Source organism: Phyllopteryx taeniolatus, chromosome 17 (assembly GCF_024500385.1).
Source record: "Phyllopteryx taeniolatus isolate TA_2022b chromosome 17, UOR_Ptae_1.2, whole genome shotgun sequence".
NCBI classification, from domain to species: domain Eukaryota; kingdom Metazoa; phylum Chordata; class Actinopteri; order Syngnathiformes; family Syngnathidae; genus Phyllopteryx; species Phyllopteryx taeniolatus.
In genome coordinates, this window is record NC_084518.1 from 4007474 (window position 1) to 4079132 (window position 71659).

The following is a 71659-nucleotide window of genomic DNA, read 5'->3' on the forward strand; positions in this document are numbered from 1 at the left end:
TCATAAGCAGCCTGACCCAAAAGAAGTGATGCGATTATTCAGTGGCAAGCGCTGAATTTTTACCCTCGTGTGATTGTTCAATGGTTGTTGGACAAGCAAAGAGACAGTAGTTATTGTGGATTGGGATGGGAGAACCAAAAAAGATACCATTTCACAGCCCAGAACACACACGCTTGTCAAAACAGAACGGTGCGAGAAGATGCAGCAAATTCTTACCCTCCTACTAGCCATGTTTCTCTTGATCCAGGAAAACCATATTGCCCATTACGAGGCCTTGAAACTAGAATGAAAGACACACGTTGCTCTTATGTAAAGTACATAGATATTTTTACACTTGTCCCAGGATGCACATGTCTGGAAACAATGAGTCCTAGCCCTGGAACAATGAGAACCTGCAACAACCTGCACAGAGTTCAGCGACAGTAACCCTCCGCTGGATGACGGTTGTTGCTGCATGGTCCCACTATATTGCACATTTTATTTGTACAATTTGTACAATTATTTATTGATTTATTTTTTACAATTTTGTGTTATCCATTTCTTTTAATCTAGCACGATATATTAAGTTTCAGCCTGACACAAAAGTACATTTCTCAGGACAATATAGCTTCTCAAAAACCATCACGATAAGCGACACTATTTTTTTAATGACACTAACTTTCAATTCTAAAGAACATTGAACATTGACATTATAATGTAAACCAATAAATAAAATATCTTAGCTTAATAAAAAACTATAAATAAATCAGACGGAAGCTCTGTTTGCAAAAACTGCACTTAAACAAATATTAATATTTGGCACATAGGTCTAGAGTCATTAACTCTTTAAAGAGGCCTAAAAAATGCCTGAAAGCCTGCCAAATTGAAATGAAAACAAATAAAAACCGAAACACCATTTATGTAATCAAAAGCATTTGGACTTTGTCAATGTTTTTAAAACAGATGTCAGTCATTTTAATATCAATGTAAATTTTTAGTCTTTATTTTTATTTGTTGTATGACTGTTGTTGTGTTATGTATCGTACAATGTCTGCTGTCTGTATAATTTCTGAGGCATCTTGGTGTTTGAAATTTTTTTCTCTCTCTCAATATCTCTCTTTTAAAAAAGGATAAATAAAATGTAAAAAAGGCCCGCCCTCAAGCTGCTGTACTGTGATTTGAGACCTACACGTGTCAATCAAATGACGTTAAAATGAGTTCGCTGATGTCAACTTCTGCCTCAATATTGATAACATGTACCGCTGTGGTAATAATTAATGAACAGTGAATTTTCTGTGTGTGTGTGTGTGTGTGTGTGTATTTCCTATGACTTTTGAGTACTTTTTCTTTTAATTCTCATCCACAGCACAGCATCTCTTTCATCTACAAAGAGTTGCTGGGAGCTAATCGTCGATTGGCCTCCTTAATTGACACTAATTGGGGAGTTGTGTCGCGGACCAAGTCCACCAATCAGGGAGGAGCACTCCCCTATCCCTAAAGGAATGTTGGAATTTCACCTGTGACATCAGAATGATCAGTCAACAATTTCCTGGTGTAGCAAGAGTCCATAGACTTATATTTGAATCTTTTCTTTTTTTAATAATTGGATTAAATGATCAATATCAATTTTCAATACCGCCTGTGAGTTGTTGCCCATTCCAGCTGACTTTGGGTGAAAGGTAAACTACTGTACACTTTAGACTCATATCAATACACATATTCTCATCCACAGCATAGCATCTCTTTCATCTACAAAGAGTTGTTGGGAGCTAATCGTCGATTGGCCTCCTTAATTGGCATTAATTGGTGAGTTGTGTCGCGGACCATGTCTACCAATCAGGGAGGAGCACTCCCCTATCCCTAAAGGAATGTTGGAATTTCACCTGTGACATCAGAATGATCAGTCAACAATTTCCTGGTGTAGCAAGAGCCCATAGACTTATATTTGAATCTTTTTTTTTTTAATGATTGGATTAAATGATCAATATCAATTTTCTATACCGCCTGTGAGTTGTTGCCCATTCCAGCTGACTTTGGGTGAAAGATGAACTACTGTACACTTGAGACTCATATCAATACACATATTTTAATACACATCACAATAACACTCTTTCTATAAATTTTCATATCACAGCATAGCATCTCTTTCATCTACAAAGAGTTGTTGGGAGCTAATCGTCGATTGGCCTCCTTAATTGGCACTGATTGGTGAGTTGTGTCGCGGACCAAGTCCACCAATCTGGGAGCAGTTGGGTCGTCTCAGCAAGCAACCAGCGCACATAAATTGACACGCACGCTTCGTCTTTTACCGTCTTTCTGCATTGTCCTCTTGAGCCCCTCAATGAGACAAGATGGTTCTATTCGAGCCAGCGGCTGGAAGCACTTTCGGTAGGTGAAATTTATTTTGAAATTTAACGAAATGTACGTGCTGTTCAAATGTTGCTGCAGACACAGGCAGCGTTGATAGAATGGGATAAAAATGTATTGTCCGACTCCGCATTACACACGGTGACCGGCCGAAATGAAACGTTCATGAAATTAATAAGTTCCTGTTTATAGAACACAAATAATAACACATTTGTTGGTCGTCCTTATTCTGGGGTTCGGTGTGATGCTACCAATGCTAATGATAGCCCTGACGCTACACGCTACAAGCTAACACAAGTTGGGTTGAGGTATTGTAATCGTTCTTGTTTAAAATTTTGCCAAGTAATTTGCTGCTGCACATTATTTTATTCATTGTGTTTTCTGATAACCAATTTGCTAGTAATTGACTGTTTTACATACAAAATGACTCTGAAAGCAACTTATATGTCAAGTGATATTTATACAGTACATTCAGGCATATTGTTAGCATAATAGCATAACTGCTCAAGTCATTTTTAACTTACTATCACAATATCAACAAGAAAAACTTACGTGCTTGCTAAATTTATTTTTGTGTAGGTTGCCATCGAGGCAATGGACTCTTCTTGTTTGTCGAATTCTTTGTGCTTTCCACTTGTTATCCGAACACGTTCAATAATGACTTAGGCAATTATGCTAGTAGGGTAACAATATTGTACTTACATGTGGTCATTTTGTAGTGTATTGGACTGCTTTCAAATATGATGAGAGGCTCTGCCTGACTATTAATAAGAGACTTCAGACTCATATCAAAACCTGATCATCATTTTTAACCAGATAAACTGCTATTTACCGCAACTTTCCTTGGGTTTAAGTGCTTGTCATGCTCGCACATGAGGTGTTGAAACATGAAAAGTCACCATTTACAGCATTATGAGTCATTTTGTATACTGTATCTATTTCCAGTGCACGTCACTGGAACAATGACCTCATGTTTATGAGGCAAGCCGAGGTAAAAGAAAGGCATGTAAGTTGTGATGTTGATCGTGTGATTTTGTGTTATTCACTTTCTTGGCAAAGTATTTCACTATAATTTGTGGGTGAATGGTTGCATGCCGGATTGTACACTAACATTGTAAATGTGCTTTGAGTATTTTGAAATTAATGCTTCATCATAAGTGTGTAACAATGATTGCTCTTACAGTTTTTTCAAATGGGGAGGATGATTTGAGAAAAACTAACTTTTTTTTCCTTCGGCAAAACACTTGTCACCGTCATTCGTCATTGTGTTGTGCTACAGTGGTTGCGTTTTAACCTGCATGTCGTGACTTGGATCCCCAGCTTGCTCGAGGCCCTGTTACAGTATTCTCGAGTACTCATCAGCGTTATTAACTTTCCTTTCATGGCAAAACACGTCACAATCATTCGTCAGTGTGAGGACGGCTGAATGAGAGATTGTACACTAACATTGTAAACGTGCTTTGGGTATGTTGAAGGTCGTGGCACTGCATAAGTGAATTCCAGAAGCGTGTAGCTGAGAAGACACAGTTCAGTTTTGAATGGCAAGATCAATGGATGGATAGATACTGTATTCATCCAATGAAGGAAAAGTAAATGTGAAATGTTCATGTAAACTAAAGTGGCTTTGTATTTGTTTCCATAGAAGAGTTGGAGCAAAAGTATGAGACGTTGTCCCTGATCCAGAAAGGAGGCAATGGAGCAGTCTATGGTGGGATCCGAAAAGCGGATGGCTTGGTGGTGAGTGTTTTGCGTCTATTCTCACGTAAAGTAACGTGACACATACACTAGCCTACACAGGTCATCGTCACAGCTCCACTTACCAAATGTTTACGATTTGTGTCCAACAGGTGGCGATCAAACAGATCCCAAAGAATTGCGTGCGGATGTGTCGGTTAATAAACGCGTATCTGGTCCCACTGGAAGTTGTCCTTATGCAGCAAGTTGGAGGACGACAGGGAATCATTTCTCTGCTAGACTGGTACAGTCTGGAGCGAGAGATTGTACTGGTGATGGAGAGGCCAGTACCCTGCATGGACCTCTTTGACTACATCTATGGAAAGGGCCAAATGGAGGAAGCAGAGGCAAAGGTACTGATGCTGGGTGGAGCAGGATTGCGCACACGGGGTGTTGAAATGCGAGACATGTACATTTTTTTCACAATTTGTTTTCATAACATATGAGTGACATGCGTTTGACAAAATATTGCAAGGACCAAGGAGCATCTAAGACTTTTCAATATACGAGGGGCAATCAAAAATAAATGGCCCCGACTGAATTGAAGCTGCCATTAATTGTCCTAAACGTGGGTGTTCAGAATCAAAGGTGAAGAACAACTTTTGGACTGTTCTGTAGCCTCTTGCAGGTTCCCCGTTCACATTTTGCAACCTTTTGGAAATGTTTAGTGGCGGTTCACAGCGCTTTGCTTCGAACAGGCATCAAACAGTGACGCCATGTCCAAAATGGCCACAGGAAAAGAACAGGCTTAAACAAAAGTATTTTTTTAAATGTTTTAATCTTCAAACAAGTATTTCAACTCCAAACAGTGAAGATTTCAGAAGAAGAAAAATATAATTTTCCGTAATATGCCCCCTTTCACGTTTGGTCCCTGACCTCATCTGTTTGTCTCCATCTCAGAACATCTTGAAACAGCTGGTAGACGCAGCATCCACAATGGACGCTGCAAACATTTTTCATCGAGACATCAAGCTTGAAAACGTCCTTGTTAACAGCAGCGGCGAGGTCCCTCGCGTCTGGATCATCGACCTCGGAAACGGCTGCTTTGGGACCACTTCGGTGCACACGCATTTCTTCGGTACGGTGTTCGCCTCCTGCTCTTCCTTCACGTCCGCTGTTGTTCTCAGGCTGAGTCTCATCATTTATTTCTCTCTGTATGTCTTGTAGGAACCGCCGACTTGGCTCCGCCAGAGGTTGCTGCATGCGGCGAGTATATGGCCAACCCCACCACAGTTTGGCAGCTTGGGATTCTGCTATATGAAATTCTGCATTGCGCTCCATTCCAACCGGAGGAGTTCTTCCCGGAGAGGCAAATTGACGCGAGGCTCTCTCATAGTAAGTTGAAGGATCCAGTCGGTACTGGCCACGATACTGTCGGCAGCGTTTCACTCCACGTTGTAGTTTGTAGAGCACTGAAGTTGCCAACTGAAACTTTTCCTTCCGTCTGTCCTCGCAGCCTGCCAAGATGTCCTGAGCGCATGCCTGACGAGAGACCCAGACGCCCGTGCCACTCTGTCCCAGCTTCAACGGCACCCCTGGTTCCACTGAGGCTGCACGGAAGATCAACCTTTTTTATTCCTGAAATTGTCATTTCAACTGTATATATTCCTGTATAAAGAGATCAAACAGTGACGAGATGCTTCCATTTTTAAATCACGCCATGTTTATATGCTTTTTTATTCCTCAAATTGTCATTTCAACTGTATATATTCCTTTATAAAGAGATCAAACAGTGACGAGATGCTTCCATTTTTAAATCACGCCATGTTTATATGTATATTTCTGGTTTATTTTATGGTTGCGTTACATTTAGACCTTTTAGCTTTACGGTCATTCAAAAGACTTTTAGATTTCTGTGTATATTTGTGCCACTGCCCGATACCTTCACCTCCTCTTTGATGTTGCTACACGTGTGTGTGTTTGGGGAGCAGATAGCCACTAAAAACAAAGTGTATGATTTTTTACATGAAGATTATACATTCATGATTCATTATAGATATGTTTCGGATATTCGATAGGTCAGCATCAAAAACAACATATGTATTTTTCCAATGTTTGCACAAGTGTTTCAAACGTCATCACTCTATTTTATGCTTCTACTGTAATGAGAAATATTGAAGGTTATATGGAAATAAACATTTATATTCATCAGATTAAAACTAACATGTCGGCATGGTGGGCCTACTGGTTAGCGCGTCTGCCTCTCAGTTCTGAGGACGGGGGTTCAATCCCCGGCCCCGCTTGTGTGGAGATTACAAGTTCTCCCCGTGCCTGCGTGGGTTTTCTCCGGGCACTCCGGTTTCCTCCCACATCCCAAAATCATGCATGCTAGGTTAATGGACAACTCTAAATTGCCCGTAGGTGTGAATGTGAGTGTGAATGGCTGTTCGTTTATGTGTGCCCTGCGATTGGCTGGCGACCAGTTCAGGGTGTACTCCGCCTCCTGCCCGGTGATGGCTGGGATAGGCTCTAGCACGCCCGCGACCCGCGTGAGGAGAAGTGGCTCCGAAAATGGATGGATGGATGGATGTATATCTGTGCCACTCCCCGATAGCTTCACCTCCTCTTTGATGTCGCTATCCAATAGAAATTGAACATTGTGTGTGTGTGTGTATATATGTTTCCTATGACTTTTGAGGACTTTTTCTCTCAATTCTCATCCACAGCACAGCATCTCTTTCATCTACAAAGAGTTGTTGGGAGCTTGTCGTCGATTGGCCTCCTTAATTGGCATTAATTGGTGAGTTGTGTCGCGGACCAAGTCTTCCAATCAGGGAGGAGCATTCCCCTATCCCTAAAGGAATGTTGGAATTTCACCTGTGACATCAGATTGATCAGTCAACAATTTCCTGGTGTAGCAAGAGACCATAGACTTATATTTGAATCTTTTTTTTTTTTTTCATAATTGGATTAAATGATCAATATAAATTTTTAATACCGCCTGTGAGTTGTTGCCCATTCCAGCTGACTTTGGGTGAAAGGTGAACTACTGTACACTTTAGACTCATATCAATACACATATTCTCATCCATAGCATAGCATCTCTTTCTTCTACAAAGAGTAGTTGGGAGCTAATCGTCGATTGGCCTCCTTAATTGGCATTAATTGGTGAGTTGTGTCGCGGACCAAGTCTCCCAATCAGGGAGGAGCACTCCCCTATCCCGAAAGGAATGTTGGAATTTCACCTGTGACATCAGAATGATCAGTCAACAATTTCCTGGTATAGCAAGAGTCCATAGACTTATATTTGAATCTTTTTTTTTTAATAATTGGATTAAATGATCAATATAAATTTTCGATACTGCCTGTGTGTTGTTGCCCATTCCAGCTGACTTTGGGTGAAAGGTGAACGACTTTACACTTTAGAATCATATCAATACACATATTTTAATATCCATCACAATAACAGTGTTAAATTTCCCAAATGTATTTATAAGTGTGTGTGTGTGTGTGTTTCCTATGACTTTTGAGTACTTTTTCTATTAATTCTCATCCACAGCACAGCATCTCTTTCATCTACAAAGAGTTGTTGGGAGCTAATCGTCGATTGGCCTCCTTAATTGGCACTGATTGGTGAGTTGTGTCGCGGACCAAGTCTACCAATCAGGGAGGAGCACTCCCCTATCCCTGAAGGAATGTTAAAATTTCACCTGTGACATCAGAATGATCAGTCAACAATTTCCTGGTGTAGCAAGAGTCCAAAGACTTATATTTGAATCTTTTTTTTTAAATAATTGGATTAAATGATCAATATCAATTTTCGATACCGCCTGTGAGTTGTTGCCCATTCTAGCTGACTTTGGGTGAAAGGTGAACTACTGTACACTTTAGACTCATATCAATACACATATTCTCATCCACAGCATAGCATCTCTTTCATCTACAAAGAGTTATTGGGAGCTAATCGTCGATTGGCCTCCTTAATTGGCATTAATTGGTGAGTTGTGTCGCGGACCAAGTCTACCAATCAGGGAGGAGCACTCCCCTATCCCTAAAGGAATGTTGGAATTTCACCTGTGACATCAGAATGATCAGTCAACAATTTCTTGGTGTAGCAAGAGTCCATATACTTATATTTGAATCTTTTTTTTTTTAACAGTTGGATTAAACGATCAATATAAATTTTCGATACTGCCTGTGAGTTGTTGCCCATTCCAGCTGACTTTGGGTGAAAGGTGAACGACTGTACACTTTAGAATCATATCAATACACATATTTTAATACACATCACAATAACAGTGTTAAATTTCCCAAATGTATTTATAAGTGTGTGTGTGTGTGTTTCCTATGACTTTTGAGTACTTTTTCTATTAATTCTCATATCACAGCATAGCATCTCTTTCATCTACAAAGAGTTGTTGGGAGCTAATCGTCGATTGGCCTCCTTAATTGGCGCTGATTGGTGAGTTGTGTCGCGGACCAAGTCTACCAATCAGGGAGGAGCACTCCCCTATCCCTGAAGGAATGTTAGAATTTCACCTGTGACATCAGAATGATCAGTCAAGAATTTCCTGGTGTAGCAAGAGACCATAGACTTATATTTGAATCTTTTTTTTTTTTTTCATAATTGGATTAAATGATCAATATAAATTTACAATACCACCTGTGAGTTGTTGCCCATTCCAGCTGACTTTGGGTGAAAGGTGAACTACTGTACACTTTAGACTCATATCAATACACATATTCTCATCCATAGCATAGCATCTCTTTCTTCTACAAAGAGTAGTTGGGAGCTAATCGTCGATTGGCCTCCTTAATTGGCATTAATTGGTGAGTTGTGTCGCGGACCAAGTCTACCAATCAGGGAGGAGCACTCCCCTATCCCTGAAGGAATGTTAGAATTTCACCTGTGACATCACAATGATCAGTCAAGAATTTCCTGGTGTAGCAAGAGTCCAAAGACTTATATTTGAATCTTTTTTTTTTTTCAATAATTGGATTAAATGATCAATATAAATTTTCGATACCGCCTGTGAGTTGTTGCCCATTCTAGCTGACTTTGGGTGAAAGGTGAACTACTGTACACTTTAGACTCATATCAATACACATATTCTCATCCACAGCATAGGATCTCTTTCATCTACAAAGAGTTATTGGGAGCTAATCGTCGATTGGCCTCCTTAATTGGCATTAATTGGTGAGTTGTGTCGCGGACCAAGTCTACCAATCAGGGAGGAGCACTCCCCTATCCCTAAAGGATTGTTAGAATTTCACCTGTGACATCAGAATGATCAGTCAACAATTTCCTGGTATAGCAGGAGTCCATAGACTTATATTTGAATCTTTTTTTTTTTAATAATTGGATTAAATGATCAATATAAATTTTTGATACTGCCTGTGAGTTGTTGCCCATTCCAGCTGACTTTGGGTGAAAGGTGAACTACTGTACACTTTAGAATCATATCAATACACATATTTTAATATCCATCACAATAACAGTGTTAAATTTCCCAAATGTATTTCTCAGTGTGTGTGTGTGTGTTTCCTATGACTTTTGAGTACTTTTTCTATTAATTCTCATATCACAGCATAGCATCTCTTTCATCTACAAAGAGTTGTTGGGAGCTAATCGTCGATTGGCCTCCTTAATTGGCACTGATTGGTGAGTTGTGTCGCGGACCAAGTCCACCAATCTGGGAGCAGTTGGGTCGTCTCAGCAAGCAACCAGCGCACATAAATTGACACGCACGCTTCGTCTTTTACCGTCTTTCTGCATTGTCCTCTTGAGCCCCTCAATGAGACAAGATGGTTCTATTCGAGCCAGCGGCTGGAAGCACTTTCGGTAGGTGAAATTTATTTTGAAATTTAACGAAATGTACCTGCTGTTCAAATGTTGCTGCAGACACAGGCAGCGTTGATAGAATGGGATAAAAATGTATTGTCCGACTCCGCATTACACACGGTGACCGGCCGAAATGAAACTAAATGAAATTAATAAGTTCCTGTTTATAGAACACAAATAATAACACATTTGTTGGTCGTCCTTATTCTGGGGTTCGGTGTGATGCTTCCAGACGCTACACGCTACAAGCTAACACAAGTTAGGTTGAGGTATTGTAATCGTTCTTGTTTCAAATTTTGCCAAGTCATTTGCTGCTGCACATTATTTTATTCATTGTGTTTTCTGATAACAAATTTGCTAGTAATTGACTGTTTTACATACAAAATGACTCTGAAAGCAACTTATATGTCAAGTGATATTTATACAGTACATTCAGGCATATTGTTAGCATAATAGCATAACTGCTCAAGTCATTTTTAACTTACTGTCACAATATCAACAAGAAAAACTTACGTGCTTGCTAAATTTTTATTTATTTTTTTCTCTCTCAGTGTTTGTGTAGGTTGCCATCGAGGCAATGGACTCTTCTTGTTTGTCGAATTCTTTGTGCTTTCCACTTGTTATCCGAACACGTTCAATAATGACTTAGGCAATTATGCTAGTCGGCTAACAATATTGTACTTACATGTGGTCATTTTGTAGTGTATTGGACTGCTTTCAAATATGATGACAGGCTCTGCCTGGCTATTAATAAGAGACTTTAGACTCATATCAAAACCTGATCATCATTTTTAACCAGATAAACTGCTATTTACCTCAACTTTCCTTGGGTTTAAGTGCTTGTCATGCTCGCACATGAGGTGTTGAAACATGAAAAGTCACCATTTACAGCATTATGAGTCATTTTGTATACTGTATCTATTTCCAGTGCACGTCACTGGAACAATGACCTCATGTTTATGAGGCAAGCCGAGGTAAAAGAAAGCCATGTAAGTTGTGATGTTGATCGTGTGATTTTGTGTTATTCACTTTCATGGCAAAGTATTTCACTATAATTTGTGGGTGAATGGTTGCATGCCGGATTGTACACTAACATTGTAAATGTGCTTTGAGTATTTAGAGGTTAGTGCTTCATCATAAGTGTGTTACAATGATTGCTCTTACAATTTTTTCAAATGGAGAGGATGATTTGAGAAAAACTAACTTTTTTTTCATTCGGCAAAACACTTGTCACCCTCATTCGTCATTGTGTTGTGCTACAGTGGTTGCGTTTTAACCTGCATGTCGTGACTTGGATCCCCAGCTTGCTCGAGGCCCTGTTACAGTATTCTCGAGTACTCATCAGCGTTATTAACTTTCCTTTCATGGCAAAACACGTCACTATCATTCGTCAGTGTGAGGACGGCTGAATGAGAGATTGTACACTAACATTGTAAACGTGCTTTGGGTATGTTGAAGGTCGTGGCACTGCATAAGTGAATTCCAGAAGCGTGTAGCTGAGAAGACACAGTTCAGTTTTGAATGGCAAGATCAATGGATGGATAGATACTGTATTCATCCAATGAAGGAAAAGTAAATGTGAAATGTTCATGTAAACTAAAGTGGCTTTGTATTTGTTTCCATAGAAGAGTTGGAGCAAAAGTATGAGACGTTGTCCCTGATCCAGAAAGGAGGCAATGGAGCAGTCTATGGTGGGATCCGAAAAGCGGATGGCTTGGTGGTGAGTGTTTTGCGTCTATTCTCACGTAAAGTAACGTGACACATACACTAGCCTACACAGGTCATCGTCACAGCTCCACTAACCAAATGTTTACGATTTGTGTCCAACAGGTGGCGATCAAACACATCCCAAAGAATTGCGTGCGGATGTGTCGGTTAATAAACGCGTATCTGGTCCCACTGGAAGTTGTCCTTATGCAGCAAGTTGGAGGACGACAGGGAATCATTTCTCTGCTAGACTGGTACAGTCTGGAGCGAGAGATCGTTCTGGTGATGGAGAGGCCAGTACCCTGCATGGACCTCTTTGACTACATCTATGGAAAGGGCCAAATGGAGGAAGCAGAGGCAAAGGTACTGATGCTGGGTGGAGCAGGATTGCGCACACGGGGTGTTGAAATGCGAGACATGTACATTTTTTTCACAATTTGTTTTCATAACATATGAGTGACATGCGTTTGACAAAATATTGCAAGGACCAAGGAGCATCTAAGACTTTTCAATATACGAGGGGCAGTCAAAAATAAATGGCCCCGACTGAATTGAAGCTGCCAATAATTGTCCTAAACGTGGGTGTTCAGAATCAAAGGTGAAGAACAACTTTTGGACTGTTCTGTAGCCTCTTGCAGGTTCCCCGTTCACATTTTGCAACCTTTTGGAAATGTTTAGTGGCGGTTCACAGCGCTTTGCTTCGAACGGGCATCAAACAGTGACGCCATGTCCAAAATGGCCACAGGAAAAGAACAGGCTTAAACAAAAGTATTTTTTTAAATGTTTTAATCTTCAAACAAGTATTTCAACTCCAAACAGTGAAGATTTCAGAAGAAGAAAAATATAATTTTCCGTAATATGCCCCCTTTCACGTTTGGTCCCTGACCTCATCTGTTTGTCTCCATCTCAGAACATCTTGAAACAGCTGGTAGACGCAGCATCCACAATGGACGCTGCAAACATTTTTCATCGAGACATCAAGCTTGAAAACGTCCTCGTTAACAGCAGCGGCGAGGTCCCTCGCGTCTGGATCATCGACCTCGGAAACGGCTGCTTTGGGACCACTTCGGTGCACACGCATTTCTTCGGTACGGTGTTCGCCTCCTGCTCTTCCTTCACGTCCGCTGTTGTTCTCAGGCTGAGTCTCATCATTTATTTCTCTCTGTATGTCTTGTAGGAACCGCCGACTTGGCTCCGCCAGAGGTTGCTGCATGCGGCGAGTATATGGCCAACCCCACCACAGTTTGGCAGCTCGGGAATCTGCTATACGAAATTCTGCATTGCGCTCCATTCCAACCGGAGGAGTTCTTCCCGGAGAGGCAAATTGACGCGAGGCTCTCTCACAGTAAGTTGAAGGATCCAGTCGGTACTGGCCACGATACTGTCGGCAGCGTTTCATTCCACGTTGTAGTTTGTAGAGCACTGAAGTTGCCAACTGAAACTTTTCCTTCCGTCTGTCCTCGCAGCCTGCCAAGATGTCCTGAGCGCATGCCTGACTAGAGACCCAGACGCCCGTGCCACTCTGTCCCAGCTTCAACGGCACCCCTGGTTCCACTGAGGCTGCACGGAAGATCAACCTTTTTTATTCCTGAAATTGTCATTTCAACTGTATATATTCCTGTATAAAGAGATCAAACAGTGACGAGATGCTTCCATTTTTAAATCACGCCATGTTTATATGCTTTTTTATTCCTCAAATTGTCATTTCAACTGTATATATTCCTTTATAAAGAGATCAAACAGTGACGAGATGCTTCCATTTTTAAATCACGCCATGTTTATATGCTTTTTTATTCCTCAAATTGTCATTTCAACTGTATATATTCCTTTATAAAGAGATCAAACAGTGACGAGATGCTTCCATTTTTAAATCACGCCATGTTTATATGTATATTTCTGGTTTATTTTATGGTTGCGTTACATTTAGACCTTTTAGCTTTACGGTCATTCAAAAGACTTTTAGATTTCTGTGTATATTTGTGCCACTGCCCGATACCTTCACCTCCTCTTTGATGTTGCTACACGTGTGTGTGTTTGGGGAGCAGATAGCCACTAAAAACAAAGTGTATGATTTTTTACATGAAGATTATACATTCATGATTCATTATAGATATGTTTCGGATATTCGATAGGTCAGCATCAAAAACAACATATGTATTTTTCCAATGTTTGCACAAGTGTTTCAAACGTCATCACTCTATTTTATGCTTCTACTGTAATGAGAAATATTGAAGGTTATATGGAAATAAACATTTATATTCATCAGATTAAAACTAACATGTCGGCATGGTGGGCCTACTGGTTAGCGCGTCTGCCTCTCAGTTCTGAGGACGGGGGTTCAATCCCCGGCCCCGCTTGTGTGGAGTTTACAGGTTCTCCCCGTGCCTGCGTGGGTTTTCTCCGGGCACTCCGGTTTCCTCCCACATCCCAAAATCATGCATGCTAGGTTAATGGACAACTCTAAATTGCCCGTAGGTGTGAATGTGAGTGCGAATGGCTGTTCGTTTATGTGTGCCCTGCGATTGGCTGGCGACCAGTTCAGGGTGTACCCCGCCTCCTGCCCGGTGATGGCTGGGATAGGCTCTAGCACGCCCGCGACCCGCGTGAGGAGAAGTGGCTCCGAAAATGGATGGATGGATGGATGTATATCTGTGCCACTCCCCGATAGCTTCACCTCCTCTTTGATGTCGCTATCCAATAGAAATTGAACATTGTGTGTGTGTGTGTATATATGTTTCCTATGACTTTTGAGGACTTTTTCTCTCAATTCTCATCCACAGCACAGCATCTCTTTCATCTACAAAGAGTTGTTGGGAGCTTGTCGTCGATTGGCCTCCTTAATTGGCATTAATTGGTGAGTTGTGTCGCGGACCAAGTCTTCCAATCAGGGAGGAGCATTCCCCTATCCCTAAAGGAATGTTGGAATTTCACCTGTGACATCAGATTGATCAGTCAACAATTTCCTGGTGTAGCAAGAGACCATAGACTTATATTTGAATCTTTTTTTTTTTTTTCATAATTGGATTAAATGATCAATATAAATTTTTAATACCGCCTGTGAGTTGTTGCCCATTCCAGCTGACTTTGGGTGAAAGGTGAACTACTGTACACTTTAGACTCATATCAATACACATATTCTCATCCATAGCATAGCATCTCTTTCTTCTACAAAGAGTAGTTGGGAGCTAATCGTCGATTGGCCTCCTTAATTGGCATTAATTGGTGAGTTGTGTCGCGGACCAAGTCTCCCAATCAGGGAGGAGCACTCCCCTATCCCGAAAGGAATGTTGGAATTTCACCTGTGACATCAGAATGATCAGTCAACAATTTCCTGGTATAGCAAGAGTCCATAGACTTATATTTGAATCTTTTTTTTTTAATAATTGGATTAAATGATCAATATAAATTTTCGATACTGCCTGTGTGTTGTTGCCCATTCCAGCTGACTTTGGGTGAAAGGTGAACGACTTTACACTTTAGAATCATATCAATACACATATTTTAATATCCATCACAATAACAGTGTTAAATTTCCCAAATGTATTTATAAGTGTGTGTGTGTGTGTGTTTCCTATGACTTTTGAGTACTTTTTCTATTAATTCTCATCCACAGCACAGCATCTCTTTCATCTACAAAGAGTTGTTGGGAGCTAATCGTCGATTGGCCTCCTTAATTGGCACTGATTGGTGAGTTGTGTCGCGGACCAAGTCTACCAATCAGGGAGGAGCACTCCCCTATCCCTGAAGGAATGTTAAAATTTCACCTGTGACATCAGAATGATCAGTCAACAATTTCCTGGTGTAGCAAGAGTCCAAAGACTTATATTTGAATCTTTTTTTTTAAATAATTGGATTAAATGATCAATATCAATTTTCGATACCGCCTGTGAGTTGTTGCCCATTCTAGCTGACTTTGGGTGAAAGGTGAACTACTGTACACTTTAGACTCATATCAATACACATATTCTCATCCACAGCATAGCATCTCTTTCATCTACAAAGAGTTATTGGGAGCTAATCGTCGATTGGCCTCCTTAATTGGCATTAATTGGTGAGTTGTGTCGCGGACCAAGTCTACCAATCAGGGAGGAGCACTCCCCTATCCCTAAAGGAATGTTGGAATTTCACCTGTGACATCAGAATGATCAGTCAACAATTTCTTGGTGTAGCAAGAGTCCATATACTTATATTTGAATCTTTTTTTTTTTAACAGTTGGATTAAACGATCAATATAAATTTTCGATACTGCCTGTGAGTTGTTGCCCATTCCAGCTGACTTTGGGTGAAAGGTGAACGACTGTACACTTTAGAATCATATCAATACACATATTTTAATACACATCACAATAACAGTGTTAAATTTCCCAAATGTATTTATAAGTGTGTGTGTGTGTGTTTCCTATGACTTTTGAGTACTTTTTCTATTAATTCTCATATCACAGCATAGCATCTCTTTCATCTACAAAGAGTTGTTGGGAGCTAATCGTCGATTGGCCTCCTTAATTGGCGCTGATTGGTGAGTTGTGTCGCGGACCAAGTCTACCAATCAGGGAGGAGCACTCCCCTATCCCTGAAGGAATGTTAGAATTTCACCTGTGACATCAGAATGATCAGTCAAGAATTTCCTGGTGTAGCAAGAGACCATAGACTTATATTTGAATCTTTTTTTTTTTTTTCATAATTGGATTAAATGATCAATATAAATTTACAATACCACCTGTGAGTTGTTGCCCATTCCAGCTGACTTTGGGTGAAAGGTGAACTACTGTACACTTTAGACTCATATCAATACACATATTCTCATCCATAGCATAGCATCTCTTTCTTCTACAAAGAGTAGTTGGGAGCTAATCGTCGATTGGCCTCCTTAATTGGCATTAATTGGTGAGTTGTGTCGCGGACCAAGTCTACCAATCAGGGAGGAGCACTCCCCTATCCCTGAAGGAATGTTAGAATTTCACCTGTGACATCACAATGATCAGTCAAGAATTTCCTGGTGTAGCAAGAGTCCAAAGACTTATATTTGAATCTTTTTTTTTTTTCAATAATTGGATTAAATGATCAATATAAATTTTCGATACCGCCTGTGAGTTGTTGCCCATTCTAGCTGACTTTGGGTGAAAGGTGAACTACTGTACACTTTAGACTCATATCAATACACATATTCTCATCCACAGCATAGGATCTCTTTCATCTACAAAGAGTTATTGGGAGCTAATCGTCGATTGGCCTCCTTAATTGGCATTAATTGGTGAGTTGTGTCGCGGACCAAGTCTACCAATCAGGGAGGAGCACTCCCCTATCCCTAAAGGATTGTTAGAATTTCACCTGTGACATCAGAATGATCAGTCAACAATTTCCTGGTATAGCAGGAGTCCATAGACTTATATTTGAATCTTTTTTTTTTTAATAATTGGATTAAATGATCAATATAAATTTTTGATACTGCCTGTGAGTTGTTGCCCATTCCAGCTGACTTTGGGTGAAAGGTGAACTACTGTACACTTTAGAATCATATCAATACACATATTTTAATATCCATCACAATAACAGTGTTAAATTTCCCAAATGTATTTCTCAGTGTGTGTGTGTGTGTTTCCTATGACTTTTGAGTACTTTTTCTATTAATTCTCATATCACAGCATAGCATCTCTTTCATCTACAAAGAGTTGTTGGGAGCTAATCGTCGATTGGCCTCCTTAATTGGCACTGATTGGTGAGTTGTGTCGCGGACCAAGTCCACCAATCTGGGAGCAGTTGGGTCGTCTCAGCAAGCAACCAGCGCACATAAATTGACACGCACGCTTCGTCTTTTACCGTCTTTCTGCATTGTCCTCTTGAGCCCCTCAATGAGACAAGATGGTTCTATTCGAGCCAGCGGCTGGAAGCACTTTCGGTAGGTGAAATTTATTTTGAAATTTAACGAAATGTACCTGCTGTTCAAATGTTGCTGCAGACACAGGCAGCGTTGATAGAATGGGATAAAAATGTATTGTCCGACTCCGCATTACACACGGTGACCGGCCGAAATGAAACTAAATGAAATTAATAAGTTCCTGTTTATAGAACACAAATAATAACACATTTGTTGGTCGTCCTTATTCTGGGGTTCGGTGTGATGCTTCCAGACGCTACACGCTACAAGCTAACACAAGTTAGGTTGAGGTATTGTAATCGTTCTTGTTTCAAATTTTGCCAAGTCATTTGCTGCTGCACATTATTTTATTCATTGTGTTTTCTGATAACAAATTTGCTAGTAATTGACTGTTTTACATACAAAATGACTCTGAAAGCAACTTATATGTCAAGTGATATTTATACAGTACATTCAGGCATATTGTTAGCATAATAGCATAACTGCTCAAGTCATTTTTAACTTACTGTCACAATATCAACAAGAAAAACTTACGTGCTTGCTAAATTTTTATTTATTTTTTTCTCTCTCAGTGTTTGTGTAGGTTGCCATCGAGGCAATGGACTCTTCTTGTTTGTCGAATTCTTTGTGCTTTCCACTTGTTATCCGAACACGTTCAATAATGACTTAGGCAATTATGCTAGTCGGCTAACAATATTGTACTTACATGTGGTCATTTTGTAGTGTATTGGACTGCTTTCAAATATGATGACAGGCTCTGCCTGGCTATTAATAAGAGACTTTAGACTCATATCAAAACCTGATCATCATTTTTAACCAGATAAACTGCTATTTACCTCAACTTTCCTTGGGTTTAAGTGCTTGTCATGCTCGCACATGAGGTGTTGAAACATGAAAAGTCACCATTTACAGCATTATGAGTCATTTTGTATACTGTATCTATTTCCAGTGCACGTCACTGGAACAATGACCTCATGTTTATGAGGCAAGCCGAGGTAAAAGAAAGCCATGTAAGTTGTGATGTTGATCGTGTGATTTTGTGTTATTCACTTTCATGGCAAAGTATTTCACTATAATTTGTGGGTGAATGGTTGCATGCCGGATTGTACACTAACATTGTAAATGTGCTTTGAGTATTTAGAGGTTAGTGCTTCATCATAAGTGTGTTACAATGATTGCTCTTACAATTTTTTCAAATGGAGAGGATGATTTGAGAAAAACTAACTTTTTTTTCATTCGGCAAAACACTTGTCACCCTCATTCGTCATTGTGTTGTGCTACAGTGGTTGCGTTTTAACCTGCATGTCGTGACTTGGATCCCCAGCTTGCTCGAGGCCCTGTTACAGTATTCTCGAGTACTCATCAGCGTTATTAACTTTCCTTTCATGGCAAAACACGTCACTATCATTCGTCAGTGTGAGGACGGCTGAATGAGAGATTGTACACTAACATTGTAAACGTGCTTTGGGTATGTTGAAGGTCGTGGCACTGCATAAGTGAATTCCAGAAGCGTGTAGCTGAGAAGACACAGTTCAGTTTTGAATGGCAAGATCAATGGATGGATAGATACTGTATTCATCCAATGAAGGAAAAGTAAATGTGAAATGTTCATGTAAACTAAAGTGGCTTTGTATTTGTTTCCATAGAAGAGTTGGAGCAAAAGTATGAGACGTTGTCCCTGATCCAGAAAGGAGGCAATGGAGCAGTCTATGGTGGGATCCGAAAAGCGGATGGCTTGGTGGTGAGTGTTTTGCGTCTATTCTCACGTAAAGTAACGTGACACATACACTAGCCTACACAGGTCATCGTCACAGCTCCACTAACCAAATGTTTACGATTTGTGTCCAACAGGTGGCGATCAAACACATCCCAAAGAATTGCGTGCGGATGTGTCGGTTAATAAACGCGTATCTGGTCCCACTGGAAGTTGTCCTTATGCAGCAAGTTGGAGGACGACAGGGAATCATTTCTCTGCTAGACTGGTACAGTCTGGAGCGAGAGATCGTTCTGGTGATGGAGAGGCCAGTACCCTGCATGGACCTCTTTGACTACATCTATGGAAAGGGCCAAATGGAGGAAGCAGAGGCAAAGGTACTGATGCTGGGTGGAGCAGGATTGCGCACACGGGGTGTTGAAATGCGAGACATGTACATTTTTTTCACAATTTGTTTTCATAACATATGAGTGACATGCGTTTGACAAAATATTGCAAGGACCAAGGAGCATCTAAGACTTTTCAATATACGAGGGGCAGTCAAAAATAAATGGCCCCGACTGAATTGAAGCTGCCAATAATTGTCCTAAACGTGGGTGTTCAGAATCAAAGGTGAAGAACAACTTTTGGACTGTTCTGTAGCCTCTTGCAGGTTCCCCGTTCACATTTTGCAACCTTTTGGAAATGTTTAGTGGCGGTTCACAGCGCTTTGCTTCGAACGGGCATCAAACAGTGACGCCATGTCCAAAATGGCCACAGGAAAAGAACAGGCTTAAACAAAAGTATTTTTTTAAATGTTTTAATCTTCAAACAAGTATTTCAACTCCAAACAGTGAAGATTTCAGAAGAAGAAAAATATAATTTTCCGTAATATGCCCCCTTTCACGTTTGGTCCCTGACCTCATCTGTTTGTCTCCATCTCAGAACATCTTGAAACAGCTGGTAGACGCAGCATCCACAATGGACGCTGCAAACATTTTTCATCGAGACATCAAGCTTGAAAACGTCCTCGTTAACAGCAGCGGCGAGGTCCCTCGCGTCTGGATCATCGACCTCGGAAACGGCTGCTTTGGGACCACTTCGGTGCACACGCATTTCTTCGGTACGGTGTTCGCCTCCTGCTCTTCCTTCACGTCCGCTGTTGTTCTCAGGCTGAGTCTCATCATTTATTTCTCTCTGTATGTCTTGTAGGAACCGCCGACTTGGCTCCGCCAGAGGTTGCTGCATGCGGCGAGTATATGGCCAACCCCACCACAGTTTGGCAGCTCGGGAATCTGCTATACGAAATTCTGCATTGCGCTCCATTCCAACCGGAGGAGTTCTTCCCGGAGAGGCAAATTGACGCGAGGCTCTCTCACAGTAAGTTGAAGGATCCAGTCGGTACTGGCCACGATACTGTCGGCAGCGTTTCATTCCACGTTGTAGTTTGTAGAGCACTGAAGTTGCCAACTGAAACTTTTCCTTCCGTCTGTCCTCGCAGCCTGCCAAGATGTCCTGAGCGCATGCCTGACTAGAGACCCAGACGCCCGTGCCACTCTGTCCCAGCTTCAACGGCACCCCTGGTTCCACTGAGGCTGCACGGAAGATCAACCTTTTTTATTCCTGAAATTGTCATTTCAACTGTATATATTCCTGTATAAAGAGATCAAACAGTGACGAGATGCTTCCATTTTTAAATCACGCCATGTTTATATGCTTTTTTATTCCTCAAATTGTCATTTCAACTGTATATATTCCTTTATAAAGAGATCAAACAGTGACGAGATGCTTCCATTTTTAAATCACGCCATGTTTATATGCTTTTTTATTCCTCAAATTGTCATTTCAACTGTATATATTCCTTTATAAAGAGATCAAACAGTGACGAGATGCTTCCATTTTTAAATCACGCCATGTTTATATGTATATTTCTGGTTTATTTTATGGTTGCGTTACATTTAGACCTTTTAGCTTTACGGTCATTCAAAAGACTTTTAGATTTCTGTGTATATTTGTGCCACTGCCCGATACCTTCACCTCCTCTTTGATGTTGCTACACGTGTGTGTGTTTGGGGAGCAGATAGCCACTAAAAACAAAGTGTATGATTTTTTACATGAAGATTATACATTCATGATTCATTATAGATATGTTTCGGATATTCGATAGGTCAGCATCAAAAACAACATATGTATTTTTCCAATGTTTGCACAAGTGTTTCAAACGTCATCACTCTATTTTATGCTTCTACTGTAATGAGAAATATTGAAGGTTATATGGAAATAAACATTTATATTCATCAGATTAAAACTAACATGTCGGCATGGTGGGCCTACTGGTTAGCGCGTCTGCCTCTCAGTTCTGAGGACGGGGGTTCAATCCCCGGCCCCGCTTGTGTGGAGTTTACAGGTTCTCCCCGTGCCTGCGTGGGTTTTCTCCGGGCACTCCGGTTTCCTCCCACATCCCAAAATCATGCATGCTAGGTTAATGGACAACTCTAAATTGCCCGTAGGTGTGAATGTGAGTGCGAATGGCTGTTCGTTTATGTGTGCCCTGCGATTGGCTGGCGACCAGTTCAGGGTGTACCCCGCCTCCTGCCCGGTGATGGCTGGGATAGGCTCTAGCACGCCCGCGACCCGCGTGAGGAGAAGTGGCTCCGAAAATGGATGGATGGATGGATGTATATCTGTGCCACTCCCCGATAGCTTCACCTCCTCTTTGATGTCGCTATCCAATAGAAATTGAACATTGTGTGTGTGTGTGTATATATGTTTCCTATGACTTTTGAGGACTTTTTCTCTCAATTCTCATCCACAGCACAGCATCTCTTTCGTCTACAAAGAGTTGTTGGGAGCTTGTCGTCGATTGGCCTCCTTAATTGGCATTAATTGGTGAGTTGTGTCGCGGACCAAGTCTTCCAATCAGGGAGGAGCATTCCCCTATCCCTAAAGGAATGTTGGAATTTCACCTGTGACATCAGATTGATCAGTCAACAATTTCCTGGTGTAGCAAGAGTCCAAAGACTTATATTTGAATCTTTTTTTTTTTTTTCATAATTGGATTAAATGATCAATATAAATTTTTAATACCGCCTGTGAGTTGTTGCCCATTCCAGCTGACTTTGGGTGAAAGGTGAACTACTGTACACTTTAGACTCATATCAATACACATATTCTCATCCATAGCATAGCATCTCTTTCTTCTACAAAGAGTAGTTGGGAGCTAATCGTCGATCGGCCTCCTTAATTGGCATTAATTGGTGAGTTGTGTCGCGGACCAAGTCTACCAATCAGGGAGGAGCACTCCCCTATCCCTAAAGGAATGTTGGAATTTCACTTGTGACATCAGTCAACAATTTCCTGGTATAGCAAGAGTCCATAGACTTATATTTGAATCTTTATTTTTTAATAATTGGATTAAATGATCAATATAAATTTTCGATACTGCCTGTGTGTTGTTGCCCATTCCAGCTGACTTTGGGTGAAAGGTGAACGACTTTACACTTTAGAATCATCAATACACATATTTTAATATCCATCACAATAACAGTGTTAAATTTCCCAAATGTTTTTATAAGTGTGTGTGTGTGTGTTTCCTATGACTTTTGAGTACTTTTTCTCTTAATTCTCATCCACAGCACAGCATCTCTTTCATCTACAATTGTTGGGAGCTAATTGGCGATTGGCCTCCTTAATTGGCACTGATTGGTGAGTTGTGTCGCGGACCAAGTCCACCAATCAGGGAGGAGCACTCCCCTATCCCTAAAGGAATGTTGGAATATCACCTGTGACATCAGAATAATCAGTCAACAATTTCCTGGTGTAGCAAGTCCATAGACTTATATTTTAATCTTTTTTTTTTTTAAATAATTGGATTAAATGAAGCGGCACGGTGGAGACTGGTTAGAGCGTCAGCCTCACAGTTCTGGGGACCCTGGTTCAATCCCAGGCCCCGCCTGTGTGGGGTTTGCAAGTTCTCCTCGTGCCTGCATGGGTTTTCTCCAGGCACTCCGGTTTCCTCCCACATCCCAAAAAACATGTGTGGTAGGTTGATTGAAGACTCTAAATTGCCCGGAGGTGTGAATGTGAGTGGGAATGGCTGTTCGTTTATGTGTGCCCTGCGATTGGCTGGCGACCAGCACTATTGGTAGTTAAATTGATATAAATGACTAAATATCAAAATGACTCATCAAAATCACTTAAATGTAAACCATCCATCCATCCATCCATTTTCTGAGCCGCTTCTCCTCACTAGGGTCACGGGCGTGCTGGAGCCTATCCCAGCTGTCATCGGGCAGGAGGCGGGGTACACCCTGAACTGGTTGCCAGCCAATCGCAGGGCACATCGAAACAAACAACCATTCGCACTCACAGTCATGCCTACGGGCAATTTAGAGTCTCCAATTAATGCATGTTTTTGGGATGTGGGAGGAAACCGGAGTGCCCGGAGAAAACCCACGCAGGCACGGGGAGAACATGCAAACTCCACACAGGCGGGGACGGGGATTGAACCCCGCACCTCAGAACTGTGAGGCTGACGCTCTAACCAGTCGGCCACCGTGCCGCCTAAATGTAAACCATATATGCTAATTGTTTAGAAAAAACACGTCAAATTTACATTTCGGGTTCTGGTTATTATAGACACAGATTAAATAGTCAACATTAATATTTTAATACACATCACAATAACAGTGTTAAATTTCCCAAATGTATTTATAAGTGTGTGTGTGTGTGTGTTTCCTATGACTTTTGAGTACTTTTTCTATTAATTCTCATCCACAGCACAGCATCTCTTTCATCTACAAAGAGTTGTTGGGAGCTAATCGTCGATTGGCCTCCTTAATTGGCACTGATTGGTGAGTTGTGTCGCGGACCAAGTCTACCAATCAGGGAGGAGCACTCCCCTATCCCTGAAGGAATGTTAAAATTTCACCTGTGACATCAGAATGATCAGTCAACAATTTCCTGGTGTAGCAAGAGTCCAAAGACTTATATTTGAATCTTTTTTTTTTAATAATTGGATTAAATGATCAATATCAATTTTCGATACCGCCTGTGAGTTGTTGCCCATTCTAGCTGACTTTGGGTGAAAGGTGAACTACTGTACACTTTAGACTCATATCAATACACATATTCTCATCCACAGCATAGCATCTCTTTCATCTACAAAGAGTTATTGGGAGCTAATCGTCGATTGGCCTCCTTAATTGGCATTAATTGGTGAGTTGTGTCGCGGACCAAGTCTACCAATCAGGGAGGAGCACTCCCCTATCCCTAAAGGAATGTTGGAATTTCACCTGTGACATCAGAATGATCAGTCAACAATTTCCTGGTGTAGCAAGAGTCCATATACTTATATTTGAATCTTTTTTTTTTTAACAGTTGGATTAAACGATCAATATAAATTTTCGATACTGCCTGTGAGTTGTTGCCCATTCCAGCTGACTTTGGGTGAAAGGTGAACGACTGTACACTTTAGAATCATATCAATACACATATTTTAATACACATCACAATAACAGTGTTAAATTTCCCAAATGTATTTATAAGTGTGTGTGTGTGTGTTTCCTATGACTTTTGAGTACTTTTTCTATTAATTCTCATATCACAGCATAGCATCTCTTTCATCTACAAAGAGTTGTTGGGAGCAAATCGTCGATTGGCCTCCTTAATTGGCGCTGATTGGTGAGTTGTGTCGCGGACCAAGTCTACCAATCAGGGAGGAGCACTCCCCTATCCCTGAAGGAATGTTAGAATTTCACCTGTGACATCAGAATGATCAGTCAAGAATTTCCTGGTGTAGCAAGAGACCATAGACTTATATTTGAATCTTTTTTTTTTTTTTCATAATTGGATTAAATGATCAATATAAATTTACAATACCACCTGTGAGTTGTTGCCCATTCCAGCTGACTTTGGGTGAAAGGTGAACTACTGTACACTTTAGACTCATATCAATACACATATTCTCATCCATAGCATAGCATCTCTTTCTTCTACAAAGAGTAGTTGGGAGCTAATCGTCGATTGGCCTCCTTAATTGGCATTAATTGGTGAGTTGTGTCGCGGACCAAGTCTACCAATCAGGGAGGAGCACTCCCCTATCCCTGAAGGAATGTTAGAATTTCACCTGTGACATCACAATGATCAGTCAAGAATTTCCTGGTGTAGCAAGAGTCCAAAGACTTATATTTGAATCTTTTTTTTTTTTCAATAATTGGATTAAATGATCAATATCAATTTTCGATACCGCCTGTGAGTTGTTGCCCATTCTAGCTGACTTTGGGTGAAAGGTGAACTACTGTACACTTTAGACTCATATCAATACACATATTCTCATCCACAGCATAGGATCTCTTTCATCTACAAAGAGTTATTGGGAGCTAATCGTCGATTGGCCTCCTTAATTGGCATTAATTGGTGAGTTGTGTCGCGGACCAAGTCTACCAATCAGGGAGGAGCACTCCCCTATCCCTAAAGGATTGTTAGAATTTCACCTGTGACATCAGAATGATCAGTCAACAATTTCCTGGTATAGCAGGAGTCCATAGACTTATATTTGAATCTTTTTTTTTTTAATAATTGGATTAAATGATCAATATAAATTTTTGATACTGCCTGTGAGTTGTTGCCCATTCCAGCTGACTTTGGGTGAAAGGTGAACTACTGTACACTTTAGAATCATATCAATACACATATTTTAATATCCATCACAATAACAGTGTTAAATTTCCCAAATGTATTTCTCAGTGTGTGTGTGTGTGTTTCCTATGACTTTTGAGTACTTTTTCTATTAATTCTCATATCACAGCATAGCATCTCTTTCATCTACAAAGAGTTGTTGGGAGCTAATCGTCGATTGGCCTCCTTAATTGGCACTGATTGGTGAGTTGTGTCGCGGACCAAGTCCACCAATCTGGGAGCAGTTGGGTCGTCTCAGCAAGCAACCAGCGCACATAAATTGACACGCACGCTTCGTCTTTTACCGTCTTTCTGCATTGTCCTCTTGAGCCCCTCAATGAGACAAGATGGTTCTATTCGAGCCAGCGGCTGGAAGCACTTTCGGTAGGTGAAATTTATTTTGAAATTTAACGAAATGTACCTGCTGTTCAAATGTTGCTGCAGACACAGGCAGCGTTGATAGAATGGGATAAAAATGTATTGTCCGACTCCGCATTACACACGGTGACCGGCCGAAATGAAACTAAATGAAATTAATAAGTTCCTGTTTATAGAACACAAATAATAACACATTTGTTGGTCGTCCTTATTCTGGGGTTCGCTGTGATGCTTCCAGACGCTACACGCTACAAGCTAACACAAGTTAGGTTGAGGTATTGTAATCGTTCTTGTTTCAAATTTTGCCAAGTCATTTGCTGCTGCACATTATTTTATTCATTGTGTTTTCTGATAACAAATTTGCTAGTAATTGACTGTTTTACATACAAAATGACTCTGAAAGCAACTTATATGTCAAGTGATATTTATACAGTACATTCAGGCATATTGTTAGCATAATAGCATAACTGCTCAAGTCATTTTTAACTTACTGTCACAATATCAACAAGAAAAACTTACGTGCTTGCTAAATTTTTATTTATTTTTTTCTCTCTCAGTGTTTGTGTAGGTTGCCATCGAGGCAATGGACTCTTCTTGTTTGTCGAATTCTTTGTGCTTTCCACTTGTTATCCGAACACGTTCAATAATGACTTAGGCAATTATGCTAGTCGGCTAACAATATTGTACTTACATGTGGTCATTTTGTAGTGTATTGGACTGCTTTCAAATATGATGACAGGCTCTGCCTGGCTATTAATAAGAGACTTTAGACTCATATCAAAACCTGATCATCATTTTTAACCAGATAAACTGCTATTTACCTCAACTTTCCTTGGGTTTAAGTGCTTGTCATGCTCGCACATGAGGTGTTGAAACATGAAAAGTCACCATTTACAGCATTATGAGTCATTTTGTATACTGTATCTATTTCCAGTGCACGTCACTGGAACAATGACCTCATGTTTATGAGGCAAGCCGAGGTAAAAGAAAGCCATGTAAGTTGTGATGTTGATCGTGTGATTTTGTGTTATTCACTTTCATGGCAAAGTATTTCACTATAATTTGTGGGTGAATGGTTGCATGCCGGATTGTACACTAACATTGTAAATGTGCTTTGAGTATTTAGAGGTTAGTGCTTCATCATAAGTGTGTTACAATGATTGCTCTTACAATTTTTTCAAATGGAGAGGATGATTTGAGAAAAACTAACTTTTTTTTCATTCGGCAAAACACTTGTCACCCTCATTCGTCATTGTGTTGTGCTACAGTGGTTGCGTTTTAACCTGCATGTCGTGACTTGGATCCCCAGCTTGCTCGAGGCCCTGTTACAGTATTCTCGAGTACTCATCAGCGTTATTAACTTTCCTTTCATGGCAAAACACGTCACTATCATTCGTCAGTGTGAGGACGGCTGAATGAGAGATTGTACACTAACATTGTAAACGTGCTTTGGGTATGTTGAAGGTCGTGGCACTGCATAAGTGAATTCCAGAAGCGTGTAGCTGAGAAGACACAGTTCAGTTTTGAATGGCAAGATCAATGGATGGATAGATACTGTATTCATCCAATGAAGGAAAAGTAAATGTGAAATGTTCATGTAAACTAAAGTGGCTTTGTATTTGTTTCCATAGAAGAGTTGGAGCAAAAGTATGAGACGTTGTCCCTGATCCAGAAAGGAGGCAATGGAGCAGTCTATGGTGGGATCCGAAAAGCGGATGGCTTGGTGGTGAGTGTTTTGCGTCTATTCTCACGTAAAGTAACGTGACACATACACTAGCCTACACAGGTCATCGTCACAGCTCCACTAACCAAATGTTTACGATTTGTGTCCAACAGGTGGCGATCAAACACATCCCAAAGAATTGCGTGCGGATGTGTCGGTTAATAAACGCGTATCTGGTCCCACTGGAAGTTGTCCTTATGCAGCAAGTTGGAGGACGACAGGGAATCATTTCTCTGCTAGACTGGTACAGTCTGGAGCGAGAGATCGTTCTGGTGATGGAGAGGCCAGTACCCTGCATGGACCTCTTTGACTACATCTATGGAAAGGGCCAAATGGAGGAAGCAGAGGCAAAGGTACTGATGCTGGGTGGAGCAGGATTGCGCACACGGGGTGTTGAAATGCGAGACATGTACATTTTTTTCACAATTTGTTTTCATAACATATGAGTGACATGCGTTTGACAAAATATTGCAAGGACCAAGGAGCATCTAAGACTTTTCAATATACGAGGGGCAGTCAAAAATAAATGGCCCCGACTGAATTGAAGCTGCCAATAATTGTCCTAAACGTGGGTGTTCAGAATCAAAGGTGAAGAACAACTTTTGGACTGTTCTGTAGCCTCTTGCAGGTTCCCCGTTCACATTTTGCAACCTTTTGGAAATGTTTAGTGGCGGTTCACAGCGCTTTGCTTCGAACGGGCATCAAACAGTGACGCCATGTCCAAAATGGCCACAGGAAAAGAACAGGCTTAAACAAAAGTATTTTTTTAAATGTTTTAATCTTCAAACAAGTATTTCAACTCCAAACAGTGAAGATTTCAGAAGAAGAAAAATATAATTTTCCGTAATATGCCCCCTTTCACGTTTGGTCCCTGACCTCATCTGTTTGTCTCCATCTCAGAACATCTTGAAACAGCTGGTAGACGCAGCATCCACAATGGACGCTGCAAACATTTTTCATCGAGACATCAAGCTTGAAAACGTCCTCGTTAACAGCAGCGGCGAGGTCCCTCGCGTCTGGATCATCGACCTCGGAAACGGCTGCTTTGGGACCACTTCGGTGCACACGCATTTCTTCGGTACGGTGTTCGCCTCCTGCTCTTCCTTCACGTCCGCTGTTGTTCTCAGGCTGAGTCTCATCATTTATTTCTCTCTGTATGTCTTGTAGGAACCGCCGACTTGGCTCCGCCAGAGGTTGCTGCATGCGGCGAGTATAAGGCCAACCCCACCACAGTTTGGCAGCTCGGGATTCTGCTATATGAAATTCTGCATTGCGCTCCATTCCAACCGGAGGAGTTCTTCCCGGAGAGGCAAATTGACGCGAGGCTCTCTCACAGTAAGTTGAAGGATCCAGTCGGTACTGGCCACGATACTGTCGGCAGCGTTTCACTCCACGTTGTAGTTTGTAGAGCACTGAAGTTGCCATCTGAAACTTTTCCTTCCGTCTGTCCTCGCAGCCTGCCAAGATGTCCTGAGCGCATGCCTGACTAGAGACCCAGACGCCCGTGCCACTCTGTCCCAGCTTCAAAGGCACCCCTGGTTCCACTGAGGCTGCACGGAAGATCAACCTTTTTTATTCCTGAAATTGTCATTTCAACTGTATATATTCCTGTATAAAGAGATCAAACAGTGACGAGATGCTTGCATTTTTAAATCACGCCGTGTTTATATGTATATTTCCGGATTATTTTCTGGTTGCGTTACATTTAGACCTTTTAGCTTTACGGTCATTCAAAAGACTTTTAGATTTCTGTGTATATTTGTGCCACTGCCCGATACCTTCACCTCCTCTTTGATAGCGCTAAATGTGTGTGTGCGTGTGTGTGTGTGTGTGTTTGGGTGTATATTTTTTTTACATAAAGATTATACATTCATGATTCATTATAGATATGTTTTGGATATTCGATAGGTAAGCACCAAAAACAACATGTATTTTTCCAATGTTTGCACAAGTGTTTCAAATGTCATCACTCTATTTTATGCTTTTACTGTAATGAGAAATATTGAAGGTTATATGGAAATAAACATTTATATTCATCAGATTAAAAGTAACATATTGGCACGGTGGATTACTGGTTAGAGCATCTGCCTCACAGTTCTGAGGACGGGGGTTCAATCCCCGGCCCCGCCTGTGTGGAGTTTGCATGTTCTCCCCGTGCCTGCGTGGGTTTTCTCCGGGCACTCCGGTTTCCTCCCACATCCCAAAATCATGCATGCTAGGTTAATGAACAACTCTAAATTGCACGTAGGTGTGAATGTGAGATGGGCAAATGGTTGTTTGTTTGTATGTGCCCTGCGATTGGCTGGCGACCAGTTCAGGGTGGAACCCGCCTCCTGCCCGATGATAGCTGGGATTGGCTCCAGGACGCCTTGTGAGGAGAAGCGGCTCAGAAAATGGATGGATGGATGGATAAAAGTAACATGCTGTTTTGCATTTTGGGTCTTTTCCCAAACTAAATAAATACGTGTGTGAATGAGAGCCATTAACTTCTCAGGTTGGTGCTTTTTATAGAGTTCATTCCATTTACTTGTGTTTGTTTCCGGGCAGATGTGCCACAGTAAATATGGCGGATCACTTACACATTCAAGCAACTTGCTCGAGGCGGGTTCTATTCATATTAGATATCCATGACTACTACTACTATGACTGCCGATTTTTCCTTCATAATGTGTGGGGTGCGTCACATTTCGAAGTTGACAAAGTTTGACAGTGATCCATTCATCAGGTCACCGTTAAATGAACCTGTCACAAAAACGACTTGCTTGTGTCAGTGAGCATCCATTTCCTAATCTACATCGCCGCCACCCAAAGACAGGAAAAGAACAATATTTAGATTTTTCAGTTCAAATGTTGAGGCAGCTGCCAGTTTTATTGCTTCTGTTTCTGTATCTAAAAAGTAGACATCATCCACATTACCCGTCCTTCCATTTATTTTCCATTGAGCACATCTTATGATTATTAACAGTGCTGTCCTAGCTTATCTCCTCTATTTCTTTTCATTCTTCAGTCTGGCTCCTGCCCACGTTCACTTATCTCCGACAGAGTGGTGTCTTTGTCACAGTCGTCTGGTCTGTAGAAATACATTTGATCCCCGGCGTGCGTTTAAAAAGGGAGCTATGTTCAGGGATGGCAAGAATTGAATACCAATTTCCTCTCCAATGACTGGAGAGGAAATCGGTATTGGTTTGGCGCGATGCAGGCAATTTGGCCGACATTACTGAAGCTGCAGGGGCTGTAGATCAGGATGACAGCTGTCTTCACCTGTGGCAAGTGTCGCTGACATTAGATGCAGTGACTGATATCAGCTCACCCTCTTTTCACTGCCTGGATCACAAATGGGCCACGGCCTACTGACAAGTCGTCGTTGTTCTTATTTGAAATGAATGTAAGTGGCTCGGTTGTAACATAGCCAAAGTTTAATTGATCGCAACAAAGTCACTCTGAATCAGAAAGTACGGTAATTTCTGTTTATCAGTTGTTGGTTAGCTGTGGTGGAGAACAAACTGTCTGTCACTTTTACTACTGTTCCATAAAAAATGCCGTCCTATGTCAAAATGGATCAAATTTGACTTAAACAATATGTAGGAGAGTAAATGGTAAGCAACATATTTTATAGTATGAATAAAGTTGCAGTCATATAAGGTAGGATTAGAAAGTAGTAGCATATGTCCAATAAAGTGGAAGTGAAGATGAGGGCAGCACAACGTGCGTGTGGGGACATTGAAATGAGAATATAGTCAAAACAAAAACGGGACTTTTCATTTATTTGCTTCTCTTCATTGTCTTACCCCGAAGCGTTTTTAAAAATATTCTACTCGCCGTGTATTTGCGTTAAGAATGAGCCACGGGAGTAATGTCTGTGGTTTGGGAAAATGTCCTGTTCATTGGAGAAACATTAAGCCGATTATGTTACGTCGCACACAACAATACAATAGTCCTGTAGCATATCTGAGTGTAAAGGTAAATAATTGCCTGGCAAGTGGTTGTACAGTTTGTGCCAATACTAGATACATTTACTTTTAAAACGTGAATGGGAACAGTTTTACTTATTTTTAAAATGACTATTATTAATTAAAAAAAAAAAATGTCTCTTGTAATGCTGGGAAAGGATCCACTTCACCCGCGTCCCCAATGAGGAGACAAGTGCTACAGAAAATGCAAAACTAAAGTTGGCATTTAGAGAAATAGATAAGACTTCTACAGCTGCTGTCATTCGATGTTATGCGCGACGGTGCCGCCGTAGATTAAGCTCGGTCTGAAGATGGCGCTTTATCTCAGTCCTGTGCCAAGGGATAAGAGGAAGGCCATTTATCAACTGTAATGCATTGCTGGGAGCAGTTTTAATCAAAGATCACTTTGTCCCTATGACGGATGGTCTGGCGGAGGGCCGTTCACAGTATAAAACAACTTTGCGCCAAGAAAGACACTTGAATGGAATAAAGCTTCATTTACAGTTTTTTTTTGTTCCTGCTTTAATTGGCACTCACTGAATGAATGCGAACATGTTTAGTAGCTGACACCTTGATTGGTTTGTAGCGTTGCATATGTAAACATCTTTTCATCAAGAAGAAAATTGTTCAGCCATCTATGAGCGCTTGACTTTCTCCTTCACAGTTCACTCACCGGAATGCTTTTTTTCAGGGATCAGGGGTGGGCAAAGTTTGGTCCACAAGCCACCTGCTCCGCTTTTTAATCAGGTCCAGCGAGCGCTTACATGATCAGTTCTGTAATATTGATTGTAGTAATTCAGCAGTTGTTTTTTTTTCAATAAAATTAGTAAGTTAAAATGTATTTATTTCATTTTTTTCATGTAGTATGAACAACAATTATAAATATTAAAATACAAATATATTAGTAAAATAAACAATTTGATTGTATTTATGAATTTAACATTAAATAATTGGTTAATTAATTGGAAGTTTTTAGTTTATTTATTATGTTTTTTTTTCTTCTTTTAACTGTACCTCTGAACGAATTTTTAAAATCAAATGTGGCCCGAGAGCACAAGTTTGCCCACCTGTCCTCGGCAAACAAACGTATGGATGGAGGAGCGGTACTGCTGGAATTGGCAAGGCGCTCCGGTGAAACGGAAGGAAGTAACAGGAAAAAAATAATTGGACTCATTTCCCAGATCACAGGGATTCATTAGCCTTTCCCAAAAAAAAAAAAAAATGTCACTGAAAGCAGCAGGGAAGTGCTCGCCAAACATATAAAACAAGTCATCATTTGATTTCAACCAATCTTTAGGGGTGTGCGAAGCCATTAATGCTCCCAGACACACAGTCATTTGAGACACCACTTAGCTGAGGGGGAACCGCTAAAGGATCGTCCATCCATTCATCCATTTTCTGAGCCGCTTCTCCTCACTAGGGTCGCGGGCGTGCTGGAGCCTATCCCAGCTGTCATCGGGCAGGAGGCGGGGTACACCCTGAACTGGTTGCCACCCAATCGCAGGGCACATAGGAACAAACAACCATTCGCACTCACAGTCATGCCTACGGGCAATTTAGAGTCTCCAATTCATGCATGTTTTTGGGATGTGGGAGGAAACCGGAGTGCCCGGAGAAAACCCACGCAGGCACGGGGAGAACATGCAAACTCCACACAGGCGGGGCCGGGGATTGAACCCGGGTCCTCAGAACTGTGAGGCTGACGCTCTAACCAGTCGTCCACCGTGCCGCCTAAAGGAGCGTATTCATTCAAAGTAACTTTTGCGTCCCCTTTTCCACATGCGATCTCTTAAAATGTGATTAAAGCACATTGAAGATAGCATTTTCCAAGCAATTTGTCCCTAATTATGCACTCAGATTTAGGGTTGAATAATTCTGGTGATTAAAGCCTTAATGCAATTCCTGACATTTAAAACAAAGCTGCAATGCAAGAAATCATGTCGCGTATTATACGCGAGCAATGGCCAAAACACGCCATGTGCGATGGGCTTCAAGCTTCAGCAATTATTTGCTTCAATTGCTTTGTTTGAAACTTTTTGTTTCTGCTCGTGTAAATCTGTTCAGTCAAATCAATCGTGTAACGGTGGAGTGACAAGTTACACGGCATGGTAACCCAAGTAGCAGCAAGGCAGCAAAGAGGTGGAGGAAGACGCGTTTGTGAAGCACAGGCCACGCGCAGTGCTTTAGAAGCTACAGAGGTTTCAGAATCCTAATTAGATCCCCTTCCTTGTCTCCACTCATTAAGAAAGCTTTTCCTTCCTCGAAGGGAAAACAACGTTTCCTCTCCCTCCTGGCCTCTTTAATCTTTTGTGCTGCGTCTTCGCTGTACGGCGTCAGCAAGGTGCCGTGTAGGAAGAAGATGTTACAACAGCGTGAGACCTAATGAGAAGCAAGACGCAGTCAACTATCAAAGAAAGGCCTGCCTTGGATTTTTATCACGTATGTTTTCTCAGCCCTTATTTATTGCACTGGGTGATGCCTATCTGAGCTCAAGTTGTTTATCAGTAGAATAATTACATTTAAGCAAGCATGCGAGGTGCATGCTTGCTTTTAGAATGTGTGGGAGGAAGCAGGAGTAAAATAAATAAATAAATAAATAAATAAACCCTGCCAGCACGGGGAGAACACGCAAACTTTACACAGGATAGGCCAGATTCAGGATTCGAACCCTCAGCCTCAAAACTGTAAAAGTCGGATGTGCAAACCATTACACCATACCAATAAAGTTGGGTAGCCTGGTCCCGACTAATATTGCCTACACGTCCACTAAAGAGGCATTTCTTTAACCAAACAGAACGCAATCTACTGTGTCCACTGTCAACATGTCATCAGGACTGGATTAATGTGCCGCGCTGTGAGCTAAATGACTTCCAGAGCGGAGCCGTGATTTGTCACAAGTGCGATGATGGTGCACGAGTGATTGATGAATGCGAGCAGCAGGCCCTGCATGCTGCTTGTTCAGGTCAGTGCCAGCGAGCAGACAGCGTTGATAGCCTTTGGATTTGCAGTTGGACTACTGAACCAGACGGATTTAACTCGAGACCCTGACAAGCAGCTTGTAATTAAAGATAGCCTAGAATTGTTCTACTCATGTGGACATTGCATCACAAATGCAAAGTTAAACACTGTGCAAAGGTTGAACCATCCCTTTTTTCTGGAACTTAAAATGTTGTATTTAGTAATCATATCATGTTTTCCATCGATGCAGCTCAGCCTTCTTGAACCATGTGCAACCCCTTCAACATCCCGGCAGAGTTGGCTTCTAAGTTATGTAAAAGCAGCAGTGAAAATTGGACTCCGTCTGAATGATACGAATGCAAGTAGCAAAGATTTCTTCAGACATTGTATCAATATGGTGCGATTCCTATCAGCTCATATGCAATTTTGTTTGCGTCCCTCCCCATGACACATTTGACCATGTCTTTGGTAGCTGGCAAGGCGTTGAGGTGTGTGTAACTGGGTTAGACAGCCCCTTTCTAGCGATATGAATCCCAAAGTGTGTTTCTGTTTACATATAGTAGAATAGGACCAGAAATGTTTTAAACTCTTTTGCAACTCCGCCAATTTGGGTTTAAAAAAAATGTACCCAGTACACAGTAACCGATTTGTAACATCTTAATGTTTCAAAGGTGAGAGATCCCACACAACAAGGAAGAAAACAGCAAGTGTGTACTTACGATTTCGAGTTGCTCTCTCGAATGTTCAAATCCTGCCCGATTATTGGTATGTGTGTTCCCCGCTATAGCACGCTGTGTGTTCAGGTGGCAACGTAATTAAAACGATCTCTTTCGAAAAGACTCTCAAGCGCATTTTGAACACCAATATGGCAAGCTAACCTGTCTCACAATGCTCCGAGACAACACACATTCCCTATTAGCGGGTGAACAACGCTTGGACGCTTGGGGAATTCTTCCTCACAACGGTGATCTGATTTATGTATTTGTTGATCTATCTATCAGCTTCCCAAATACACACACACACTTATATCTAAGCTGTATATTGAAGACGTGTCTTGAAGCTTGACAGCTGTATTCAGAGCTCAGGATCTGCCCACCATGTTGCCTTCCTGCCAGGAGACATCGAGAAAGCATTTTATTCCTGGGGAATAAGGATGTCAGCAAAATCCATTAATTCCAGCAATTTTCCAGTCAAAGTGTATTTTCCTCCCCTCAACCATCCTGAACATAAACAAACACAATGATGTGCAAATGAGTCCAAATGAGATGTGACAGTTGTGTGGGCCTTAATTTATTACTGGTGATTACAGAGGCCAGCTTTCCACTTGCAGACGGCAGGAACGACGAAGTGCAAATAAAAGAAATCAGCAGCTTTATGAAAGGTGGATATTATCAACAGTGATGGCTAAAGCTGCTGGCCTGATGAGATTCATTTTAAGTAATATGCTAAGCCATTAGGAAAGTAACTGTTTTTCGCTTTTGGACATTTCTTGGGCAGGCAAGTCAAAGCTAAAATGATATTTCCATGCTCCAGGCACAGCAGGTATAGGGGTTAAACAGACACTTTGAATCTATAATAATCATATTTTGGCTCAATAGCAGACTGGAGGGTGTTAGCTTGATGGCCTGTTGGGAAAAAAAGATTACAATGGAAATTTGATTTTGTGCTTGAGATGAATGATCTCAAGCTGATGACCTGAAAGTGTACAAAACTCATTTTGTTTGTATTCCCCCCCCACCCCACCCACAAAACTGAAGCACAATCTGACTCTACCGAAGCCCAATCACAGCAAGTGTGTACGATCACCACTAATTTATGTAAACGACAAGGGATGATCTTATACAGTGAATTGCAATCTCAGTGGGAGTGTCCACATTGGCGTCAGAGATGATCGTGAGCCTATCAAAGCTGACTTTGGCCATGAGGCGGGGTAATATGGGGTACAGATTTGTCTCAAAATTATTTACACGAATATGTCCGCCATTTACACGTTTTTCAAATACTTTTTTATTTTGAAATGCCACATCAGATTTCTATGAACGTGGTTTAGTTGGAGTCCTGGGGTGGTCTTGTGTCCCCCAGAACTGGTTTGGTTCTGGAATAACTGAGGGATGTTTTAAAATGATCTTTTGAAATCAGGGTCAATGGCAGACATACAACATATGGAGGTTTAAAATGAGCTTTATTACACAATGCAACCTCAGGACCGTCCTGGATGCAATCCTGTCGCAGTTTTCTTTCTCTCAGTGGTGGACTCGTTGCTCTATAAGGAGAGAGTATTTTGTTTCATTGTTTTTTAATCCAAAGCGTTGACGTCTGCATATTATTTGTCACACTTTTATTTTGAAGTCGGCCCAAGCAGCTCGTTGCCGGCATGTTACCGTAATAAATGTGCGTGACTGCTGATCAACAAACACACCCTAAGCAATTCACAAGCACAACTGAATATTTACAAATGATAAGTCATGATAAATGCACACACAGCATTAAAAAAACACCGTAAATCACGGCCATATTTGTGTATCTGAAAAACATGTGTAAATTGCGGATACTGTATATTTGTATAACTAATTTTGAGAAAAATCTCTTCCGAGGGTACACCATGGGCTGGTCACCAGGACACATACAGACCAACAACCATTCACACTTATGGACAATTTAGAGTTTGAAATTAATCTAACATGCGTGTTTTCAGAATGTGGGAGCAAGCCACAATACCCAAAGAAAATCAAGGCAAGCACAGGGACAACATGCAAATTCCACACAGGAGGGCCCGAGCCAAAATCCGAACCTTTCCAATTCGATTGATCAAATGAATCTTTCTAATCATGCAGACTGCTCCTGATGAGTCGACCCATTTGTGGCAGTCTTTGTCCCTTGGAGATGAACACGTCTCCCTTTAATCTAATATTACACACTCGGGTGTTAAATCGTTGTAAATTTGAAAATGAGGAAGACAGGAAAAGACAAAAAGAGTGGATAAGGCATCGATTTCACGCTGTGCTGACAGCTTGCCATTAATCATCTCTGCTGGTGTGGAGGAGAGAATATCATGAAGCATTATCTTGAAGGGCCTACCTTGTCACCCACCAAGCCAAATTCGCTGACACCCTTCTGTTCAATAAACTATGCAGGCAGGCGGCTGTCACATTGCAAACTGCTCAGACACGTTTAAGCAGGCTGCAATTAAAGATAACCATGCGGGTATACCTGCGAGGAAAGGCTCTGGTTTACAGGGGTCAAATTTGATTCATTTAATTTTTATTTTAATGAAGCAAATCATTTTCCCATTTTGAAAGCACATAACATTTTTTGTGTGTTGCTCACACTCAATTTCAGTAGAACGCACCAAATAGAAAACATCGTCATCAACCCACACACGCAAATAAATGATAACAGTCTCATATCTCTGCACGTTCCTTTGACTAGATGTTTAATTTGCTAGATTAGAATAATTTGCACCTCACATAGGAAAACAAAAACAATCAGCACAGTGGAAGAACCTCAATTAGGCATGTGAAGATTTAATTGCTACAGCTTTGGAAGGGGTGTTAATTTCTGCTTGTGAGGCTCTGTGGGTGTGAATTCATAAATATCTTTCTAACTAACATTCCCAAATATTTTTGAATAATGACAATCCAGTGAAGACTAGATTTGGAACAAAAACAAGTTTGCTAGAGAACAAGAATCTCAAACAACGTTATTAGTAGTCCTATTCCTAGCCATGGAAAACACAGGCACTGTTTTCTATTATTAGAAATAGAAACCGACAGAATAAAATTAATTGTACGATTTTTTTTTCCCTGTGTGCTGTAACTCCAGCACTGTACTCGCATTAATGCAATTCATCTATTGAGAAATATATGGGAAAATTGAGACAATAACTACATATGTAGTATATGAATTACAGCATCCATTCTCCATATGACTAAGAAGGCATAAATACTAGTATAACGCATCAATTCTTACCTTCTTAAAGAGGAACACTATCCTTTACCTTTAACTACAGAGAGGCGGGGGTGAGGCAGCTGGCGAAGGGCTTGGCTTTGCGCGTTGCATGTGGTTAATAAAAAACAGGTGGTGCCCTCATTATTATACAGTCTGTCAAATTATTGCTGACATAGCCATATTGTACAAAGGAGATGTGCAGCGTTGTGGGAACTATACTAGAATAAAGATGAGTCATACAATGAAGTCATGGGAAAGCGTAGTGGAGGCCAGACTCAGGTATTTGTGGGCAGCAGTATAGTTTCATGCCTTGGAAGAATACCACAGATGCATTATTTGCTTTGTGCGTGGGATGGGGTAGTACAGAAGGAAATGCATAGTATGTTTTTAAATCTAGAGCCTGTAACACGGTACCTGAGAGGAATTATGGTGCTGCATGAGGAACTCTGCAATGGCAGAAAGTAAGTTTGAAAAGTAAAGGACATCTATGAGAGATCCATCAGCTATGAGAAAAATTCTGTTCGCAATGGAGATGGATATGCTGCCAGATGAGAATAGACTGGAATCCCCATGGAATATGATGTTTGCAGATTGCATTGTACACTGGAGTGATAGCAAGGAGCTAGCTGAAGTAAGATAGAATGGAGTGGCGCTTCTTAAATTATTTGCATAGTTTCCCTACTTAAGATCATCAAACAAATGTAAATATCTTATCTCTAACTGCTTTCTATAACAGGCAATCCGTCTTTCTCATCTCGGTCCCATGCTTCCTTGCAGAATTGTTTTAATTCAGCAATACTGGAGGCTTTTCGAGCATGAACAACCACATCATTTCAATCAGATTCAAGTCCAGACTAGGCCACTCCAAAATCTTCACTTGTTTTTTTTTTTATTTTTTATTTTTTTTATTAAGCCATTCAGAAGTTGACTTGCTGGTGTGTTTTGTATTGTTGTCCTGCTGCAAAATCCAAGTGCACTTCAGCTTGAGGTCACAAACTGATGGCCTAATATTCTCCTTCGGGATTTTCTGGTAAAGAGCAGAATTCATGGTTTCATTAAACACAGCTAGTTGTCCAGGTCCTGAAGGAGAAAAGCAGCCCAAGACCATAGATGTCCATTACTTTATTTCTCATCTGTTGCACCTTTTTGAGATCTTTTGACTGACTTAATTTTGTCATTTCAATTTAAGTGATTTGAACAGGTCTGGAGGTAATCAGGCTTGGGTGTCATCAGTGAAAATAAACCCCAAAAAATGTGATTTGCCGCAGTCAATTCATGATTACGAAAGGGGGCAATTCCTTTTTCATACAGAGCCAGGTAGCTTTGAATAGCTGGCTTGCTATTGTATTGCTCACCAGTAGCAACTTCCGATAGTGTGAGTGATTCCTCTTTTTTATTGCCCTTTTGGGGGTCATTCACAGCCATGGTGACTCTTCTTTTGTGTACTAAAATGATTTGAAAAAAAACACTACAAAACCAATGAGGTGTTCTCACTGTGTCACTTGAAAGTAATAATTGAATGCTATCCCTCAGCCACCTTTTAAGAGCAAGCGTTGGTGAGCTGATTTAAATGTTATTTGCACAGCAAGCGTGGCAATCACGAGACAAACATTTTCCTAGTCATTAGAGAGTGTACTGAAGATTATCTTCAGTGGTTGCTACAGTGACTCAATCGAACATGATTTGCTGTAAATATGCAAGGCAACAATTTCCCTGCGTGATCCATTGAGACTTGTATTTTCTTGGCACTATCCTCCTCTCAGCACCTCCTTTCTACCATAAGTGAGTCTAAAGAGACCTCTTTGATCGTGTCTCATTGCTCTCACTATCCCACGCTGAATTTGAATCACAAGACTGACTATTTTAAGAACAAAGCTGCCATTGTGCTAAACAAGGTAAAATGTAGAGCTTACTTTTATTCCCGCCGCTATCATGTCTGGATGAGATCTGTGGCACGTTTGTGGGAAGCGCACATCTGGGGTAAACATATTTAATTTTTCCACAGTGTTTTAATGTGTTTTTAATTTGTTTTTTAATGTATGATTAAAATTGTTATTAAAACCAGGAAAGGCTTAATTCTACAGAACACAATCCCAAATAGGCAGGAGCTACTCCAGCTTCCAGCTTTACTACAGTCTACGTATAATTAATACAAAAGGACCACGTCAAAAGTAAAATGCAAGCTCCCATGGAAGCTTTCTTTAGAAAATAGCCCCGAGGCCACCATCATTTCCTCCTCTTGTGTGTCCTCTTCGACGTTGTGTAGGTGATTCTTCTCCTTTTTTTTTTGTTAGATCATGTTACAGCACGCGAGATTCTGGTCTCGGTGGACTAGATTTGAGATCGGTGGCGCAAGACAAGCTTTGATTATTAGAGCACACCATGCACAGTATGACTAAAACTGTTAAATGCCTGATTTTTTTTTCTCACTTCATGTGTAGGGTCTGTAGATAAAATATATTTTAAGATTTTAAAATCGTGTGTGTACCAGGTTTTACTCACATTAAAAAAAGATATTGTACAACCCCAATTCCAATGAAGTTGGGACGTTGTGTTAAACATAAATAAAAACAGAATACAATGATTTGCAAATCATATTCAACCTCTGTTTAATTGAATACACTACAAAGACAATATATTTAATGTTCAAACTGATCAACTTTATTGTTTTTAGCAAATAATCATTAACTTAGAATGTAAGCGGCAAGGCCGAAAACCAAAATTGAATGCCCGTGCCCTTTGAGCCCTCAGGCGGCACTTCATCAAAAACCGACATCAATGTGTAAAGGATATCACCACATGGGCTCTGGAACACTTCAGAAAACCAATGTCAGGAAATACAGTTTGGCGCTACATCCGTAAGTGTAACTTGAAACTCTACTATTCAAAGCAAAAGCCATTTATCAACAACACCCAGAAACGCTGCCGGCTTCTCTGGGCCCGAGTTCATCTAAGATGGACTGACGCAAAGTGGAAAAGTGTTCTGTGGTCCGACGAGTCTGCATTTCAAATTGTTTTTGGAAATTGTGGACGTCGTGTCCTCCGGGCCAAAGAGGAAAAGAACCATCCGGACTGTTATGGACGCCAAGTTCAAAAGCCAGCATCTCTGATGGTATGGGGCTGTGTTAGTGCCAATGGCAAGGGTAACTTACACATCTGTGAAAGCACCATTGATGCTGAATGGTACATACAGGTGTTGGAGAAACATATGCTGCCATCCAAGCGACGTCTTTTTCATGGACGCCCCTGCTTATTTCAGCAAGACAATGTCAAACCACATTCTGTACGTGTTACAACAGCGTGGCTTCGTAGTAAAAGAGTGCGGGTACTAGACTGGCCTGCCTGCAGTCCAGACCTGTCTCCCATTGAAAATGTGTGGCGCATTATGAAGCGTAAAATACGACAACGGAAACCCCGGACTGTTGAACAGCTGAAGCCATACACAGAGCAAGAATGGGACAGAATTCCACCTAAAAAGCTTCAACAATTGGTGTTCTCAGTTCCCAAACGTTTATTGAATGTTGTTAAAAGAAAAGGTGATGTAACACTTTTTGGGAACGTGTTGCAAGTTAATGATTATTTGGTAAAAACAATAAAGTTGATCAGTTTGAACATTAAATATCGTGCCTTTGTAGTGTATTCAATTAAATATAGGTTGAACATGATTCGCAAATCCTTGTATTCTGTTTTTATTTATGTTTAACACAACGACCCAACTTCATTGGAATTGGGGTTGTAGTTCCTATTTTTTGTTGCCCTTTTGTAAAACAGCAAGGGAAAGGTCAGTAGCATCTGGATAACATTAAAGATAATCAAAGCCTCTTTTACCGACTACAAATAAAGGCCACCCTTCTTATGTAAGAAAACAAGCAACAGCTGTTGCTCTCGTCTAGTCTGTGAGGGAGAGCGCTACTGTCTGACTCGCGCCCTGACATACTTTTGGCACCACGATTGCTGTTCTTTTGCTGAGTGACATGAAATGTACTGGCAACAGGCTCCTCGCTGTAAACAAGGAGGGAATGTGTCAGGGGTTTGAGTCATGGGGATTTAAGCTTGACAACAGAAAACCACATAAAGCCTTTTGCCATAAAAGAGCCCTGCTCGCAGTAGCAGGTGTCAAACACGGATGATGCATGTAATGGATTTTTGCTGATAGGGGGCTGCCAGGAGAGATAAAGAGAGGATGAGCTGAGATATACAGTTCAGCCTAGCTATCAACTGCTCTCACATGGGGGCAGTGTTGCGCCACTAGTTATAGTAACGCCTCCCATCATCTCCCTCCTCCTCCTCCTCCTCCTCCTCCTGTTGACGTTCTTCACTTCACTTGAATGCAGAGGCATACAGTCATTTTGCTTCTTAAAAGCTTTTTATCTCAATAGCCAAAAGCAGTGAGAAGCACCTAGTGTGCATCGAACGTATCAATACCAAGCGTAAAGAATGATAGGCCACATTATGATTATGTACGGTATATGAAAGCTGAGGGTGCAGATGTACTGTTTATCTGCTGTCAGTCTAATGCAATGTCTTGCAAAGGACAGTGAAAGAGTCGATCCAAAGTGGATTATTCAATTTTGAATATTCCATTTTCTTTATGTACGGAACTACTAAGCCAGTGATTCCCAACCACTGTGCCGCACGGCACATGATTACGCTGTGAGAGATCATCAGGTGTGCTGCATGAAATGATCCAATTTCATTTTTTTTCAATTTCATTTTCCAAATGACTATTTATATATTTTGAATTTATTTTCTACAAATAATGTATCTGTTCCAGCAACGAATAGCTACAGACAGAACAATTAAATGCTCTTGCACAAGGTTGGAGAAAGTCCAATTAAGCTTGAAGATGTCTTGAAGATGTCTAAAACAAAAGACACTGTCGACGTTTAATATTTCGACAGGTGCTCTGTTCCAGTCTCCTGCTGTAGGGCTCTGCGAGTGACCTGAACCCGAAGGAAGTGTTTTGCCAAATGCGGATGTTGGTTGCTCAATAACCATCAGCTTCATTCCAAATAATGCTGTGAACTCCAGATGTTTTGCCAAGCTTTTGTAAAGACATGCAAGCAGATCATGTCCCGGTGCTCCATCACAGTGAGGTGAGATGGCTCTCAGGAGGACTGGTTCTTAAATGAAAGTTTTAGCTTTTTAACGGGCCCCAAGGTAAAAAAGGTTAAGAACCACTAACTTAACTTTCAGCACAAATGCACCAGCCACCTTGTAGCCTGCCATTGTTGCTGTTGTTTTGTCTTCTCTGTGCCTATACTAAACATTTGAGGCACACACATGTTTCTTTTCCACACAAAACTGCTTTCATGGTTTTCTGAAATGACTACTGAGTTCCAGAAAATGTTCTCATCAACAAACCACAATCCATAAAATTATTTTCATTCATTTTACTGCTGTTTCCCTCAAAAGGGTCATTGAATTACACTTGTCCAACGAGCCTTTGTATTTAACATTCTTCATACAGTAGATTGGTTAACAGATTCTGTGTGTCTTGCACAGGCAGAGGCAGCTCTCCTCTCTCCTCCTCTGTCAGCTTTCTCCACCTTAACCCCGCAGCAGTCATCTGAGGACAAGCACATTGCAAGATGACCACAGCACATCGCTTGTGGGGAGAGTTGATGTTTGTTTCATTAAACATAACCCCGGTGCACTGTGGAAGAAGCATGGCATACAGAAAGCAAGAGCAGTTCATTTATTTTCTTGCCAGAGCCGCAGGGGAAGAAATGCCGACAAGGTGAATTTGGAGAAAGCTTCACTGCTGTGTATCTGGACAAAAAAAATAAAATAAAAATACCAAACAAAAAAATTGAGATGCCAAACAACTTCAGCAGGAAATCTCATTTAAAGCCGTGTGTATCCAGTCAATAATATTCTCAGCAGCACATGACTATGAAGTGCAGAGCCTGGAGAATCCGCAGAAGAAAAAGCTTGGCTATTTCCTGGGATTTTATTGACTGATTAACTGAAGTCTCCCTGAAATGGAATGTGTGATGAGACTCTTTCAAAGACATTTCTGAGCATGCAAAGGCATAGCATTACCTTAAGCTTGCTGATTGATATTGCATATTACATATTGCATATCGGTAAGCAAGAAATATTTGAGCATTTTTCCTCCCCTTGGGCTGAATTTGTCTTCGTCAATTAATATGCAGTCGGCCAGATATGAGAGGGAACGCCCGCACTTCAGGGTTACTCCCCCCAGACTGCGTACATGGCCCGATGATGCGCAAATGGTAGAATTAAGTGGCCGGCAGAATGGGCGCAAATGGAACTTTATTAAACAGCAAAACAGACGACCGAGTGTGGCAGCGACTGATCTTTCAACACGGGGTGACAATGTAACAAAAGGCATTCTGGCCAGGAATGGAAGTCAGACCGGCGGTTACATTCTGAAGGTGATGAGTGATGGGAGACAGCTGCATGAGAAGCTTAGCACACGACACCTCCCGGCCCCGAAACGGAAAAAAAAAGACAAAGGCAACACAGAAAACAGAAGAGCAATTATTTTAAAATAAAAATGAATAGAAAATGACTCACAACAGACACTCCATAAATGGGAGTGAATGTGTTCTTTGGTTCATTTTGTAATGTATAATTGTGAAAATGGGTGACTCAGAAAATTATTATTTGTATCAGAATGCTTTAGTTAAAACATTATATGATCCCATCATACAGCCCATTGACTTGTTGGCAGAAATGATGAAAACAATTCTAAAATCTGGACTGAAGATCACCGCGCCTCAGTGATATAGACATAGCCCGAGTAAGGAAGAAAGTGAGCAGCATCGCCAAAGACCCAACCCGGCCTGGTTCCTGTTTGTTTCCATCTGGGAGAAGATACAGGACCATGCGATGCAGAACAAACAGACTAAAACACAGCTTCTATCCAAACGCTGTCACTGCTATATGTCCACTGGCCACCACTTAGATTGGCTGATGACTGAATATTTTATTTTTATTTTTTTTGTTGGCTGTGGGAACTTGTTTTTGCATATGGTGACTTGTTACATGGAGATGTGTTATTGTCTCATGTCATGTCTCAAATCACCCTTCTATCATCTATCCTATTCTCTCTGAGTCGGATGGCCGCTCAACACGGAGTCTTGGTTCTGTTCAGGGTCTTTTTTATACCACTCCAGCTTTTTACGTGAGGATTGGTTCAGTGTATTTTCTGCACAAGGCAGTTTCATATCCATGTTATTGCATTGACAAATGTGGTAGGCCGCTGTTGGCCTATCGTCTCTCACCTGTCAACGCTAATTCCTCGATTGTCTCGTGTTACTATAAAACCGTAAATTGGCCATTTAAATGGCCATTTCGCACAGAGCTCCAGAAAAGTGCTTAGCTCCTACCGCTACTCCTCCTGCTGCTCCTCAGTCACATGTGCACATTAGGCAGCCACAAGCCTTTAATTTCATTCATATGCTGATAAATCCTCTCGCATCTCGGAAAAAAAACATATGCGTATTGTTCATCTGAATGGTATTAAACCATTCAATGTTTGATTACCTGCTTGTGTCACTTATTGCTTCTTTGAGCCTTTCAGATTAAAATTTTAGTGGAAGGAATGAAAACTAACAGACCTCTCAACCCTCCAGGAGGCATCCGTCTGTTCCATAAAACTAAGCCCATATAACAGAATGAAAACCCTTATCACTTCTGCTGCTCGCAGCTAATTATTATAGCAACACTTTCCCCGCTATTATCTCAAGCTGCTGCTGGTATGAAATTTTTGATTGCGTAGCATCAGACTTTGAATTATGTTTTATTACTATCCGAATTGCTGGGAGATGCAAATGTATGATGGTTCCTAGCCCTTTTAATCCTGTTGCCTCTGCTGAATGTATGTCATATAAAATGAACAAAAACACATTTGATGAGGGATGTCTCCTACTTGTTTGTCCATCATATTGCTACAGGTGACTGCTGTGTGTAGCCCGCACAAAGCGATCAGCGATGTGACGTAAATCTATTGATGACACTGGTCAACAACAAATGTATTGAATAAGATTTTTTTTAATCTGATTTAGGACAATTTTGATGTGCTGAATCCAAATATTACATTGGTTTTGCACAATCGGGTCAACGTTTTGAACTACGGCCACCTGTTTTTGTTTACACTGTACAGGTATTTTTGCTTTAGAGGTTCAAATAAATGCCCGGAATTTTGACTGATGGCGTAGCATTCAATTTACAGGTATTTAACTTTATCAATGTCAAATATTAAATTTTCAGTCAGCAATGTTTGTCACATTTGATTAATAAACTGTTAACAACTTGGCATAAAAACCTGACCTGAACAAGAGAAAATGATTTTCTTTCAGATTCAGCGATGCATACTTGTCCTAAATCAATTGATAAAACATAGACAACTTACAACAACAAAAATTGTAGTTTAGTGTTATTGAGAAACATTTGACATTTTAAAATCTTTTGACAATAAAACTGAAGCATGACGTAGCATGACAAATTGTGGTACTCGTATGGTAAGCAGGCTGTGGTGGGATGGCTGTCACATCACGTGAACCGTGTTAAAGTGCGCTCGGAACTGTAGCGAGACCACCTCTTGCATGAGGTCTCGAACTAGTTGATTTGGTCTGCAACATAGTTTGCTTACTGTATTCGAGACTTTCATTGAAATAGACTCAAGATGTTGAATTTAAAACCACACTAAGAACATTCATTGATTGGGACTACCTCTAACAACATGGGGTGGATGCTTTTTCAAATCAACACATTCTCACAGCGTGACCGGAGTCCTTATATGGCACTTGATTGACTTGACCCAGCAGTCATAGGATTCTTGACTTACTGTAGAAAAATAACCTCTGGAGGTTTGGAGAACATTGATGGATAATCGTGATGGTTGGAGAAATTACTCAGGAGGTTATTTGCTTTTAATGCCTCAGGCTCCCGCTGCAGTGTCGTTGGCCGGATAAATAATTTTCTGCAGCGTATATCGGCTTCAGGAGACGAGAGGAAAATGTTTACCAAACTTAATCTGTGGCACCTCCAGCATTCTCGACTTAACATATGTCTGCCCACTGATCTCGTACCCTGCTGGCGGATTCAGATACAGTAGCTTCTCTTTTAGCCAGCAGCTGTCATCAACAGCGAGCATTACTCCTTAAACGCAAATGATGCTTAAGCATTTGAAGAAAGGAAAACAACTCTGAGACTGATAAGAGTCTATTAAAAAGCAAGAAGATTCATGCTTAAATCAGTAATTGGGAAATATTTGTCCCTGACTCGCTATGTTTATTATTGGGGTTCAATTTTGCAACGATTAAGAACTGCTCTGCATATTACTAACGCTAAATAAATACCAAATTTACCCTACTCGGGTAGTTGCATATTAATCCAATAGATGAAAACTGCCTCCCATATGATCCAGTTGTACAACACTTTAAACTTCAGTGATAAAAATATTGTTACATTCATTTCACCAAATTCACTAACGCTTGCACTGGACTCTTGGACTGGGTATGACTATATGTATATACCGTATATATAACACGATTTGGCACATAAACTGCACTTATGATGCAGTGACAAATGAACACAGTTCTCAGGAGTCGTGGTGATGAATGATTGTGCAACGACATAATAGGCCTGGTGAGAGATGGCAAAAAGCGATGATGCGGACAGGAAAGCCTCATAATTTGCCATTTGATTCATGTCACAATGTCATCATTTGCATGTCAATACGCGTTAAATTAAATGTGACGTTTCCTTTAGCAGCCGTTAGAAGTCAATCCAATTCACCAATTGGATAGTGAAATGTCTCATTCTTTAATTAGCTGTGCTCCGAATTAATCTGCTTAACCTGGAAGATGAAAAATGTTTGGGTGATGCCTGCTGTTGTATCTTTATTGCACCCTTAGTCATATGGTACAGCTATCATTGCGGTTTCGTGGGGGTGCGTGCACCTGTGCGCAATGTGGAACGGAATAACTGCAGAGTAGACACATGCTGTATCTATTGATGTCAGTAATCATCTCCCGCTCTTAATCATCTTTTCTCATTCATTATGGCTCATTTGTTGTTACGACCAATCTCTGGATTGATAGGCGTAAACGAGAATAGCCGACATCATTACCAATTAGAGGGCCTCTTCTGGAAACACAGTCTCTTTAATTATGCAGTAATTTGTGAACTCATTACGTCCTTATACTGTATCTGATCTAAGGTTGTAGTGCTTGCTGAGTAGGATGTGATATGCTACCTGTGTAAGATGGGAGTAAAGAACATAAAAGTATACTTTATGGCGACACGTAGACGGTACTCCAACGGAGTTGAATACGCGTTTGTGTGCAAATTTGTTTCTGTGCAGGTGAATCCACATCATGCTTAATTCAGGTGGTTTTACAATCTATGAACGGAATCACAAACCTGCAGAATTTTGCTTGGCATCTCTGAACTATGGGCCATATTCTCCTTTTTAACGCACCTGGACTTGCGCACTTTTTATCGATTCTACCGTCGATTGTACCGTCCAGGCTTCTGATACACCCACCGTGTGTAATCTGGGAATGAATGTGAAACACCAAAGAGGCGTAGTTCACTGACAGCTGAAGCTGGTTTCAAATCACGGAAACGTGGATTGTTCCTCAGACTTGTGCATGTCATTGAAATTCATGAAAAAGATAAAGATAAACTTCAAACTTGAAAATGTCTTACAGCTGCGGATGCGATCTGGAGTCAGTCCGTTGAGATTTGCGGACAGCTACAGCTTCACGTCTACTTGGAAGGAGAGCTGTTGTTGGTGTTTTTGAATTCTTTGATGAAATAAATCATCCATCCATTTTCAACACCGCTTATCCTGGTTAGGGTCGCAGGTCGCTGGAGCCTATCCCAGCTGACTTCGGGCGAAAGACGGACTACAACCTGAACTGGTCGCCAGTCAGTCGCAGGGCACATATAGACACGGACGACCATTCGCACTCACATTCACACAGTCACTGAGTGGGAACTGAACCCACGCTGCCCGCACCAAACTCAGCAGAGTGTACCACTACTGACTATTGAAATAAATCTAATACATTTAATTTAATCCGAATACTTTGCTTATGAATGAATGAATGCATGTTTGGAGATCTATCAATAAAAAAAGGGGTAGTGCCTACTCTGCTTAAAATCAGCGGTCCCCAACCTTTTTAGCACCACGGACCAGTTTTACGTTGACAGACTGGCATTGAAACGAATTAAAACAAAGGATTAAAAATACAACTCACCATTATGCCATTACAATGAATGGAGCTGTTGTAATTAGCGGGAGACCAGATCCCTGCACTTGTTGTCTTCAGCGAGCCGGTGCCAGGTGAGCACTGTCAACACACAACCCTGAATATTATACGCCAATAAAATATCGCAGCTAAAAGGCTGTAATAACTGACCCAAGGCACCTCTTTGCTCAACTCAATAAAATGTATTTTGTTTAGTCTCTCTGCAGAGCAACGGTGGTCGGGGAACCAATGAGGACCCTCCTCTAGATTACGCAAATCGTTTGAAGCATCGGGCAGGCGGGTGATTGGTGTCGCTGGAGAGCTGAGCCGTCATGTATATGCACACGCGTATGCCATTGTATATGAGACTGCAATAAAAAAGAAAGGAGGAAAATAAAACCCCAAAACTTTATGACAGTTTCAAAACATGTAATAGCTCTGTTTTACTATATTAGTATGTGTGGCATATTTTGTAACGGCATCCAAACTTCAACTGCAATATAATGTTTCACCTTCCTGAGACACTTAACTTACTAACGATAGCCTCTGAAGTTGACAGGAGAATATGCCCAGTGCCAGATTTGCGAGGGAACGCCCACATTTTAGGGTCGACCCAATCAGAGTGTGCATCTGCTATGAAGGTGCGTAAATTCGAAATTTATGGGAGAATCTGCGCAGCCGGAAAGGTTTTCCGCTTACACACATGGGAGACTATGGCCCAATGTGCATTATTATGAGAATTTAGGCACTCTCTGCATTGTTAAGAATTTTATACCATCAAGGACGATATGAATATTAATTTCATATCAGTCGTGACTTTATTATTTAATGAACCTGCTCAGGTTTGTTTTAGAAATATATACTTTTTTGTTGTAGAGATAAAATGTTCCTGTCGAGATGATTTATGCTTTGTTTAATGTTACCTCACTTATCTTGTTTTCACACACGCACACAAGCACACACACACACGTTCAATCACACAGTGATTAAAAAACAGAATTCTAAATGTAGGTGGCAAGGTTTATAATGCTGTGTTTGCATAAGTGTTTATTAACATCCTCCTTTTGAATGTTTACAGTATATAAGTGTGATGCCAGTGCAGGTCAGCGGTTTTGGGTTGACTCCACTCAGCCAGGGGGGCCTCTCAACCCCTGGCTGAGTGGAGTCAAAATTCAAACAATTATCATGTTAAGTCAACAAGTCTACCATCCGGCTGGTCTTTTTCCACTTGGAATCAATGAGGATTAGAATAAAATTAGTCAAACTGGCAAGTCAAAGAATTCTAGGTGTTTTGTGGCTACTTATTTAAGCAGCACAAAACAATGCAATAGATAGTTCACTCGCATTTAGATTGAGGTGGATTCACATAATATCACAGAGATAATCACGTTCAGCGGAACCTCCAAATTCAAACCAGGCAAAAGGTTGTACACTTTGAAAAAAAAAAAACTACCAATCCATTTTGTGAAAAAAAAAATGCCTGAAAAATCACAAACCGCATAATTATAGGTCAGGACCAGGGGCGTCGCGGCCTTGGGAGATGTTGCTGTTTCCCACGTTGACAGCACAACGAGCAATGGACGGTCTGCTATTATTGATTATTATTTATCGTGATGCTAACTGCCTCCAGCAAGCCTCCCTTGGCACTACATCAAATATGAGTAGTTTATATTTATTATTTATAAGTTCATAGTGTTTTACTTTACAACGGTTTATTTGTTTTTACACTTATGTGACAGTTATGATGCGTAAAATATTGCTTTGTTTATATAGTTAATAAAGGTGTTATGATGGTGACAGTTTGACACCGCCAACAGAATATCTACATTTGTGCTGTGTAAAAAAAATCCAAGGTCAACCCACATCTCAGAAAGGCTTATGTTTGACCTGCCGCTGTATTATGTTTCCCAGGAATCGTGTCCACCTAACTATATGCAGAATACTGGTAATAATAATTGGTTAAAGAGTTTGACACCGCCAACAGACTGTTTAAATTTTTGCTTGTGTCATTGTGTAAGGACCCAACCGAAATATTGTTTGGGACTGTTTGGCATTATGAACTCATATTCCTTGCATTAAATAACAATAAAGTCAACATCTGATGCCGGCTGAGGTCTGAATCAGCACTTAACCCTCAATTCAGTCGTCTCAGACGGCGCTTGCTCCACGGATGGTCCGGAAATATGTTGCAGATGTTGACGCAGAGGAATCTTCTTCCTCCCATCTTCATTATGGGGAAGTTCTTTTTTCTTTTTCTTTTTTTAGAATGGCATATAGTAATTACATGCCATAAATCCCCAAATCTCATTATCATCAGAAACTAACAACACAAATTTCAAGAATCCTATTGAATATATCTTTAGCAATATAGTTTTTCATTTCCTGAGTCCTGAAACTTTTAAATCCATAACCTCCGCATTCACCAGACATCATGTCATGCAAGGGCGTGTGTGTGTGCGTGTGTGTGTGTGCGTGTGTTTCGGGGCTTCATTTGGGAACAATTAAAGCAATGAGCCCCGTAGGGAATTCCAACCTAGTTGGCGCCACAAACACGACTAAAGCCTTTCGTAAGCTGTGTGCTGAGCCCTGTCAGTAAAGCCATACACCACCATTTTGATCCGATTCACTTCCCTACCTTTCATTGTCTGTAAAACTGCTCAGCCAATATAGAAGCGGACGATGCATTAGCGTTGACTTTTAGAAAAGACAAATACTGTACATTAGTAAGCAGTGATTGGTCAAGTTATTGTCATCTCCAATGGAAGTGGTCAAAGTATGGCAAATGCGGGCTGCTATTTGCGGGCATGGCACATTATGAGGGAAAGTAGAAAAGGCAAAGATTGTACTACATGCAATAGATAAACAAATTTTGATTTGGTCATCACTATATTTTTGACCATGTTGCTGTTGCTAAGATGAATTCCACAACCTTGCGATAACAGCAGGAAATGTTTAAATCAAGGGCAAGCCTTTAACTGCCAGATAGGAAATCATTTCAGCTGGTCAAGGACAGATGTGTTTGTAAGGCAATTGACCATAGTTTAACGTTGATAACATCTTTGATAGGCTAGTGTAGAAGGTGACTGAATTATAGACAATAATGTCAAATAATAAACCAAAGTTTGTCATCGAAAGCAAACATTTTTAAGTTGTGTTTTTTTATTTAAATCAAAGTCAAAATCATAACAGCGTTAATAATGTATATACTTACTATAGTAATGATTATTGCATTAGGCTCACTCAAAGTCTTATCGCGCTATATCTAAAATGTGTTAACTATCACACACAATTCGCACAACTTACAGAAAGCTGAGACATTAGCTTCCTCACGGGTTGGCACTGGGCCACAGCCACAGACCAAACTAGAAATAAATGTTTCACGACTTTGTTTTTTTTCATGCCGTGATGCAGTAGATGAAATGAAATATGTATTCATTGTGCTAGCGAGAGGGACTATGAAGATGAGTTGCGTGCACCTCTGGCTGCATATCACTATTGAAAAAGAAAAGCATGTACACGCGATTCTTGGGATTGCACAAAAGTGATTGTCTGTGACTCTAACTGCAATTTAAATTTAATATTTTATACAGCACCTAATTGTTCATATGTGAACCAAAAGAAAAAAGGAGACCACGACTTCCGTCACGTTACCGGGTGAGTCGATTGACAAAAGAAAGGAGGAGCAATGGTGGCGCCCAAAACAAAGGTGCTACCAGATGACGTCCTTTCCAAGGCAACACACAGTAAGAGATTTAAAAATGACGTCTCCAGTTTGGAAATATTTCAATTTGGACGGTGGCAATAGTGCAAAAGCGAAATGGGTTTTTATGCTTTTATTTGTGAATGAATGAGAAACTACATCTTAGAAGTGGAGATAAGTGCACTATTTTTGTTGCACTCTATAAAATTGACTATATGAATTATTTTGGTGTGACAGTGTGATTTCTGGTATTTTATTTTTAGACTTTATTTTATTTTAAAATGTAAGACAGTCTATTTAAATGTCATTTTACCACTGATATGCTGAAAAAAGATTTTAATTGTTGACTCGGTTGAACCACTGCTGTACTAGACTGATAGCCATATAAAAAAGTACTATTTTGGGACACTTCTATTCAAATTGAAAAATTAAGACCCTTGAGACAATTTGCATGCTTTGTTTTTCTTCTTAATCAAGTGACGCGGACTCAGGTGCAAAAAAATTGAGATTGTGATGTGTTCCACTGCTTCCTATGTAGTGTGCACTTTTTATGTAATAATGCCTTTTTTTTCATCCATCCATCCATTTTCTATTCTGCATATCCTCACCAGGGTTGCCGGTGAGCCGAACCCTATTCCGAAAGCCGGGCTACCACCTGGACTGGTCGCCAGCTAATCGCAGGGCACATATAGACAAAAGACATTTACACTCACAATCCCGCCTACAGACAATTTAGAGTATTAAATTAACCTAATAATCATATGCCTTTGGAATATGGGAGGAAGCCGGAGTACCTGGAGAAAACCCACGCACAACCAATTAGCTTTCAGCAGCCAGATGGCCTATATTTTACTAACAAGTTCTCTTTACCATCATTTCTCATGTATTTTATGATGTTCTCTAGTGTAATGCACACCCCTCAAATCTGTGGACATCTCTAATTATGCCCACTTCAACCTCTGAAAAGCCTGCGAGGAAGAGACTATGATTCTCGCCCCCACGTTGGAACAGTCCACACTTAATGTGAAATAGCTTAACTCTGCTTAATGTTCCAAAGGTAACAACACCCCAAAATTGGGTTCAATTTGCTAGCTGAAAAAACAGCCCATCAGTTTTGGACTTGGAGAGTCACATATACATTTGCCGCATACACATTCCATCTCAGATCCTCTCTCATCCTCACATCCCTGTTACCTGGTTTTGTAAATACCGTACAGTATCTACATGGATATTTCTGCATCTCTTACTTTTACTATTCTATTATACTATTATTATTATGTGTGATGCTACAACTCACATTGCTGTTGTAAAACCTTCATTTCCTCATTACGGGACTATTCAAGACTTATTTTATTCTATTCTTGTGCTATATTCAAACTCTGCATAAAATACTCATGTTTAGCTGTAACAGGTAGCACACTGCTATTTTATTTTTGCTGAAGAATCCAGTGCTCAAATGAATAAAATGAAATATTTAGCAAAGCTTTCAACATGTTCAGAGTGCACCGTTTTTTTCCACACACACAAGGTATTGGTAGCGTGATTCCTTGCTAACTCTTCAGTAATCCTGCAACTGGACAGAAGAGGACCACTAACGTATTCCTGCCTCATTTTGACATGAATGTCTGTTTGTGTTACTGTCCCCCAGTGTGCATGTCGTGCAGGGTCAATTCATCTCTGACAAACAACTCTGACCATTGCTTGGCTAACTTGTGTCCTTTTTCTCCATCACATCTTTCTTTTATTTTCTTCAATGTCAGTATTCATAATCTGCTCCAAGATGACCACTGAACACGCTTTTACCACCATGAAAAAAGTTTGAATGCTAACATTTGTATTTGTACCGCCTCTCTGGGGAAATATTCATTAAGCGTAATCATCCCAAGCTCTGGATGCCTAATGGACTGGCGGGTGGATGGGCAGATGGGAGGCAGACTGGTAGTGGGTAGCTGATATAATGAGTCTTTTCTTGGTCAGTTTATTCAGGCTATATTTATTATTTACCAATTTGCAACATCGTAACCTTCCTTTTTGTCTTGTTTAGAGTCAAATAGATTTTTATTCAACCCCAACGCTATTTTGTTTCTGTTTGTACTTTGTTGCTTGTAGCACACACACCACACTGTTAGAGTATTTAAAAAAAAAATGTTTTTTAAAAAAAGATAAAATAGCAGCTAACTTGGCATCTGATGTCCCTGAAATTCTATTGACTTTGAAACATGTTTTTAATGCCACCGGACCCTCACCAAATATCAAGCAGCATTAAGAATAAAAGACTCAATGAGACGTCAGTGTTTTAACTGAGAAACAGTCTGATAGATTGTGGCTGGATTGGGGCTAATGCGATTTGAATGCCATTGCACAATGGCTAATGTAAAGTAGCTTGACATTTAAGGAGCAAAGACTGTGTGTAATTGGAGCGTTGGCCTTTCAGAGGCAACTCTCCTCCTAATCTGTCAGAACAAAGCCAACAGGGCACCTCTGTGTGAGAAATATCGAGCCCACGAAACGAACAACCGTGTGGATAAATATTCCTCGACCTGTTTTTTTTTTTTAATGACTGGAGAAGCAAGAGAATTCACTCTGCAGCGGAAAGCAAGTCACATTGACAGCTCGATTTTAAGTGGGAGATTTAAACATCTGTGGCAGTAGGGGTGCTTGAGGTCACGGTGGTCGAAAGCAGCCATAGAACTCATCATGTGATTGTTAACCCTGCCAATGACCTTGAATCAAGTCTTATTTCATTGAATTTGCCGAACCAAAACGTCAGGAAAAATGTAATTTAAAAGGGCGTCATATCAGAGCAATAAAGTGATTGTGGTTGCCGTATTAATACATAAAATCGCTCATAAAATAATGCAGATGAATCACTAATCTCCCTGAGATTAAAGGGCAAACGAGAGAGGAATGACTACATTAATGACTTTAGTAACATAAGTGTGTCTAGCTAAAGGCTACTACAGCCCATATGGCACCACAGCCAAGTGCAACTCAAGGACATACAGTATCATGAAGATTTGATGCCTGATATCACGTTTCCTTTTGTGTCTTTTATTTTCGCAACTGCGGAGAGGTGTTTATTCATAGAACATTGACTATTAAATTGGATGGATTATATATGTTTTGTAATGTTTTAAATAAATAATAAATATGTGGCGGCACGGTGGGACATCTGCCTCACAGTTACGAGGACCGGGGTTCAAATCCCGACCCCGCCTGTGTGGAGTTTGCATGTTCTCCCCGTGCCTGCCTGGGTTTTCTCCGGGCACTCCGGTTTCCTCCCACATCCCCAAAACCTGCGTGCTAGGTTCGTTGAAGACTCGAAATTGTCCGTAGGTGTGAATGTGAGTGCGAATGGTTGTTTGTTTCGATGTGCCCTACTGCTATGAAAGTCCCGTGATCCCTGGTGCTTGGAACGTCTCCACCGCCAACATGGCCAGCACGTAGGCACGACGGTTAGCGGCTTGTCCCAGTAGCCGGAACTGCCATTCTCTGTCTATCGATTGCGCCAGTAAATAAACGCCCACAATTCTGGAACTAACGGATTTTGTTCGCTACAAACAGACATTCTGAATTCCAACCGGACACTATTTTGTGTCCGTTAAATCTGAAGTCCGTTAAATCGAGGTTCCACTGTATTTTCTTTTGCTGATTTGTCGGTTTCCCAGTTGGCCTGCTAGACAGTTGTAGAGCATGTTTTTATCTCTCAGTTATGATTTCTGACTATATGATTAACGTCTCTCTCTCTCTTTCTCTCTCTCTCTCTCTCTCTCTCTCTCTCTCTCTCTCTCTCTCCCCTCCTCTATTACTCTAACCGGTCAAGGCAGATGGCTGCCCAACACTGAGCCTTGGGTCTTTTCTAGGTTTCTCCCTTAGAGGGAGTTTTCCTTGCCTCTGTTGTCTAGTGCTTGCTCATGCAAGCTTCAGGTGGTCTCCGAATGTGTAAAGATTCTTGATCTGCTCCTTAAGACAACCCTGTTGTAATTTGGAGCCATAGAAATGAAACTGACTTGAACTGAACAGTTGTTTTCGGGTTTTACTGCTGCTGTTTTCCTTGATCTACTCATTCAATGTATGTTACTTAGTACACCAGTGCTTTATTTCTTCTTCATGGCATTCCAAATGATTGCATTGGCTATGGCTAATGTTTGTGCAATGGCTTTGACTGATTTTCCCATCTTCTCTCAGCTTCACAATTCCTTGTTTTTCCATAGACAGCGCTCTTATTTATATGTTGGCTCCACCCCTAACTGGTATAAATCTGAAATTGAGCGTTATTCATTGTTAGAACAATCAATGTAATGGGGACACAGCTGGAGAACAAAGTGTAAAGCTCTATGCAACATAAAAATGGATCCACGCAACACTGCGCAGCGAGCACAGCGGCAATTGGAAGAATAACGATCGCATAAGATGACTATCTCCATATAATGTGATATCTTCTTTCATACTGCACAGATAATGAATTGATCGTTTCTGAGCCAGTAAGACTCCACACTTAAATACACTGTTTGTTTCTCAATGCTGCTGCTGTTTTGGTTCCCGAAAGAGTGAGGAATGCAGTTTAAATCGGCTTAGAAGTTAACTATTTAATGTGTTCGTCAAACTTTTGAAGATTGTATTTTTTGTTTTGTTTTCTATACTGTGCTGTTTCAATTGCTCCAGGTCTGCAGAAAACCCTGAGACAAATGTATAAATGTTTCAAGAGAAAATCCATAGACTGCATGTGTGTTGATAAAGCCTCATTTCCAGTCAGTGTACAGGAGCAGCTCTGCAGACTGAATGTCGCACTCTGCAAAATCCACTTTTCTGCTGACCGCCTGCATGGCGGCTTGATACAGTCATGGCCCTGTCATTTCCCTTCTTGCTCTAAGAGCGACCCACCCAATTACATTTTACAGACTCTCGTTGCGTGGCTCAATTCCTTTCAATTTCCCCCGTGTGTCAGTTTAAACTGGGATCTTGCGCAGATGCTCCCATTGAGGCAGTCAGAATGATGTATCACATTCAACGAGTGTCATATCAAATTACCTGCGAGGAAACAGCTCAGATTGTTTGCCAATAAAACAGTGACTGGACCCACAGGCTGTCACCGCAATGAGTCCAAAGGGAAGCCAGTAGGAAGCAACATAATGAGATGTTTTTCTTACGGACTGAGGTGTTCACTGTGTAACCCTTACAAGGTTACGCCACCTCACCATTAAATCGGATTGCCTCAAGCCAATAAATTAAAACAACATGGGGCGAAGCACCTGACCAAATCAATCGTGCCCCCTCTTGGCTCAAGGTTTAATCACCCACACTGCCAGACCCTACAAAATAAAAGTCCATTGTGCTGGCCTGCCTCTTCTCTCCTCCATTGTAACCTTGTCAACCACCAACAACCTCCACTCTCCCTTCTCTTCGCCACACTCCCGCAGTACTTTTCTAAAACAAATGACAGGAATGTAATACCATACAGCGGCACCTTGACTTCCAAGTGGAATTAGTTCCCGGAGTGAGCTCATAAAAAAAGTTTGTCCTATCTCAAATTGTGAGCGAGCTAATAATTGTTTCTAAAAAAGAAAACAATATTTTAAAGGATGCTTTTTCAAACTTTTAATGCCAAACTGTCTTTACCATTAAGTACTCAAAATGAAGATTGAACGAAGAATCTTTGAATATATATATGATTTTTCTCAATGAAAACTAACACAAATCTTAGTGTCTCGAGTTCCTCTTTTGCTGGCATCTTGTGTGACGCATGATGTTTTGTGCAAATTTTGAATTGTCCAACCCCAGGGGCGTTTGACATCGGAGATTCCAGTATAACCCCAATATTTGTAATAATTACAAGAGACAGACTGTTATGTGTCAAAAAGCAAACTGTTCTTGAAAAAAATAGTTGTTTACCCAGCTATAATTCACAGAGTAAGCTTCTACTATTGTACTTTTCTCTGTTATTATGCCAGTCATTGTTACTTGCAGTCTTTTTTTTTTTTTTTTTTTTGTAAGGTACATGCAGTAATTGTGATTTCACTTTGTTTGTCACACACTCGCATTGTGAGATAGTATTGATTGGCAACTCAAGCATGTGGTATGATTCTATAAAACGCAGACTTAAGCTATAGCCTCAAGCCATGACTGTGCACCCACGGATTTTTCTTTCTTTTTACCAGTTTTTTTTTATTTTTTTTTTTTTTTAGGAGGAACCAACCGGGAAACCACTTATTGGTGGTTTATCCCTGCTTATTTAAGATTTTTTGGGGTTTAAAAAAAAAAAAAAGAGTTGTATTTTTTTCAATGCAATTATAACGGGCGTCAATTATCCGCAGCTTTACGCTATTCACGGTCCGACCCGTGCCTATCGCAGAAGTCAACTGTATCCTTCGCTGACATTATGATTCAGAATTGGCCAAATATGAAATCTTTGAAAATTTTAGAGCAATTTTGAATGTTAAATAGAACAGAGCACAAGCAAGTGTTAATATGTAAATGTGATTTTGTTCCTTTTCCACGTGACACAGCAATAAACAAGCACACAATGGACTGTAAACGAAAGACAAAAGATGACACGCCTTTAACAGGCTCTATTGTTTTGCAGCTTTAAAAAAACACGACGATAATGTATTCAGTTTTGAAATGTGTTTATAGAAGCCTTCTGCTGAAGCGAGACCTGACTTAGCAATTTCCTTCTCTCTGCTGTGCTTCCAGTCCCATGAGGGACTCTGAAGTGTGATGGATTAACTTGCTTTATGAAAACACTTGGCACCCCTGAGTCCACAGATAAAAGTGCCGTATGATAAAGATGTTTACTTTTCCCGCCTTACATTCTGTCTACTTGTTCTGCTCTGGTGGATACCCTGCTACATCTGAAAATACAACAACCGCAATTAGGTTTGTGTGTAATCGCAACACTGAAACAGATTGCCACAGGTAATGAAGGCGGGAAGTGAAATGGAGCATTAAAATGAAAAGTAGCATGCTAAAATGGAGCTGATAGTATTTATGATCTCATCACAATTAGTTGTACAGTTTGCTTCCAGAATAATTACTGAATTAATTGTTCAGACATGGGCTTTTCCATATAATGTATTTTAAACTGGTCTGCGCTGTACTCCAAATTATTTATGCATGCAGGGTTTAAATTAAAGAAACATTTGAGGTTCAGTTTTTTTTTCTGGGAGAGTTTTGCATATATTTCTCAGGTGTGTTTAGATCATTGATAGCTCAGAAACGGTAGATAATTAGTTTCCAATTTGAGCTTAGTTAAAGGGAAATTACTTGAGGAGGACGCTCCCCTGTAGTAAATTAAAATTTGTATGCAAAGTTGGGGAAAAGTGGCTGAAAATCTGCTGAAGCTTGAAATATCGCAAAAGGAATAAAACGAACACTTGACATTTCAAGAAAAGAAGAAAACATCATACACTGAATTATTTGTGTGGGATTCAGATAGCAAACCTGCTTGTTCAAGAAAAGGTCAATTAAGGAAAGCTTTGAGGAAATTATTAAATAAGGCAGCTGTTAAAAAGCAGCTGATGATTATTGAAGATAGCTGGGATAGGCTACATAGCGCTACATAAAATGGATGGACGGACGTGTCTGCTTGAGTCCCAAGATCCTTTTGATGCTGGATCCTCCAAAAGCTGGCAGTCATGCATAAAGCTGTATTTCGGCCACCTCTAACCAATGCTTTCAAGAAGAAATGTTTGCAGTGGGCTAAGAAATACATGAAGTACTAATTGTCAAGGTTTTTTGTGGAGTTTTTCCTGCCACGGTATAAAAAGAAAAGCCTTCTGCAGTAATATAATATATGCTTTCCACAATGCAATAAAGACCATGGAAGCTTGAGCTGCTACTTGTAAAATGAGGAAACACCTTGGATAGCAACCCAACTGAGAACCTGTGGTGCATCCTTAAATTAATAGGAATATCTATGTGGGTGGATGGCAGTATACTTCCAAACAGCAACTCTGGGAGGCAATTCTTGCATCATCAAACGAGATACAGGCAGAAAGCATCCATGGACTCAGAGTACAATGAGAATTCAATGAGAGATTTGTTAAGGTGATATCAAAGAAGTATTCAGATGCTAAACATGTAACTTGATAAGCATTTGTTTTTAACATAATACAAAAAATACCACTGATATTTATCTGACCTATGTGTTTTATTTTTTAACTGTTGCAAGTAGTTTAAGTATATTTGCACGGTCATTTTGTACAATAAAATCCCAATTATTATCGAAGCGTACATAATTGTTGATGATTTTAAAAAATCACATTTGCTCAATCACATTGACTGTTTAGGAAACGAACAAAACATCATATGCCTAATAATTTGGAAAACAGTGTAGTGACTGTGAAAGTGACTGCCATAAAAGCTGCATTGGCGCTCAGCTCTCCTTGTTTTGCGCGGGAACACATCATGTGCTCGAGCATGTTCTACTTTGAGCCAGAGTCACAGTCAGCCCACCAGAACGCAGCGTTAATCCCAAGAGCGCTTCTGGAGATCATGTGGTGTTTAATATTCATAAGCAGGGAGGTGAACCAAGATCATGAGTGTGCCTATCAGTGATGTTACCCAATCTTAAAGTTTTATGTAAATGTATTCTAAGCTCTAGATACATTATTGAGATCAAGTTAGAGGACATATGATAGACGACAGATGTTGTCATGGCTTAATCGGTATTGCGCTTCGGGACTTTCTGTCACATTAACTTTGCTTGCATGTAACAAGCTTTTCAAAACCTTTAGTCTCCTGTCAAATTGATTCAAGTGAAATCGCACTTAATATTTCACTTTGTATGTGCAGATTGAAGCATTTGTTACGAAACAATCGTGTGATTCACTCCAGCTTTGTCCCCATGTTTTGCTATTCAGTATACTGTTGTGTCTCCTGCCAAGTAATTTTGTAAACAATTGAGGGAAAAATTGAAATCTAATGAACCCATTTACACTGTTGTCATTCGAGTTCCAATTACATCTCTGAAAATGTAAATGTCAGTGAGTGTGTTCACACAGGTTTTATACTGATGGAAAACAATTTTGTTTGATCAAGTGTGAATGCTAATCGTTTCTACTTTAACGCATGGCAAAGTGGAAACTAGAGACTCTTGAAGAGGTGAGTGTTGGTATATTTCCAAATGAACTACGGTTCCGGTCAGTCCAACTGAAATGGTAATGCTCAAATGACTGAAGCTGTAGACCGGTGTTTGCTTGACACAAGACAGCATACATTTTTGAAGCTCTTCTTTACATAACCACTGGTTGAATACCATATAAACACAACTGGGTTTTGCTTTTTGCTGGTTACCTTTCGGTCTGATGTGAGCAGTGGGAATGCTAATTAAAACAGGACCAAAACCTGCTTTGATCATGAGCAGAAAACCATATTCCTTGACACTGCAATGTTCTTAGAACAACCCTAAGACGATGGGGAAGGGCTTAGGGGCAGAATTGGGATTGGCCCTAAATAAATCTGTGATGCAATTAGTTCAAGACCCAACAAAGAAACTGCAGCAAATGTGTATTTTCCTTGTGACGTGTTTTATACAAATATTCCTCGAGCAGAATAATGCCAAAGTAAACTCTAAAAGGACGCATGCATCATACTATAGTTATATACGGTAGACAATTATCCACACGGGCAGTCTGCTGAAGGATAAAAGTCGAGAAACAGTGCATCCATACTAATACTTGAAACAAACAGAATACTTTTTTTTTTCATCTCTAACTCTATCTACCAGGTTTACATCCAAATATTGAACTTTTGTTTTGTTTGTTTTCTGTTCTTGGAAAAGTGCTGTACCACATTATGCCTCCCTTGGTGTTTTGCCTGGGGCGTTGCTGAGTGTGAAGGTTGTGTTCCAATGCCTGACACAGCATCATCATTTAAAAACACAGTCAAGGGGAAAAGAAGAAAATGTCAAGGGCAAAATGAGGTGAAGGCGCAAAACAGGATACTGAAATCTATTTTGTCTTTCATGTTTTATGTGTTCTTGTTCTCTAATACCGGTTTTGATTCACATAATCATTCATTCATTCATCTTCCGTACCGCGGGTCGCGGGCGTGCTGGAGCCTCTCCCAGCTCTCTTCGGGCGAGAGGCGGGGTTCACCCGAAACAGGTCACTAGCCAATCGCAGGCCACATAGAAACAAACAACCATTCCCACCTACGGGCAATTTAGAGTCTTCAATCATCCTACCGTGCATGTTTTTGGGACGTGGGAGGAAACCGGAGTACCCAAGAAAACCCACGCAGGCACGGGGAGAACATGCAGACTCCACACAGGGGGGACCGAGATTTGAACCCCAGTCCTCAGAACTGTGAGGCAGATGTGCTAACCAGTTTTTCACCTATTATTATTAATATTATGGATAATAATAATAATAAACAAACATTGTAAGCTATTGGGAAATTTCTAGCATTATGTATTTTGTAAGTAATTCCTTGTCTTAACATGCAGACCACATTCTTTCCTCCTCTGTGCTCTACTGAGTGCCTTTGTAGCCACTGTGATGCATCCAAACAGATATGCGCCCTATGTAAGGTTGAGGAAAAACTTTGGTGACACGTGCTTCATGCTAAAAAGCTAAAAAGGACAAAACTACTCAAATGTTCAGACTCCTTTTGTTTTATATAACAAACTATTATTCTATCGTTTTATGGTTTAATAAATGTGATAAAGTACAAAATACTGTTTGTCCTGGATCAAACTCATGTCCACATAACCAATGGCTCAATGTGCGGCGGGGTGGGGGTCGGGGATCGCTCCGCGGACATGGAAGATTTTTGTCGTCTGTCGTCCTGCTCCTTTTTCCTCTTTTCCCATCTCGATCATGCTTTTCGTGTCACGTCTCCAGACCTCAGCTGCATGTCACCGGCGATCGATGCCCGTCGGGTAATTAAGGAAGTCGCGGCAGCCGGCAGGGAGAACAACTACACATAATCAAGTGGATAAAAGTTCTCGCAAACCACACGCACACGTTAAAATAAATGAGATCAGCAAAATCAATAAAAACAGATCAGTAAGGACAAGAGGAGTGCTGGGTCGTGACCGCGTGACCTCCCGCAGCCAACAGCTCCTCGAAAAGAGGTACATGTTGTTCATTTGCGGCAATTTGTATTATTGGTTTCGTTTGCACAGTAATTATTGTATGAGTATTTTATGCTACACAAAAGCAAAGTAATATTTTTAGTGAGCGTTGTGCAACTTTGAATGCCTCATTTCCGTGCCGTCATTTCCTTCTACGTCATTTTCGGGGCGCCACCAACTGGGCCAGCACGGGAAATGAATTGGGCATTGACTAAATAGAAAAAAATGAAGTATTGAAGAATACAGCAATATGTTAGAGGAGCTGACAGGCTTAATCAGCATTTTGTCATCTCTACTACTGACTTGGGTGAAACTTTTTTTAAGCAAAAGAAAGTTGTGGATTTCATCTTTAAACTTGAATAGTAAGTACTTAGATTAAATACCTTTGCAGAAGGCAATTGTATTTTGTACAGGAGGAGAAAGGAAGGCCAAAGCTGTTATCAGATGGTGTGTTTGTGTGTGTAAGGTGGCTTTATTGACACTTGGTTGGGGAGGAGTAATTCGAGCTATGGGTGGAAAATGAGGGAGAGCAATAGATAGGAGGCGAAGGCAGAGATGGTGGCTGTAATCTATGGGGTGGCACAACCTAGCAGCTCTTTTGACGAGCAAAAGCCTAACAGTACAGATTGGGAGAGCAATTGCGCCAATCCACGAGTCAGTCATGTACTTGAATCCCCTCCGCAAAACAAAACAAAACAAAAAAAAACCATTGTTAATGGCCACACACACACACACATGTAAGACAAGTGAAAAATGTTTAAGAACAACTTCTTATTTGTCGTTTATTTGCAACATGTGTGAGGTTACATCAAGGGAAGAGGCGAAGGAGGCAGAAAATAACGTTATCTCACGGAAGTGTACTGGTCACTAACCTGATTGTGATCCTTTTATTCTCTCCATGGCAGATTGATGTTAAGTAACAAAAGGTGCTAGTGCCTAGACAAAGCGCATGGCCTCAGGAATTAGTTCCCTTCCAGGAAATATCGATTTGGTTTAAGTGCCCACAAATATTGACGGACCGCTGAGTGGAAAGTCCAAAATACGTGGCCACACTCACAAGGCTTTCTGTTTCTCCCCTCTGGCATTTTGTGGTTCATTCAAGCACAAAAGAGAAGCTCTCACCAGAGGTTGCTATTAAGTGAGTGAGTGGTTTTAATGCCTGTTGAATGCGGGTATTCTTGCTGCCACATTTGCACACAGAGATGTCAGAATGTTTGGGGCCTCAGAAAGAGAATGATTTTTCTTGTGTCCCTCTGTCAATCATGCATAATGCAGTAAATCGGAGTGATGGACAATAGAGGATTTATAGTCACGCAATGCAAGCAAGTTACACATCAAAAGTACTAATTGAAACAATCTGTGTTGTGCCATAGCTTTCATCGAATTAAAACTCATTTTTAACCACTCCAACTAATGCCTGTATTTATCCATTTCCAACAATAATGTAGTCTTGTGAATGATTCTGAATTCGGAAGCAGTACTTTTTAGAATATTGGTTCAATTGCAATAATAGCCACATACCTGTGAATGAATTGCTCAGAACCACGATATTGCTTTCGTTCCACCCTTTACTCACAGGGTCAAACTCATAAGGCCTCAGCGTGGCTTCAAAGATGAGCCGATGGAGTTGCAGCTATAAGTCTGTCTGCCAGAATCTGAGTCCGATGGATGGAGGCAAAGCTGCCAAGACATTGTGCGAGGCGCTGTCAGGTGCCCTAACTGAGAGGAACGTCTGACAAATGCATCACTAACATCCCTACAATGCTTGTAACTGTGATACTCGATGTAACAGAAACATTATTCATCCAAATGTAGTTCTTGGTCTTCTAGCACCTGACACCAGCCAGAGGTTTGTCTGCTGGTTTGTTTGTGTTCATTAGCTTATTTCCAGCTTGATTAGCTAATAAGACACCAATACATATGTGTCCTAGAAAGTGGGTAGCAAGGTTGGGACAGTCAATTTTCCTGTTAAAAACGAGAAATTAAGGGGAAAACTAAAATTGCAATATGTAACTACAGTGGAACCTAAAGTTTGAATGTCTCATTGGTCAAACATTTTTAAATTCAATCTTACAAATTTCGAAACAGTTACAATCCTCAAGTCGCTAAAAAAATCCAGAACTTGGGCTATGCTTTGCCATTTCTTTGGATTTTTGTATGTGTGCCTTTTTTCCCCCAGTTGCTGTCACAGAGGGATGGCAAGTCAGTTGTACAGTCAATCATTTTTACGAAGTTCTTCCCCTGTAGCTGATTATTTCTATTTCCAACCAGCATCCTTCAATTCCTTGTGTTTGACATTACAGGTTCCAGGTCTCAAGACTCAAGTTACAAGTTTAAATGCAATTGTTGAATGTTCTCAATATTGACTTACATTTGACATCTTATATATAATAAAAGCCAAAAGCAAAAAAGGTATCCAAGAAAATCATCCAAGGTGAACCATTACGATCAACATTAGACAATTCTTGCGCAAAATTCATTGGGGTCTGGTTAGAAAGCTGAAGGTGAAGCGGAATTTCACAGGAAAGCAATGGCACAAAGCATCTAAACCAACAACTGAACAACATTCATGTTTTGGAATCACCCAGTCAGAGCCCATACCTAAATCCAATTTAAAATCTGTGGGGTGAACTTGTTGTACATATATGATGATGACAATGCCCAGAAATTAAAAACAAAACAAAAATCATCTATCCGACAACAAACGCTAGACAACAAACCAAACTAGATTTACGCTAGTTTAATATTTATTAATGAACCCTTTTTCTTTGAGTGTTTTTTTTCCATTCCTCACAGATATTCAAAGCAAGGATTAAGTAAAAAACCATCCAAGTTTCTCTATGTGGAAAATCTTTCGTTGAAATGAATTATCAAGTCTCAGTGCTAACTCTTTCGCTCAAGTCCTGCACTTTATTTCAGCTATCGTGTTTTGAAAAGCAAATTAAGTGATGTGCACAGAAAACCTTATGGCTATCACTTCCAATCTAACATTTAGCAAAAACAAGAGATGGAAATATGTTGAGTGGTCCCAGCAGTGTGCTAGCTAGATGGAAAGAATACTTCGATGAGTTGATGAATGAGGAAAATGAGAGAGAAGGGAGAGTGGAAGAGGCAAGTGTGGTGGACCAGGAAGTGGCAATGATTAGTAAGGGGGAAGTTGGAAACGCATTAAAGAGGATGAAAAATGGAAAAGCAGTTGGTCCTGATGACATTCCTGTGGAGGTAGGGAAGCATCTAGGAGAGGTGGCTGTGGAGTTTTGACCAGCTTGTTCAATAGAATTCTAGCGCGTGAGAAGATGCCTGAGGAATGGAGGAAAAGTGTACTCGTGCCCATTTTTAAGAACAAAGGTGACGTGCAGAGCTGTGGGAACTATAGAGGAATAAAGTTGATGAGCCACACAGTGAAGTTATGGGAAAGAGTAGTGGAGGCTAGACTCAGGACAGAAGTGAGTATTTGCGAGCAACAGTATGGTTTCATGCCTAGAAAGAGTACCACAGATGCATTATTTGCCTTGAGGATGTTGATGGAAAAGTACAGAGAGGGTCAGAAGGAACTACATTGTGTCTTTGTAGATCTAGAGAAAGCCTATGACAGAGTACCCAGAGAGGAACTGTGGTACTGCATGCGGAAGACTGGAGTGGCAGAGAAGTATGTTAGAATAATACAGGACATGTACGAGGGCAGCAGAACATCGGTGAGGTGTGCTGTAGGTGTGACAGACGAATTTAAGGTGAAGGTGGGACTGCATCAGGGATCAGCCCTGAGCCCCTTCCTGTTTGCAGTGGTGATGGATAGGCTGACAGATGAGGTTAGACTGGAATCCCCGCGGACCATGATGTTTGCAGATGACATTGTGATCTGCAGTGAAAGCAGGGAGCAGCTGGAGGAACAGTTAGAAAGATGGAGGCATGCACTGGAAAGAAAAGGAATGAAGATTAGCCGAAGTAAGACAGAATATATGTGCATGAATGAGAGAGGTGGTGGGGGAAGGGTGAGGCTACAGGGAGAAGAGATAGCAAGGGTGGAGGACTTTAAATACTTGGGGTCAACCGTTCAGAGGAATGGTGAGTGTGGTCAGGAAGTGAAGAAACAGGTCCAAGCAGGTTGGAACGGGTGGAGGAAGGTGTCAGGTGTGTTATGTGACAGAAGAGTCTCTGCTAGGATGAAGGGCAAAGTTTATAAAACAGTGGTGAGGCCAGCCATGATGTACGGATTAGAGACAGTGGCACTGAAGAGAAAACAGGAAGCAGAGTTGGAGGTGGCGGAAATGAAGATGTTGAGGTTCGCTCTCGGAGTGACCAGGTTGGATCAAATTAGAAATGAGCTCATCATAGGGACAGCCAAGGTTTGATGTTTTGGAGACAAAGTTAGAGAGATCAGACTTCGATGGTTTGGACAAGTCCAGAGGAGAAATAGTGAGTATATTGGTAAAAGGATGATGAGATTGGAGCTGCCAGGCAAGAGAGCTAGAGGAAGACCAAAGAGAAGGTTGATGGATGTCGTGAGGGAAGACATGATGGCAGTTGGTGTTCGAGAGGAGGATGCAAGAGATAGGCTTACATGGAAAAGGATGACGCGCTGTGGCGACCCCTAACGGGACAAGCCGAAAGGAAAAGAAGAAGAACCTCTGTAATTTGTTCCACTTGAACAACAAAAACAACAAAAAAAACAAGGGAACATACTTGTTACTTTGCAAAGGTCATCAAGCTGCCTACAAGCATGAAGAGGTCTGCCATCCTGTTTGTGTCTCACTTCGGTGATGGAGGTGAAGCTGGGAGCCATCACTTCAGTTAACAATGAAAAACATCTGTCCCCGTGCTCCTCATTAACCCTGGCGGCCGCTGTGCTGACACACGCCGAGAATTGATTTGAATGGAGAACCACGCAGAAATAGCTGGCAAAACTTTACGTATCTGCAGGGAAGGCGAGTGATCCCATTACAGCCTGGTGAAACAGCAGCAGAATGATGCTTGACATTTTATGTTTTTTTTTTTTTTTTCAGTGCTTCTGTGAGAATAGTTGAAGCTGCAATGGATAGTTTTCTTTTTCTGTCTTGTAGAAAAGGGACTTCTTCCTCCAGTATGTACCGCAATGCCTGCTGCTGTAAACAATATAGCTATTTGAATATTGCTTTCCCAATAATCTTACGGTATGGTGCGATATTATAAACCTTCAAACAACAAGGAGCAGCATCACATGCAACATAAGAGAATTGAGCATTGCGTCGTTAAACAACAATGTTCAATCTAACCATACACTACAACATTACTCAAGTACTCTGAAGGTGCGCAACTCTAAAGTCTCTCTCTCTCTCTCTCTGTCTCGCTATATATATATATATATATATATATATATATATATATATCCATCCATCCACCGTGCTTCACTGTTGGGACTGTATTGGACAGGTGATGAGCAGTGCCTGGTTTTCTCCACACGTCACTTAGAATTAAAGCCAAAAAGTTCGATCTTGGTCTCATCGGACCAGAGAATCTTATTTCTCACCATCTTGGAGGGTGTGGAGGGCTGCAGCAATGGTTGACTTTCTCGAACTTTCTCACATCTCCCGACTGCATCTCTGGAGCTCAGCCACAGTGATCTTTGGGTTCTTCTTGACCTCTCTCACCAAGGCTCTTCTCCCCCGATTGCTCAGTTTGGCCGGATGGCCAGCTCTAAGAAATGGGTTTGGCAAATTTGGCCCACGATGTAATTATATTTTTTATTTTGTTTCAAGTACCCTGTTTTTTCGACTTTATCAGTTCACTGCTTTGGTCAGCGTTTGGTGGTAGCTTTACATCCCAGTACATTAATGTTTAGCAAACGCGCAGGTGTTTTTGTAATTCTAAATCCCATCTATACCGGCATTGTAATATTTAGGGGAGTACTGCATTTAAATGCGGTAACCTTCAGTGCGCACACGTGGTCATTGTGCAACGCCTCAGTGCTTCAGATTGATTGCATGCTCCTTTGCATCATCGTAAAAAAATTCAGTACTGCAATGTTCCTAACTTTGTTGCTTACTTTAAACGGTATTGTCTGTTTTTTATTCAGCAAGGTGTATATTATCATAAATCACTGGAGGGAGGACTTGCACAAATCATGCCACAGTTCTATGTCTCAAGAATGAGCAACTGTGCCGTGACTGAGTCCACCACATCTAACGTCGCTGAGGCCGGGGAATTTTACCAAGCTTGAGTGTGTCTCAGAGCGCTCACACGAATTTAAAAAGTCCAGATTTTAGGTGTCATGTTTTATGACACAGGTAGTGTGACGATAGACAGATCGATTGATTGTGCGATGTTAACTGTAAGGACAACATCACTTTGGCTGGATTTACAATTTCGGTCGCATGTGACACAATTTCATTTTATTTGCTCCCAAGCGGCACACTATTTCTGATAGTGTGTTTATTTTAACATAGGAGAGTTAGGTTGGATATATTCCGCCTAGCTAACATCTCCGATTTAAATGTGAGTTTAACACTTCCTTCTCTTTTTGGCCTGTAGACATGATCTTGTTGTCTTAATTAATGACCTTTCCACAAAAGCGGAGAATAAATCAATGTGGCTGCCTTTAGGTGGTGTGTATGCACTTGTCTGGACCCTAAATTAACCAATTCAAAGAATCATTTTAATTTATGCATCACGGATGGTGCCGTGCTTAATTTCCATGGCTTCCATGCAGGCAGCGCAGCTTCATTTCCCACTCGGTGCTGGTGTGAATGTGAGTGTGAATTGTTGTCTGTCCCAATGTGCCCAGTGATTGACTGGCATCCGGTCCTGGTTGTCGTCAACTTTCAACCGAAGTCAGCTTGGGTACGATCCAGCTCCCTACGACCCTAACAAGGATAAGTTGTTATGGAAAATGGATGGATGCAA

The 71659-nt window shown here is 40.8% G+C and overlaps 4 protein-coding genes across 8 annotated transcripts; all 4 read left to right on the forward strand.

Moving 5' to 3' along the window:
* The first annotated feature begins 2227 nt into the window (after positions 1-2227).
* Positions 2228-6158, forward strand: LOC133467355 (serine/threonine-protein kinase pim-3-like). The gene is made up of 6 exons (XM_061752122.1): positions 2228-2367; positions 3989-4083; positions 4194-4433; positions 4981-5158; positions 5248-5415; positions 5537-6158. The coding sequence occupies exons 1-6, from the start codon at positions 2331-2333 to the stop codon at positions 5626-5628; spliced, it is 810 nt and encodes a 269-aa protein (XP_061608106.1). The 5' UTR covers positions 2228-2330; the 3' UTR covers positions 5629-6158.
* A 3564-nt stretch (positions 6159-9722) lies between these two features.
* On the forward strand, positions 9723-13761 carry LOC133467277 (serine/threonine-protein kinase pim-3-like). The gene is made up of 6 exons (XM_061751964.1): positions 9723-9862; positions 11488-11582; positions 11693-11932; positions 12480-12657; positions 12747-12914; positions 13036-13761. The coding sequence occupies exons 1-6, from the start codon at positions 9826-9828 to the stop codon at positions 13125-13127; spliced, it is 810 nt and encodes a 269-aa protein (XP_061607948.1). The 5' UTR covers positions 9723-9825; the 3' UTR covers positions 13128-13761.
* Positions 13762-17325: 3564 nt separating this feature from the next.
* LOC133467273 (serine/threonine-protein kinase pim-3-like) lies at positions 17326-21364 on the forward strand. The gene is made up of 6 exons (XM_061751962.1): positions 17326-17465; positions 19091-19185; positions 19296-19535; positions 20083-20260; positions 20350-20517; positions 20639-21364. Exons 1-6 carry the CDS (start codon positions 17429-17431, stop codon positions 20728-20730), a joined length of 810 nt encoding a protein of 269 aa, XP_061607946.1. The 5' UTR covers positions 17326-17428; the 3' UTR covers positions 20731-21364.
* A 4695-nt stretch (positions 21365-26059) lies between these two features.
* On the forward strand, positions 26060-29548 carry LOC133467248 (serine/threonine-protein kinase pim-3-like). 5 transcript variants are annotated; one of them, XM_061751904.1, is made up of 6 exons: positions 26060-26199; positions 27825-27919; positions 28030-28269; positions 28817-28994; positions 29084-29251; positions 29373-29548. In XM_061751904.1, the coding sequence occupies exons 1-6, from the start codon at positions 26163-26165 to the stop codon at positions 29462-29464; spliced, it is 810 nt and encodes a 269-aa protein (XP_061607888.1). In that variant the 5' UTR covers positions 26060-26162; the 3' UTR covers positions 29465-29548. The 5 variants fall into 5 exon arrangements, with proteins under 5 accessions (XP_061607888.1, XP_061607887.1, XP_061607889.1 ...); XM_061751905.1 differs by adding an exon at positions 27128-27188 and having other exon boundaries at positions 26085-26199; positions 29084-29548; XM_061751903.1 differs by having other exon boundaries at positions 29084-29548.
* Positions 29549-71659: the final 42111 nt, after the last annotated feature.

What these genes read in the sequence shown, in the direction of transcription:
- LOC133467273 (XM_061751962.1), top strand. Translation starts at nt 17,429, where the DNA reads ATGGTTCTATTCGAGCCAGCGGCTGGAAGCACTTTCG. An exon ending in GGTGCACACGCATTTCTTCG is followed by an intron (nt 20,261 to 20,349) that starts GTACGGTGTTCG and finishes TATGTCTTGTAG; the next exon opens with GAACCGCCGACTTGGCTCCG. An exon ending in TGACGCGAGGCTCTCTCACA is followed by an intron (nt 20,518 to 20,638) that starts GTAAGTTGAAGG and finishes CTGTCCTCGCAG; the next exon opens with CCTGCCAAGATGTCCTGAGC.
- LOC133467355 (XM_061752122.1), top strand. Translation starts at nt 2,331, where the DNA reads ATGGTTCTATTCGAGCCAGCGGCTGGAAGCACTTTCG. An exon ending in AGCGGCTGGAAGCACTTTCG is followed by an intron (nt 2,368 to 3,988) that starts GTAGGTGAAATT and finishes TTGTTTCCATAG; the next exon opens with AAGAGTTGGAGCAAAAGTAT. An exon ending in GAAAAGCGGATGGCTTGGTG is followed by an intron (nt 4,084 to 4,193) that starts GTGAGTGTTTTG and finishes TGTGTCCAACAG; the next exon opens with GTGGCGATCAAACAGATCCC.
- LOC133467248 (XM_061751903.1), top strand. Translation starts at nt 26,163, where the DNA reads ATGGTTCTATTCGAGCCAGCGGCTGGAAGCACTTTCG. An exon ending in AGCGGCTGGAAGCACTTTCG is followed by an intron (nt 26,200 to 27,824) that starts GTAGGTGAAATT and finishes TTGTTTCCATAG; the next exon opens with AAGAGTTGGAGCAAAAGTAT. An exon ending in GGTGCACACGCATTTCTTCG is followed by an intron (nt 28,995 to 29,083) that starts GTACGGTGTTCG and finishes TATGTCTTGTAG; the next exon opens with GAACCGCCGACTTGGCTCCG.
- LOC133467277 (XM_061751964.1), top strand. Translation starts at nt 9,826, where the DNA reads ATGGTTCTATTCGAGCCAGCGGCTGGAAGCACTTTCG. An exon ending in GGTGCACACGCATTTCTTCG is followed by an intron (nt 12,658 to 12,746) that starts GTACGGTGTTCG and finishes TATGTCTTGTAG; the next exon opens with GAACCGCCGACTTGGCTCCG. An exon ending in TGACGCGAGGCTCTCTCACA is followed by an intron (nt 12,915 to 13,035) that starts GTAAGTTGAAGG and finishes CTGTCCTCGCAG; the next exon opens with CCTGCCAAGATGTCCTGAGC.